We start from the raw sequence: 71185 nt of genomic DNA, 5'->3' as shown, positions 1-71185 counted from the left end.
CCCAGGTGCAGTCTTGAAAGAGGGTCATTCTGCTGCTGTTTCTCTGGGAATTGTATTAGCAGAGTGGGGACATGTGTTGAGCATGCTGTGACCTGGCTGGGTAAAGCTGAGCTGAGTAGCAGAGGTCTCTGAAGGGGACAGAACACCTTGACGTGAATGTGTGAAAACCTGAGGGACAGGAAGTACTGCCCCACACTGACATCACCACCATGCATGGCAGGCCACTGGGGGACCAGGCATCACAGGGCAGTTTGGGGGGCTGGCCAATAGATATAGGGAGGAGGGCATTCCAGGGAGGGGATATAGAGAGAAGGATGCTGCAAGAGACATGCAGCAAGGGATGGAGACCTGGGCTAGCAGAGATGCCTGAGGAGACCAGAGCCAGAAGAGAGGCCCAAGGAGCCCAGGGCCAGAAGAGAAACCTGGATGGAGAGGCCTGCATAGAGACAAGAGACCAGAGGAAAGGACTGTGCAGGGCCAAGAGACCTGAACAGAGCAGGAAGGCCCATGGAAAGGCCTATGAAGAATGGAGAGGCCTGTGGAGAGCAGAGAGGCCTGTGAAGAGTGGAGAGGCCTGCAGAGAGGTGGAAAGGCCCGTGGAGAACAGAGAGACCCGAGGAGAGGTGGAGAGGCCTGCAGAGAGGTAGAGAAGCCCATGGAGAGCAGAGAGGCCTGAAGAGAGGCAGAGAGAACTGCAGAGAAGTGGAGAGGCAGAGCAAGAGGCCTGCAGAGAGGCCTGTGGAGATTGGAGAGGCCTGAAGAGAGGCACAGAGGTCTGTACAGAGGTAGAGAGGCCTGTAGGAAGCAGAGAGGCCTTTAGAGAGGTAGAGAGGCCTGTGGAGAGCAGAGAGGCCTGCAAAGAGGTTTGCAGAGATCAGAAAGGCCTGCAGAGAGGTGGAGAGGCCTGTGGAGAGCAGAGAGGCCTGTGGAGAGCAGAGAGGCCTGCAGAGACTGGAGAGGCCCACAGAGAGGTGGAGAGGCCTGAGGAGAGGTGAAGAGTCCTGTGGATAGTGGAGAGGCCTGTGAAGAGGGCAGAAAGGCCTGTAGAGAGCGGAGAAACCTGTGGGAATGAGGAAAAAGGAAAAAAAAACTTGCCCCATTGGAAGTTGCATCCGCTTCTAGTACTGAGGTAACCCAGGATAGGGTTGCAGCCCAACTAATAAAACTCCTTTGTCACCTTTAACCATGCCTCTATGGATTTTCTCACTCATGGGTTATTACAAATGTTAGGTGGATGAGAAAGACAAGAAAAGACACAGAGCAGGGTGGTCAGGCCCAGACTGGCCTGGAGACTGTGTGACCCTCCTGAAAAGAAGCCTTCTCCCTGATCCTGTGATGCTATGCTGACTGCCTGGCACTGCACAGTCCCACTACTTCGGACACTAGAGGACTGAGCCTGAAGGGGCAGTGGTGAGGAGCCTCCCTGCCAGAAGCCAATTGACCCTGTACTTACCCTGCTGCCCTGGAGATCCCATAAACAATTCAGGGTGGGGGAAGATGTTGGATGGGTACACTGAGATCCTGGAGCAGCTGAAGGTAGAGGATGGGGTGACAGAAAAATAGACATGTGGTTTTTATTTATTTATTATTGATTGATTGATTCTTTGCCAGTGGTGGGGCTTGAACTCAGGGCCTGGGTACTGTCCTGAACTCTGAGCCACAGCACCACTTTTGGTTTTCTGGTGGTTAACTGAAGATAAGCATCTCTTGAACTTGCATGCCTGGGCTACCTTCACAAAATGAGATCCTCAGATCTTAGCCCCCTTAGTAGTTAGCATTACAGGCTTGAGCCACCAGTGCCCAGCGTGACTTAATTTCCTGAGGCTTTCTTGATAGCCATAGGCTAGAGTTGAGCTAGGGGATATTTTGGTAAGAAATATTGATTAAATTCACTAACATGGAAAAAATCATAAACATCTCAGAAGTACTTCTTTCTTAGTGTAGATTAGTTAGGGTAGACAGCTATGACCCTGGGCTTCCTGCAGTATCTTGGCCTGACAGGATTAAATCAGATGCAAAAGAGTCAACATTGTTTCTAAATGGGTTCCAACAGGAAACAAAACATCCTTCCTCTGCCCCCTCCCTAGCCTCTTTTAGTTCTTCAGGTTCCTCCAGAGGCCTTCCCTGGGGGAAGGGCAGTTGCAAAAGGATCCTGATTGGCAATTAAGGATGAGTCAGGATGTTGTAGGACCCAACCATTAAATACATCACCTTCTAAATGCTTAATTGTAATTGGGGCTACCAATTAGAGCGTAGACCGTAGTCTCAGCCACCTAAAAGGGAGCAGGAGAGGCCTTCAACTGAGATAGATGATTCTAAAATGTAGTTTTTTGTTTTCTGTTAGCTTTGTTCTTCAAATTCCTGAGACAAGAACCCCAGAAAGCAACAGCAGTGTGAAACAGCAACTCTAGCAGGAATTTCCTGTAGCTGAGCTATAATGGTATCCAATGTTGCCTATGGCTGAGCTAGCAGGCACTGCCTGCTACAGGCCTGTAACCCTGGCGGTAGAGACAGAGGGCTATGACAAGAACAGGCTCTTCCCACTTTGAACTGCAGAAAAAATCCAGATGGTTGATCCTAACACATTAAAGTTGATCTTCAGGGTCAGAAAGAGCCAGTACCAGCTGGTTCTCATTCTTCTCCCTGTGGCCTTGTTGGCCTCAAGCAGGCGGTAAAAGACACTGGAGGAGGGAAGATTCTTTCTTGGGAACAAACTGTCAGTTCTTGAGAGAGAACAAAGGAGGAATGTGGTACCATATGCTCTGGGGAAGAGTGCTGCTGAGAAGTCTTCATTTGAGGAGTAACTTGAAAACAAATATGAACAGATGTCTTTAAAGGGTTCTTGTGTTTCGAAATGTTCACTTGTTGAGTTATAGCTGGTGATCTTCCGAAGGGAAGGAAAAAAGGGAAGGGAAAAAACATGCTTTTCCCAAGAGAGATCCTGGTGGTGTAAACCCACTCCAGTGGAGAGGTGAACCTGGATCCTAGAATGGAGGAGTCCTTCCTGGAGCACCCACTGGGCTCCTGTGTCTGGTTTTAGGGAAATCCTCGGATGCAATCCGACATGGTTCTTGCTCTGATTCTTGGTGTGGCAAGAGCTGGTGCGCTGCTGGAGGTGCAGGCCCAGCATTTCGAATTACGCTTGAAATGCTTTGGCTCTTGATTACCTTGACTGTCTATGGGAGCAGCACTGGGATGTATGACCCACAGCACCTGGGGAAACCTGGCTTAGAAGATTTGCCAAGGGAGGCGGTCTGTGTTTCCTCTCCTAGGAAGACTGGGTGGAATGACATCTCTGTTCTGTTGAAGATATAAGTAATGCCTTCATGTGTCAATGTGTAGCTACCCTGCTGTGTCCTGGTAGTTAGTGAGGAGGAAGATAAGCTTCGAGTGTTAATGAACTGAGTGGTTCACCGTCCTCCCCACCCCCCCCCCCCCCTATATAGAAGTGGAGGGTCAAAGGGTCTTGAATGAAAAGTGTGGCCTGTCCTGGCAAGTGAGGGCTTTCTAATGGAACTCAGAGGAAATGTTGATTTTTATTTGTTGAGTGCTGTTTCAGTTTTATTTTGATGCCAATGTTTGTCAGCTTTCCATCACTATGACAGAAATACCTAAGATAAGCTATTGTTTTAAAAGGAAAGTTTTGTTTGGGTTCATGGTTTCAGTGGTTCAGTGGTTCATGGCCCATGATCAGTTGGCCGTGTTACTCTGTGTCTGTAGTGAGGCAGTGAAGCAGGGTGGTGGCTGCATGTGTCAGAATGCAAAACTGCCCATCCCATGCGCCAACAAGCGGAAGGCAGATCAGGGTTCCACATCCCTTTGGGGAGCACACCCCCAATAATCTAAGGACATCCCACAACCACTAAGCCTTGAATATATGGACCTCTGGAGAACATTCAGCACCCAGTCTACATCAAGGCCCTTGCCTGGTTGAAGATATTTTATCCATAGCCATTTTCTTTACAAGGCAGCAGTTTGCTGAGGAAGGCAGGTAACTCTCCCAGGTGAAACAGGCAGCCAGGAACAGGGAAGGAGTGCCACCTCAAGAGAGAACAGCCCAGGTTCTAATCCCATCTCTAATCATTTCAGCCCAGTCATTTAACATGTACATTTTCTCACTTCCCACCATCATTTTTACATCCAACAAGCCCCACTGCCTTCCAGCTGAAACTCTGTTATGAGAATACTGTAAATACTATAGAATTGTCTCAGGGAAGTACCACATAGACAATGAGGCTTGACCAAGAACACAGGGAGAGAGAATTATAAAGTCAGTACTCACTGGCTCTAATTGCTCTTGAGAATACAGGGGCTTCCTTCACACAGTGGCTCTGTCTGCAGATAATCCTAACCTATTAGAAATGGGCGTCGGTGCCTCTGTGTGCCTGCACCTTCCAATTTACACACATCAGTGCTGTGCTCTGCAGAACTCACAGTCTTTGCCTCCTCCCTGAATGTAGTAAAATAATCTAGGCTCTTCCAGGCTGCCACAAGGCAATCCCTTGGATCCCAAAGCACCTGACCTTCCACAGGACTCAACACCCTCTCTGTAGGGATGGCTAGATTGGAGAAAGGCTGTGATGGGTCCCTCAGCTCTGGACTGACTCCCTTCAGCAACCTAGGGACTCCCTGGGAGCTTGGTGGTCTCAGCCTCTCCATCTGGCTCAGAGAAGCACCTTCTTGGTTTGGGTGAAGATGGGCTAGGGGTTGGCACTTTTTAACTAGGGTCAGTGGGCTAGCTCCTGCCTACAGTCCTTTTGGAGAAGTGGGAGCTTGTGTACTTGGGTGAAACCTTGTTTAATGTTGGGAAAGGGTGACCTCTAGTGTCAACTCATGGAACAAGTGCAGCTGTTTTTTTTGTTGTTGTTTTCCTGCTTCTGTACTCCCCTGGGTAGGTAAGATATGGGAGAGGTGGGGAGGTAAGTTCTATCTTTTACACTGGGGGAAAATCTAGCAGAGTGGTTCTGACATTTGGAAGCCTCACCATCTACACAGACACCATTGTGCTGTTTGAGATGGACAATCATATTTTTAAAATCGTATTTTAAGAAACAATCTTCAAGGTCTCTTCCTCCTCCACCCTCACTTTCCCCCTACCCATCCCATGCTCCTTCACTTTTGAAACAAGGTCTCATTATGTAGACCAGGCTTCTCTAGAACTCTCCATTCTCCTTCCTCAGCCACCTGAATGATGGGAATCACAGGAGTGCTTCATGCAGGCCCAACCCTTCCCTTGTTGACAGGTTACCTTGCCTAGGCCTCTTCTGTGGGGAACTGTCCTAGAGCTGTGATTGGTCAAAGGTTGTGACATTCTCAGTGCTTAGGAGGTAGAGGCTTTGAAAAACAAAGCGGTAAGGAGGTGTCTGTCAACATGGCCTGTCTTTGGCTTTCCCAGCCCTGCAAACATGCTAAGAACCTTTGTGGTGATGGTGGTTTCCTGTGAATTGCAACTTATCTCCAGATCTTACTAAGTTTAATGAGGCCCCAAGCTGCTGTACCAACAAGGCCAAACTGGGGGCTCTTTAACCCTTACCAAGTCTACTTTCAATGATAGGTAAGGTCCCCATCCATCTCAGTTTGGCTGGAACAGTTCTGGTTACCATATACTACTCTAGAATCATTATTAATCATGTCCTTTACACAGAAAAGGGTCCCACATGGATGACAAACTATAGTTACCATAAGGTAACTCAAGTTGTCTAAATAAGAAAACACTTAGGCATTCGAATTCCAGGACCATTTCCAGGAGGTTGGGGGAAAGAAAGAGAGAGAGAGACAGAGACAGAGAGAGAAAGAGACAGAGACAGAGACACAGAGACAGAGAGAAAGAGACAGAGATAGAGAACAAGAGACAGAAAGAGACAGAGACAGACAGACAGACACAGACATGGAGAGATAGACAGAGACAGAGAGACAGAAAGAGAGAATATTACCAGGAACTTAAGGTGTAAATGGGGTTTTGTAATCTTGGGATAATTGGTCTTAAGTTCCCAGACAGTGAGAACAGAAGAAAACATACAGGGTTAGGTAGGTTAGCTGTGTCTTGTAAAACAACATGCCTGTCTTCTGGAGGTGCTTTTCAAGCAACTCCTTCTAGGAGAAATTGTTTACACAAACTTTTATATAAGGGCAACACAGAGTAACTTAAGACACTATGTCGTTAGGGGTAATTTTGGCAAAACTGATCTGACCACTTGAACATTATCTGAGAAAAGCACAAATGAGATGCATGTTGTAAACCAAGGAAGCACCTGGTTTGATCTCTTGTCCTGCCTGAGGAGCCTCAACTTACTGCATCCCTGAACTGTTCCCAGTAAGAACATATTTTGTCATTTTAGGGAGATACTTGCACACGCACGTGTGTGCGCCTATGCATGTGGACACGGATCCTAGGGCTTGAACTCAGGGCCACAGCACTTTCCCTAAGCTTTTTGCTCAAAGCTAGTGTTTACCACTTGAGTCACAGCTCCACTTTCAAGGTTTTGTTTTGTTTTTGGTACTTAATTGGAGATAAGAGTCTCAGGGGCTTTCCTGCCCAGTGTGGCACAATCCTTAGATCCCAGCCTCTCAAGTAACTAGAATTACAGGTGTGAGCCACCTGCACTTGGCTGGGAGATATGTTTGAATCTATTAAATACCTATTTGGCCTGTATGTTAACCTTCCTAATAGTTTGTGGTGTTCCAGGACCTAAAAGTTGGGTTTTCAGTTTTCATTACCAAGTTAAATGGACTCCCCATGGGCATGCTCAGTGCAAGGGACAGAAAGCTCTTCTCTTCTTGGGATGTGCTGCTGTTAAGCTCAGTTTCCTTAGAAGACGCCACCCTGATGTAAAGCTCATGAATAAAATCTTCACTCAGGGGAGAAGTTGAGTTTAGGAAAGTAAGGAGAAGGGGGAAAGGAGCATGAGGGAGCAAAGCAAATATAAGTATTTGTGTTACCAACAGGCCAAAGCTTCTTGAACAGTGTCAGCTGGCTGTTGGGAGTGTGTTGAGGGAGTGGGGGTTTGGCCAGGGATGCTGGGATGGTAGACTACCTAGGCACCTTACAATGTGGGACATGGCTTCTCTATTGGAGTATTTGAGATTTCAAATCTGAAATTCTTACTTCCCACCTCTCAGGTTACATCCTCTATGAATTAGAGCATATCCCACCTAAGTGTGAGAAAGTAGTGCATTTGTTTGCTTTTTCTTAGCTGTGGCTAAATATCTGAGCAAACCAGTGTAAGGGAGGAAGGGGAAGGAAGCTCATGGTTTCAGTCCATAATCCTTTTGGCTCCCCTTTGATTCTGGGCCTGAGTGAGGATTCAGCAAGAGAGTGAACTATCTTCAGAGAGATGAGTATTCAAAACACAAAGGGATGGGAGAATGCCTGTACTTCTGGCTGAGGGAGGAGGATTACAGGTAATTCATGGAGACAGTTTGAGTGGCAGGAGGAGGGACAGCACTGATGTGAACCCAGCAAACATTTGTAGGGCATCATCTAAGCAGCACACATTGTGCCAAGCACGAGGGATTCAGAGAGTCACCCATTCTGGTCGCTGGGCATCTGGGAGCTCTCCTACCAATAAGCAAGAACTAGCCATGGAAGACTTCACAGCAGAGAGAGGCCATTTCTTTGGTCTTTGGGCCTCTCTTAGAATTAGGTATGTTGATGTTTACACATTGCTGGGGAGGGCTGACCTTTGAGTTGTTTCCCTAGTGGGAGAAAATTCTCTGATCTACTGCTCACATCCATGAGACTAAAGTAGGTCAGAGCTCTGCCCAAGACTGAAGGACTGTGAGCCAGCAGTTAGAGAGGCTAGTTTCCCGGACATGCTGCCAGCCCTCTAGATCAATTGGGAAGAAAATATACTTCAGTGTATGACATATATACATATATGTATATTATATATAACATATATACAATCTCCTCTTGGGTTTCTTTTTTTTTTTTTTTTTTTTTTGGGTCTGGTTGTGGGGTCTGAGCTCTGGGCCTGGGCGCTGTCCCTCAGCTCTTCAGCTCAAGGCTAGCACTCTATCACTTGAGCCACAGCGCCACTTCCGGCTTTTTTTTTTCTTTTTGCTTATGTGGTGCTGAGGAATCGAACCCAGGGCCTCAGGCATGCAAGGCAAGCGCTTTACCACTGAGCCACCTTCCCAGCCCCTCCTCTTGGGTTTCTATAGGGCCCCTGCCACATTAAAAATGAAGAGGGAAAACTAACAGATAGTGATTGAGCAAAATCCCACTGGCCTCCCACAGCCATGGCTGTGTTACACCAGTTTCTAGCAGCATCTGCTCTTGGTGGGAAGTGGTTGTTGTCACTTCTGGAGGCTAGGTTATCAGTCAGGTAATGAATCCATTTCTTTTTGGACAATGTCACCCCTTCCTTTGTGCTCTCTCTCTTTCTCTCTCTCTCTCTCTCTCAGCATTTTTTTGTTTTAATTATAAAAGTACTAAATGCTTTCATCTAAACCAAAGTACAAAACAAAAGCTGCCCACATTAATTCCCCTCTTTTTCTGTGCCAGTGCTAGGGCTTGAACTTAGGGCCTCGTGTTCTTGGTTGGCTTTTCCATTCAAGGCTGGTGCTCTACCATTTCAGCCATATTTCCACTTCCAGCTTTTTTGATGGTGGTGGTGGTTAATTGGAGATAAGAGTCTCAGGGACTTTTCTGCACAGGCTGAATCTCAGTCCGTTAATCTCAGCCTCCTGATAAGCTACAATTGCAGCCATAAGCCACTAGTGCCTAACTTTCTCATTTATATTTTTGCCTTCTCTCTCTCTTTTTTCTCCCCCTCTTTTCTTTCTTCCCCCATCTCTCTGATGCTGTTCATGTGTTTATATCCTATCTGTATGTTTTTCTAAAATCTAGTCTTCTCTAAAATAATTTTAAGATATATTTTCCCCCAGGCTACTTTGGGCTTCTGGGCCATTCAAAAGTCAAGAATGAGACAGGACAGAAAAAGATACCTGAAGAAACAATGGTCAAACGGTTCTAATTTGATGAACACTATAATTCCACTGATGCAAGAAGCTCAATGAACCCCCAACTATAAAAAACCTAAAGAAGCCAAGTTAGAAGCTGTGGTTCACACCAGTGGTCCCAACTCCTCTGGAGGATGAATGTGAGGATGCTTGCGCTCAGGGACTAAAGGCCAGCCTGGGGAAATGCAGCAAGACCTGCTCTCTGTCTCTGTCTCTCTCTCTTTGTCTGTCTTTCTCTGTCTCTCTCGTCTCTCTGTCTCTCTGTCTTTGTCTCTCTCTCTGTCTCTGTCTCTCTCTGTCTCTGTCTCTGTCTCTCTCTCTCTTTTTGGTCATGGGACTTGAACTCTGGGCCTGGGCGCTGTCCCTGCACTCTTTAGCTCAAGGCAAGCACTCCACCACTTGAGCCACAGCACCACTTCCGGTTTCCTAGTAGTTTATTGGAGATAAGAGTCTCATGGAGTTTCCTGCCCAGGCTGGCTTTGAACTGTGATCCTCAGATTTCAGTCTCCTGAGTAGCTAGGATTACAGGCGTGAGCCACCGGTGCCCAGCAAGACCTGCTCTCTTAAAGGCAAAGCAAACTAAACAAAACCAGAATCAAGGAACAAAATAATCAACTTGCTCAAAACCAATGATGAAGAAAAAATCTTAACAAAAGCCAAAGGAAAACTGTATAGAGGAGGGGTGTGGTGTTACACACCTATAATCCCAGCACTGGGGAGGCTGAGGCTGAAGGAATCACAGCTAGAGATCAGCCTGGTATGGGGTGCTGGTGGTTCATGCCTTTAAGCTTAGCTACTCAGGAGTGAGATTGGAGGATTGTGGTTTGAAACTCACCCAGGCAGGAAAGTATGTGAAACTGTTATCAATTAACCAGCAAAAAGCTGGGAACAGAGCTGTGGCTGGCGTGGTAGAGCACTAACTTTGAGAAAAACAGCTCAGCAACAGTATCCAGGCCCTGAGTTCAAGCTCCAGGACTGACAAAAAAGAAAAGAAAAGAAAAAAGAGAGCTGGGAATGTGGCTTAGTGGTAGAGTGCTTGACTGGCAAGAAGCCCTGGGTTTGATTCCTCAGTACCACATACACAGAAAAAGCCAGAAGTGGTGCTGTGGCTCAAGTGGTAGAGTGTTATCCTTAAGCAAAAAGCTCAAGGGCAGTGCCCAGGCCCTGAGTTCAAGCCCCAGGACTGGCCAAAAAAAAGAAGAAGAAAAGAAAGCAAGAGAAAAGGACAAGCTTGGGTTACATAGTGAGAAAAGTAAGTAGAGGAACAAAGATGAAGCTGGCAGTAAGGTCCCACTAGAATGGAAAATAATACAAGCAAGAAAATAATGGAATAAAAAAATTAAATATCATGGGGGAAGGGGAGTCCTGCTAACTAGAATTCCATCCCCAGAACAAATTTCCTTCATAAATGAAAGTAAAATAGACTTTTCCCCCAGACATACAAAAAGAAGATTTAATACTTGTATAATTAAAATACCAAAAAATTTGAGCTAAGTGAAATATCTCAAACCCATCTGATAACCACCTAGCCTTGATCGGTGACAGCACCCATTCATGTGCCATGAACAAGCACTGGTTAGGCACTGGGAAAACTTAACCACAGCTCAGGAGCCTTGCAGGACCAGTGGAATTCATGATCTACAGACCTCCACTCTCAGAAAGCAAATTCTCAAGAAAATATGATTGTTGATGAAAATATCGATACATGTTTTTATCCACTTACATGGGTAAATACTACTTTCCCCCTATTATCTTAGTCTCTTTAAAAGGTAGTTGGCTATCCAAATGAAAATAAAGGGCTTTTTAGATTTTATAGCATAAGTAAGGTATAAACCACAGCATCAGAAAGATGAAGTGGGCAAAGGTAAAAGTAGCATGATTCTTGTGCTTGCTGTGAATACCCCTTGCAGGTAAACTGTATGAAGTTAAAGATACATGTGCTAACCCCCCGAGCAAATGCTTCTCAGCCTTTCTACTTCCTTTCTGGGAAACTGAACACTTCTCATTTAATGACTACAATTTTGTATTGCTGTGTAGGGAACCCCCAGACATTGCATGTACCGGGCAAGTGCTTTATGTTTGAGCTGCCTCTCCAGCTTGGCTTACCTACTCTTACTCAGTGGAAAAAAGGAAAGGGCTTTTTACTATGTGAGCTATCTTCCCACTATGATCATCTCCGTAGTCACAAAATCTGGTAATAGCTAGTTTGCAGTACCAAGGCTATATTTACTTATGGCAGATGCTAAATATAGGAAACTTGTTTTGCTTACAAGGTTTTTTCTTCTTTTGCTTTCCTTTCTTTCTCTTATTTTTTAACTTTTTTTTTTTTTTTTGTCGGTCGTGGGACTTGAACTCTGGGCCTGGGCCCTGTCCCTCAGCTCTTCAGCTCAAGGCGAGCGCTCTACCACTTGAGCTACAGCGCCACTTCCGGTTTTCTGGTGGTTTATTGGAGATAGGAGTCTCACGGTCTCTCCTGCCCGGGCTGGCTTTGAACCGTGATCCTCAGATCTCAGCCTCCTGAGTAGCTAGGATTACAGGCGTGAGCCACCAGCGCCCGGCTTTATTTTTTAACTTTTTATATTATTTTAACTAAGTTGTACCTATTATGAGGTTCATAGTGATCTCTCTGTCTCTTTTTCTTTGTGTCTCTATCTCTGTCTCTCTCACACGTGGCCAATCTGGCCTTGAAGTCATAATCCTTCTGCTTAAGCATCTTGATCTGTTTGTTTTGTTACTCTTTTCCCCACACAGGGAGTTAAAGATACCCAGCTCTCCAGGAGATGATTGCTTCAAATAAGTAAAGTGTGTGGCTGATGTCTGAGCTCTGCTTCCTGGGCAAAGGCGGAATGTCCCAGAACCATGTTTGCTAATGCTGAAGGAAGGCAGCACAGGATAAAGTTTTGTCACTGTTTGTTTGCACGCTGCTCAGGCCTGAATGTTCACTGATGGGCCTTCCTGCTCCCATCAAGACTGCTCTTGAGGGCTGAGAAGGTGGCTCAGTGGTAGAGTGTTTGTCTTGCATTCATGAGGCCCTGGGTTCAATTTCTCAGCACCATATAAGCAGAAAAAGCCAGAAGTGGCATTGTGGCTCAAGTGGTAGAGTGCTAGCCTTGGGCTGAAGACCTGAGTGACATCACCTAGGCCCAGAGTTCTGGCCCAATAACTGGCAAAAAAAAAAAAAAAGACTGCTATTGATTTCTGAGTGCTGTTAACTTCCATGGTCAATTCATGCTTCACATCCATCAGAAGCATTTGGAAACATGTGATCAGCTCTGACTTTATTCATCAGGTTTGCATCATGAAGTCAATTCTCAAGTTGCTGTACAAGAAACAACCTGAAGGAGGGAAGCTGGAGCTGAGCCCTGGTAGCTTATGTCTGTAATCCTAGCTTGTCAGGAGGCTGAGATCTGAGGATTGAGGTTTCATAACAGCGTCAGCCTGAGCAAAAAAAGCTTGCAAGGCTCTTATCTCCAATTAACCGCAAAAAAGCTGGAAGTGAAGATGGAGGTGTTAAAGCACCAACCCTGAATGAAAAAGCTAAGGAACAATGCCTAGGCCTGAGTTCAAGGCCTAGTACTGGTGCGCACACTCACACACACACACACACACACACACACACACATACACAAAGAAGGAGGAGGAGAAACAGGAGGAGGAGGAGGAGGACAGTAAGGAATAGACCATGAAGACTGGGCCTCACCAGTTTTCAGGGCTCCCTTCTGACTCCTGCCCTCAGAACTAGGGACTAAAGATAAACTTTTGCTTTCTGTCCTACTCAGTCTTAGAAAGTAGAAACCCTAGGGAAGACTGGAAGATTGAGCACATGAGCTGTGGATGTAACTGTCCCCAGGGACTTCACCACACCAAATGTACCTTAGCACCCCTTGGGTGATGCCATCATTTTTACCACAGGAGCTATTCCTTTAGGTGGCTCTAACTTTGAACAGAACTGGAGAAATACTTCAGCCTGATTTGTAAAACAGCTATTCCCTCCTGTACCCCATTTAAATTGGAGGAAAGTAGAGCTGTGACTCAAGTAGTAAAGCACCAGGCTTGAGTAAAAAAGCTAGGGACTAGGACCCAGGCCTTGAGTTCAAGCCCCTACACATCTACTACTATGCAGTTAGTGTTGGCTAAAATATGTGTATTATATAAGGTTAGAATTTTCTACCAATATCTATATTCCCTATAGTAGGTGCTTGATTTTACAATGTGTTTTCCATCACATCTGCCTTCATAAGTCTTTGCAATCTATTTTTAACGATCACTGGGAAGTGGGAATGTAATCCCTCCCTGTAGTGTGTCTTGGGCTTGATGACTTGCCTCCATTGAGTAGAACAGGAATGGGTTAAGATAGGAACTTTCAGGTCTAGGGATGGTAGAATTCTTACCTGACATGTGTAAGTCCCTAGATTCCATCTGCAGCACTCCACGGAAAAAAAATGAATTTTATAATGACCAAATCTGGCATATAGTTCCCTGAGTCAAAGGTCAAAGATAATATAATCAGTGCTAAGTTATCATTATCAGTGATCATACTGACACTGAAAACCTGTCCCTGTGGTCTGGAAGTATGAGGATATGTACATAGAAGGGGAAGTAAAATGACAAAAGTTTATTGGAGAAAAAGGTAAGAACCCACTCTCACTAGACAAGAAGGGGCCCAAGGCAGGGCCCTGCCTGAGGTAGGCTGTACAAGGGTTAAGGTGCCTTTAGGAGAAAGCTACATGACTTTAAGATCATTGGATAGCCTGTGGTCATATCAGTCACCATGTTCAATCAGAGGCTCCACACAACCTGCAGGAACAGGTGTCCTTTAGCCCTCTAACTGAGTGACTGGTTTGCACATGCCTCTAAGATCCAATCAGTCCACTGTTCACATGCAAGTCTTCCAGAAGCTATGGGCCATGATGTGATGCCCAAGGACTCACATTCTCAACTGCTCAAGGCCACGGTGATATAATAGACCTGCAGGAGGGACTGCTCAAGGCCGTGGTGAATGATGCAGAAACTCTGCAGGAGGAGGACTTTGCCCCGATGGTCTAGTCCAGCTTATTCTCTTTTATTAATTCGTACCCTTGATAGGATATTCTCCCACACCCATCAAAAACTTTGCAGTCGAATCATGAGGAAAACATCACCTAAACCCTTCGAAGGACATGCTGAAAAATGCTTTATGGTTATTCTCCAAAACTATCAAGATTTTAAAATCAAAACAATGAGAAGCTATGGTGGACAGAGGAAACATTGCCTAGCATGTGCTTGCATGTGAGTCCCTCTGTTTGATCCAATAAATAAGCAAAATAAATAAAGTATGCATGCCTCTCTGTGTGTGTGTGTGTGTGTGTGTGTGTGTGTGTGTGTGTGTGTGTGTGTGTGTGTGTGTGTATACTAGGGCTTGCATCAAGGCCTCAAACTCCACTGCTGGTGCTTTTCCGCTGAGCTATACCTCCACTTTCAGTTTTTTTTTTCATGGTTAATTGGAGATAAAAGTCTTATATTTGTCTGTTCCTGTTGGATCTGGTCTGTGATCCTCAGATCTCAGCCTCTTGAATAGCTAGGATCATCCCACCAGCAACCCTCCTCCCCCATATGCACACACATCTAATTTTGGCCAGGCCAAAATTGGTCATCTCTGTGATCCCAGCACTTCAGAGGCTGAGGCAGGAAGATCATGTGTTCAATACCACTCAGGGCATTGAGTTCCAGACTAGCCTTAGCTACATAGAAAATCATATCTAAAACTAGCATTTAGGGTTGAAGGAGTGACTTCAATGGTAGAGCACCTACGTAGCAAGCACAAGGACCCAAGTCCAAACTCCAGAACCCTCAAAAACAAAACATGAAAAAACCACCAAACACACAACAAGTTACTCTGCCTGCATGGATTCTGAACAACTTTCAATGAATATGGTCCAAATGTTCCTGTCCTTCTGTTCACCTGCAGCTTTCCCTCCTCTCCTCCAGCCTCCTGTCCCCAGGACTTGAGATGTTCCACAGCTCCTGAAGCCACAGCTATTCTTGGCTCTGCCTGGCCTTTGTACACCTAAGGAACATTACTGTTTCTGGTGTCTGATGTAACCTATCCCACCTCAGCCTAAATTCTACCTCAGCATCAACTAAACGGCATTCCTTCCAGAAATATTCATCTGAATCCAACCAGAAAGAGATTATCAGACCAATCCATATTTGGAGACATTATACAAAACTCATAAAACTCTCAGTGTCATAAAAGACCTTATGAAAGATTCTGTCTTCTGTTTCTGTCTCTCTTTCTCACCCCGCCATATTAGGAATTGAGTTATGCTCCCAGTCCTGGTTGGAATATTTTTGTGTGTATGGGGGGGTGCGTGTACACGCATGCACATGTGCAAGAGTGTGCGCACTGCTATGGGTTTTGAACTCAGAACCTTGCTTTTTCGCTAACGGCTCTCACTATTATTCCCTGCTTCTGACTTTTTGCTGGTTAATTGGGGATAAGAATCTTGTGAATTTGCCTATCTGGATTGGCTTATAAGGGTGATCCTCATAACTCAGCCTCCTGAGTAACTAAGCTTATGGATGTAAGCCACCAGTGCCCAGTCCTGACTGGAATCTTGATTGGGAAAAAAAAAACAACCTGAAGGAATAATTGAGGGGTTTTGAGTAATAGATGAATTCAAAAATATATCATCAGGGCTGGGAAGGTGGCTCAGTGGTAGAGCACTTGCCTTGCATGCATGAGGCCCTGGGTTCAATTCCTCAGCACCACATAAGCAAAAAGAAAAAAGCCAGAAGTGGCGCTGTGGCTCAAGTGGTAGAGTGCTAGCCTTGAGCTGAAGAGCTGAGGGACAGCGCCCAGGCCCAGAGTTCAGGCCCCATGACCAGACCCCTCAAAAAAAAAATATATATATATATATCTCATCAATGTTAAAGTTCTTGAATATGACAATAGTATCATATTATGTAGAGGAATTGCCTAATTCTTTTAAGATATTTGGAAATGGTGTGTTATATTTGTAGCAACTGTTAGTTGAGTTACAATATGCATATGTGTATGTTCATACAGAAAAAGGAAAAGTAAGATGTGGTGTTGTGGCTCAAGTGGTAGAGCGCTTGCCTTGAGGTGAAGAGTTCAGGGACCGAGCCCAGGTCCAGAGTTCAAACCCTGCAACTGACCAAGAGAAAAAAAAGAATTCAAGGAAAAGTAAGTGTAATATAAGTAACATTGGAAAATCTTGATAACAGGGATTTGAGTGTTCCTTATATCCGTATAGTTCCTTATCTTTTCGTTAAATTGAAATCCAAAATTTTCAGTCCTAGGGTTTGAACTCAGGGTGTGTGCTTGTTAGGCAGGCCCCAGCCCTATTGCCTTCAGATTTTCTTTTTCAGATAAAATCTCACTTTTGCCTGGCCTGGCATCTTCCTCACAACTGGGATCATAGGCATAAGACACAGCACCAGGCCCCCATCTGAACTTTTTCAAAAGCAAAAAAGTCAGAGGAAAAATATTCTTCCTGTATAAGAGCTTCAAGGCTGTTATTTCCTCCTTGGAACCTGTTCCTTGATCCCAGCCTCCAGGGATAGCTTCCTCCTGCATCGTCCCAAAGCCCCCCTACTACTTCTAACTTGTACCTCATGGGCCAAAAGGCCCTGGAGTGGAGTGAACTAAGCTTTGTCTGTCTCCTCCGTGGGCTGCGAGCACCCTGGAGGGCAATGAACTCACAGACCTCTGAGGACAGAGACAGTGAAAAGCAAGCTTTGCCACGTCCCTGCTTGGCCTGAAACCAACCCTTCCACCTCTGCCCTGGGCTCCAGGCCCTGGGACAAGGGCCTTCCGTACTTCTGTTGAGTCCTGTCCTCCCAGACTGAAAGAGGGACAATGGCAGAGCACAGCAATCTCTTTCAAGGTTGTATCAGGGTCCAACTGGAAAAACAGATCACTTTGAGTGGGGTGTTAGGGTTCTCCTGAAATAATACATACATGAACATAGCATATCTATGTACATAACATACCCATGTACATTTGTATATATAGACACATACATATAATGCATATATACATGTATCTGTATCTATCTATCTATCTATCTATCGATTTATATATGGGGAGGGGTACATCTATATCTGTATCTGTGACTATAGCTACATAAACTCAGGGCCTTGTTCTCTTGCTTAGCTTTCTTTGCTCAAGGTTAGTACACTACCACTTGAGCCACATCTCTACTTCCAGTTTTTTGCTAGTTAACTGGAGACAGGAGTCTCTCAGATTTGCCTGCCCAGGATGGCATTGAACTGGATCTTCAAATCTAAGCCTCCTGAGTATCTAGGGTGAGTAGCAAGGGTGAGCCATCAGCATATGGATTACTCCACTCTGAGATTCTGAAGCTTCCATATTGTACAATGATATAAAGTCAACAATATTTCAACATCATGAGACAAAGCCAATCCATGTTTTATTACTTGGTAATAGAATAAGACATGCAAAAAAACCCCAAAAAACCAACCCAGAGATATTTACTGCACACACACACACACACACACACACACACACACACACACACACACACACATTCATAAAGAAACATGGAAGCAATACCATGACAACGACATGTTTCTGTGGCTGGTCACATGATCATGGCTGGTATTTATATCCACCTTCTACTACCTGTTCTGTACTCTTTGTCCTCACCGAGCATTTCAGCTGTAACCATTCTTTATCTGGTGAGGTGATCCAAACCTTCGTTAATAATCTTGCCTGTGCCAGGTGCTGGTGGCTCACACCTGTAATCCTAGCTACTCAGGAGGCTGAGATCTGAGGATCTCAGTTCAAAACTATCCCAGGCAGGAAAGTCCATGAGACTCTTATCTCCAACAAACCACCAGAAAACCACAAGTGGTGCTGTGACTCAAGTGGTAGAGCACTCACCTTGTGCCGAAGAGCTGAGGGACAGCGCCTAGGCCCCAGAGTTCAAGCCCCATGACCAAAAAAAAAAATCCTGCCTGAATCAGGTTGTTGTAATTTTCCTCTGACTTACTCAAGAGTGTGGTAACACTGAGAGATGGCCTAAGGGATGGTCTGAATTTCAGACATATTTGTTCTCTCCTCTTCTATAACACTCAAAAACACTTCTATAACACTCAAGGGGTGGGCCCCAAACCCCACCCCTTGTAAGAGACCCAGTACAAAGAAATTTTGAAGTCTTTCTGGGGTCCTGGTTTTGAGTCAAGCTCAGAGCACTCTAGATATTTCTCAGTCTTTTCAGGCCATTTCCTTTGCTGATTGATGCCTGTCTTACGCCTGGCAGGGCAAGCAAGGATGGAATGAGCTGGAGCTGTCCTTTGGCATCATTTTATTTGCTTTGATTTGTGTCTCTAAGCAGCAGCCATCTACCCTTGACCCTTTGACAAACTAAGGGTAAAAACTCACAGATAGTTTAAGCTTAAAATAAACAAGAACAAAGCTGAACTTTGCCTGTTCGATGACAGACACATAAACAAATGTCCAGAACTCCCAGTATTGTGTTTTATTATTAGGTGGCTTTACTTACCACATGTGTGTGTGAACTTCCCTTCCAGTGCTGGAAGAATCTGCAGGAGGCTGGCTTGGTGTCTGTTAACTGATTAAGGATTAAAAGGATTCCAGCGCATCTGGCCAGTCACATTCTTGAAGAGGATCCTGGGTGCCAACAGTGTTATAAGAGTGTGCTGCACCTTCAAGGTAAGAGGCTGATCTGAGAGCTGGCAGAGAAGGAAATGCCTTGGGCCTTGGATGAGGCCTAGAGGAGAGGATGGAACTCAGTGTAGGGGAGTGAAACAGGCCTTTGGAACAAATTCCAGGTAACCCCAAACAGAGAGGCAGTGGTTTTGTGACTTGATTTATTTTATTTTTGAAAAAAATGTTAGATTATGTCCCTGTTAATAATAAGCAGAAATGCTGGGCGCCAGTGGCTCATTCCTGTAATCCTAGCTACTAAGGAGGCTGAGATCTGAGGATCACGGTTCAAAGCCAGCCCAGGCAGGAAAGTCCGTGAGACTCTGATCTCCAATAAACCACCAGAAAACCAGAAGTGGCATTGTGGCTCAAGTGGTAGAGCACTTGCTTTGAGCTGAAGAGCCGAGGGATAGCACCCAGGCCCAGAGTTCAAGCCCCATGACCAACAAGAATAAAAGTGAAAATAAATAAGCAGAAATAAAAATAATATGTATTTGTAGAGGAGGGAATGGAATAAGCATATGCTTTCATATCTTATTTTTAAATAGAAACATTATTGTAATATATTAATATTTTCTTGAGAAATAGGAAACAGATTTAAGCATGGAGAAGCATGTTTTATAATATTTGTCATTTCAAGTTTATATTCTATGGTGGTACTTAGAATCTCAGTACTTGGGAAGTTGAGGCAGAAAGGTAGTGAGTTGGAGGCCATCCTAGGCTGCATAGCAAGACTCAAGTAGTAGAGTGCTAGCCTTGAGCAGAAAAACTCAGGGACAGTGCCCAGGCCCTGAGTTCTCCAGAACTAGGGGAGAATCTAGAATCTAGGGGAGAAAAGCGATCGGGGGTGGGGCTGAGAACCCCTTTGTAGGATTCCACCTGACCCCATTCTTCAGCCAGCCATTTCTCCTGGTTATGGGATCCAGGACTTGTATACAGGCCGCTTATTCTGGGAATTAATCTGTTTCATATGGTTAAAATAAGATCAAGACAACAGTGTTTCCATGAATCACTGGATTTATTGTTGAAGGAGATGTTTTCTTTTCTATAATATCTAAAAGCAAAGCAAAAATTAGAACAAATCTCACTGGGAATACATTTGATAGACAAGGTACATTAGCCACTTAGTGAGTTCCAGTTTTATTTAGAACCTAATTATCAAAGTCTGTTTGCTTTGCATTGAAGTAGGGTGTGTGGATATAAAGTTTAGTCGGTTTGAGTTGTACTTTCCTGTAAGAGGTTCTCGGGAGAGATGGCTTGACCACACTTCAGAGATCCCTGAAGACCTGCATAAGCCCTGCCACTAAAGGGCAGTAAGGGTCTGGTGGGTGACATTTGGGTCAGTCCCACCAAGGCAGAGAGAACAGCACTGTGTGGCTTGATCTCTCCAAGAATGTGTGAAAATCTTGGGGGTTTATATGATTTGGAATTCCATAGTTTATATGGTCTGAGAAGGTTGGACAGAATATTCTTTTGGTAAGGGGGATTACACTCATGTTCTGAGCATGGTGAAAATGTCATTCACAGCCAGTCATTTAAAAGCTGCATAATAAATCCAAGCAATAGGATTGGAGAACTGGAAGGAGTCCAATGGAGGAGGGAACAAGAGAGGCAATCCAAGGGTTCTGGATACTCCCACAGGCCCCCTGGCACCTTCGCTTTAGGATGTACACAGAGAACCATCTTAGAATGCTGGTCAGAAGAATGGAAGACTAGTCTGTTTGTCTACCACCACTTGGGACTGCTATTGATCAGAAGTCATTCCTAGAGGTGTTGGCTCCCTTGTGCTTCTAGGTTTTAGTCCCGAGTCCCAGAGTTTACTCAGTGTGTTCCTGCATGGAACCCAGGGGCAGTGGCAGAGAAATTCTCAGCAGGGGGTTCAGCTGAAACAAGGTGCTTTGGGTTACACTTTAATGTGGTTGGTTACATAGCAAAACTAGGATGTGAACCTGGCCACTGAGAGTGTCTGCTAGAACCTCAATGAAGTCATTTGCCCTTTGTCTTCAATAAATAGAACTATATCTCCACTAAATTCTCAGTCCAAAGAGGATCTACTTGTTTTTTTGTTTTCCTGTGTGGAAAGATCAATTCTCCCTCTAAGTGCTTTTCTAGCCATATATATCTCAAAATGACTCAGTAGTTATTTATCGCTATTAATGTAGTGTAATGTAGAGGCAGGGTGAGTGCTCTGAACTACCTCTTCTAGGTTGAGACTGTGAAAAGAGTACAGAGAATAGAGTGCAAACTCCTTTCATAATCCCTGGTCTTCAAAGCTCTAGCTGCTAGAGGAGTTGGGCATAAAGAAGAAAAGCCTCAACCCTTAAGAAGCAACAGGTTTAATACCCCCTGCCCACTTCTTTGCATTTGAATCTAGTTAATCTCTTTTCTCCATTCCTTCCTTTCACAATTTACCTGAACGCACCTCTGCCAGGAATTGGCCCTGATAACTGCTCTACTCTGCTCAGCAGGTTTCTCATCCTGGAAACCGGTGGCTTGGAGTAGTGAGGTGGGAGGGGAACTTGAAAGGCCGCTTGTGCACAGACTTATATTGGAAATGCCCTGGGAAGTTCCACTATTCTGGCTTTTCTTTTCTTTTCTTTTTTTTGAGGAGAGGTGCTTAAACTGAGGCTTGAGCTCAGGATCTGGGCGCTCCACCCCCCCCCCCCGTTTGCCCCTCAAAGCTAATGCTTTACCACTTGAACCATAGCTCCCTTTCTGGTTTGTTTTTGGTGATTAATTGGAGGTAAGAGTCTTATGGACTTTACTGTCTGGGTAGCCTTTAAACCACGATCCTAAAACCCCAGCCTCTTGAGTAGTTAGGATTACAGGCGTGAGCCACCACCAGGCTTCGTGCTGATTACGACTTTAAAAAAGAAAAAAAAAGACTCTTAGGAGCAAATCTTTAATAAATAAAATTCATCTGATCAGAAGAAATTTAAACATCCGCCAACCTACCAGCCAACCTTAAGGAGCTCTAAAGACAGCAAATGAAAAAGACCTGGGAGCCCCACTTCCTGGAGCCGCACCTGCTCCCTTCCGCAGCCCCAGGGCGTCCCGGGGCGCGGGAACCTGCCGGGCCCTTGGCCCTACCCTGGTCTAGGAGAGAGGTGGCAGAAATCCGCTCCCGGCTTGGACGCAGACACGTGGTCCTGCGTAGGTTAACCTCCGGGGAGCGTTTTGGGGGAGCCCTCGGTGGGACCAGCGCCAGGCTGGGGGCCGAAGGCAGAAGGGGGCGGCCCGGGAGCTCACTCCGCCTCCACGCCGCCGGCCGTCGGGCCCCGCCCGGCGCAGCTCGAGCGCGCACACCGAAGTGTGTGGGTGCATCCGGGTGCCAGACGCTGGAGGACGCGGGTTTAGGGGTCGTAGAGGGGATTCGAGAAGGAAGCTGCCAGCATCACCCCCACGCCAGGCCTGAGCAGTGCCAGGGTAGGAGCTTCGCGCCAGCCGAGTCCCCTCCCCTACCCCCCGCCGCGGAGCCCCCTGCCCATCCGGTGTGGGGTAAGCGGAGGGTCAGCTTCTCTGAGCTCGGGTGGGATGCGCCAACGCCCTGGCCTCAGTTTGGTTGGGCTCTGGGCGGCCTCGGAGCCCGGTTTCCGGGATTTGGGTGGGGAAGGGGCATCGGGTCCCGCAGGCCAGCCCTGGGGCCGCGGCGGAGCCGGAGCCGAAAGATGGATCATTTTAGGCTGAGCTGGCTCGGCCCCGGGTGGTTGGTTTTCTCTCGTCCCCGCTCCTCCGTTCGCACCTGTGGGAGCAAGGTCAGGGTGGGGGGTGGTATCAGTCTTCTGAAAATAGTGCTCCCCGTGAGGCCACAGGTTGAGCTCCCGACCGGGGACTCCCGGGTGTAATCCCCGGGACTCGCCGTTCCTGGATGACTCGATTTGACCAAAGGGAACCGTGGCCCCCACAAGGGAGGGGACCGGCCCAAGGTCACCTCGTCGTCCCTGGCCAAGCAGGGCTGGAAACCAATAGTCCTGTTGTCCCGTCTCCCGCCCCGGCACTGCTACCTTCCCAACCAGTCTCCCGGCTCCCGTCCCGCAGCCTCCTCCTCCTCCCCGCGCGTTCTCGGCGATGCTGTGTCCCCGGGGCGGGGAACGCGGGGAAATGCCTCCTCTCCGCAGGCTGCGCTCGGGAAGGGATGCTGGACAGCGGTCAGGCCGCGAGTCCAGCCGCTGGAACACGAGCCAGGCTGGCCTGCCGGAGGAGGAGGAGGAAGAGAAGGAGGAGGAGGAAGAGGATCTGGCCGGGTGTTGACTCGGGAGTCAGCGAGGGGATTCGGGGCTGGTGGTGGGCCCGGGCTCGGCCCGGCTGGCCGCCACCGCGGCGCGGCGGTGAGGACAGTGGGGCTTTGTCAGGGTGGTGCCGCCTCCGCCAATGGGAGCGGAGCCGTGGCCGAGCCCCCTTCGGCGCCCGCCCTCCCGCCCGCTGGAGGGGACCGCGGCGCAGCCATTGGCTGCGCGGCCCACGGGCGCGGCGTGGAGCGGAGTGGCGCCTGCGCAGCTTGGACGTCTACCCCCCCCCCCCCCCGACCCCTCAGTATGCTTTGCGTGCCGGGGCGCGCCGAGAGCGCATGAGTCCTAGCACCCGGATGGAGCCCCTCGCGGCTTGCAGCGCGCTGCCGCTGACGCGGGGGGAGGAGGGTGCCGGCGTTAGACGCAGCGCGAGTTTTTCCAGCCAGTCAGCCAAAGCCTGCCCCTAGTCAGCCGGTGTGGAGTCACCGTCTGGCCGCCCCCCGCGGTTCCTGCTTTGAGGTGCGGATTTCCCGGCAGGCCCGCTAGTGCCAGGGCCTGCGGCGCGCGCCGCCCTGCGTTCTACCCAGCGAGGCCCGGCGTGCACAGACACGCACGCGAGCAGGCAGGGCTTGGAAGTGAGCGCGGCTCTAGCGCTCTCTCAGCACGTGTTCCCTAGACGCAGAAGGCGGTGCGTCGCCACGCGGGTCTGCCCGTTGGTGTGGGGGAATGGAGGGGGGGGCGTTGGTGGAGCTTGGGTGCATAATCACCAGAAATATCCCCACAGGCATACCCCGACTGGGCGAGTGCGCAGAAGGAAGCTCTTTGGGGTGAAAGTCGATTTCTTTTTAAATTATGAAAAAGCTTGAACGAGGGGTATTTGTGTCCCCTTAGATCTTAGAAGCAGAAATGAGATTTGGAAGAGGATGCTAAGGCATGGGAGTCAGGAGGCACAGGACTTGTGGAATTGGGTACATACCTGGAATGCAGGCACTTGGGAGCTGGAGGCAGGAGGATGGGGACTTGGAGGCCATCCTGGGTCATATAGGGAGAAGAAGGAGAGAGAATGTGTGAAAGGAGAGAGAGAAAGAGAGGGAGAGGAGACGAAGTGAGGCTAGGAAGGCCAGCTTTTGAAATATATTAAGCATATATGAATGAAAGGCTCTGAAATGCTTCCGTTATACTCATGTCGTGTTTTATATGTAGTTCCAAACTGTTAAGAGACACCTTTGACTCCTCTTTCACATGCCTCATTCGATCTGTCTGTAAGCAATATAAGCTTTACCTTTAAAATAAAATCAGACTCTGACCAGTTCCATTTATCTCCATAGATGGCAAGCAGCCTCTCTGTCCATCATCGCACAGTAACTTTTCATATTTCACTGAAGTTGTGCGGTGTCCACTCTGTGTGGCTGTACACTGTGTCCCTGCCACAGCTTCTGATCTGTCGCCCACTTTTGTCCATCCTCCATGTATTATTTCCCATGAGATTTATTAAAGGGTAAGTCTGATTATGGTACTACTCTGCTTAAAACTCTCTTAATTTAAATATTACATGCCTATGGTATACAAGGCTTTGTTCTTGATGTTGGGATGAACAAAATTGACAAAAAATCCCCTTTCTTACAGAGCTTTTTTTTTTTGGCCAGTCCTGGGGCTTGAACTCAGGACCTGGGTACTGTCCCTGAGCTGTTTTTTTCTGTTCAAGGGTAGCACTCTACCACTTCAGACACAGTGCTACTTCTGGCTTTTTCTGTTTATGTGGTACTGAGGAATTGAACCCATGGCTTAATGCATGCCAGGCAAGCACTCTGCCACTAAGCTACATTCCCAGCCTAAGAGCTTGACTTCTAGTGGGACTAAAAGCAAATAAGATAAATAAGTCTAATGTGTTAATGTATAGAATGTTATAATGGTAAGTGCCAAGGAGGAAGAAGGAAGTAGGATGGAAAGAAAAATCTCCAGGAGAGTGTGGACTGATGGGATGACCTGGAGGTGAGAACAAACCTCTAAATAAAAGACTGAGGTGAGAAAATGAACCCTGAAGATAATGGGTGAAGAGTGTGCCAGGGAGAGGGGACAGGACAGACACTCTGAAGCAGGAGCTGGCCTGGAATGTTCCAAGGACAGCAAGAAGGCCACTGTGACAGAGGTGCAGTGAGGAAGAAGGGTATGAGGTCAGAGATGGTGGCACTAGATTGCATAGGACCTTGTGGGAAATCTTTGTTTATTCTGCATGTATTTGGTGCGGGAGTCACACAGACTGTGGTGAGCAGCCTGCACAGAGATACTGATAGAAGCAAGGAGCCTAGTTGGAGGCTATTGCAATAATCTGGACAAAAAGGGGTGAGGCTTAGAATACAGTGGTAGCAGAGGATCCTAGATATATTGTGGAGTCAGTAGAGTTTGCTAGCACTTGGACTGTGGAAAGTGGAAGAAGGAAGATGTAGATGTGGATCTATCAAAGTCTCCATTTGAACAAGTTAAATTCAAGATACCTATTAATTTTTCAAAGGGACACTTGTATATCTAGTGTTTGGGGATATGGCTGGTCTGGAGATGATCATTTAAAACTATGAGAATTCACTGTGGTGGCCAGAACAGACTAGGAACGTAGGCTGGAGGTTTAGTGGTTGGTCTTGATTTTGGTAGGCAAGCACCATTCTTCTAGGAGTGCAATGCCTGCTTGATCTGGGGGTTGTAATTCTGGCAATTTTGACAGCTCTAGTAGTCTCTCTCTCTCTCTCTCTCTCTCTCTCTCTCTCTCTCTCTCTCTCTCTCTCTCTCTCTCTCTTTTGTGGGGCTTGAACTCTGGGCCTGAGTGCTGTCCCTGCACTCTTCAGCTCAAGGCGAGTGCTCTACCACTTGAGCCACAGAACCACTTCCGGTTTTTCTGATGGTTTATTGGAGATAAGAATCTCTCAGACTTTCCTACCCAAAGTGGCTTTGAACTTGATCCTCAGATCTCAGCCTCCTGAGTAGCTAGGATTACAGGCATGAACCACTGGCCCCCGGCATAATGTCTCTTACGTTGAAGCATTTTCTGCCATAGGCATTGAGCTAAGGGATGAAAAGGACTTTTTTTTTTGTTCGGACAGCTGCATTTGAAAGTCTGGACTTCAGTCCTGGAGAGAGAAAGTAGAGATGTGTGTTCTGAGCTAGCTATTCAGTATATAACAATGGGTAAAAAGAATCAGGACTAGTGTAGGTCCTAGCCTTCCATAGAGGGCCCATCTGGGATTGTTCTGCTGCTGTTAGTAGGTGCTTCTGTTTGAGCCACAGGTTGATTTCCCATCCCCATGGTCCCCTAGAGAAGCTCACCCAGCTCATCATCTATATTCCAGAGGCTCTCTGGATACCCGCTTTGTAGCAAGATTATTCTGGGTACTGAGAATTCAGTGGTAAGTAAGATGAGCAAGACCTCTAGCCTCATAAACTTATGTCTAGTAAGGAAAATAAAATAATTTTGGAGGGTAAGATAGGTACTATATATAGAAAGAAGACAATTCTGAACCTGAATGGTGAGCCAAAATAAGCCTCTTTTCTTTTTGGAAGTTGCCCAGTCATAAATCTTTCAGTGAAACAAAAAACAGAGACCTGTGGCTCCTGTCTAATATTAGCTACTCAGGAAGCTGAGACTTTCAGGATAGTCTGAGATTTCATCTGTAAATAACGAGCTATGTCAGACTGGAGGCATCACTTAACAGAGCACTATCCATGAACAGGTGGGTAGAGCAATCATAAGGCCCTGAGTTCAAGCCCTAGCATGAGCACACATGCACAACACAACACAACAAAACAAAACACATAGAAAATAGACTAGCACACAGACCTATTGACCAGATGTCTGGTTATCAGTTAGTTTTGGACTGGGGAAGAGTACCTTCCAGGCAAGGTCTTAATACTGTCAAAATCCGTCTAACTACAGTATTTACAGTGTGCAAAGAGGCTATAAGCACCTTGTTCAGGAAAAGAACAACAGCTTCCTTAGTCTTTGGCCAGCAGGTGTCACTGTTAAGCACAGCAGGGCAGAGTTGGGGCGCACAGAGCTAATGGTGTGTAGGGCTGCCAATACTGTGTATAGAGAGAGGCCTGTGGACACAACAGGAGTGAGAGCCCATGCCCAGGTCACTATGATAATGTTTTGCTAGGTATGAGAATCCTGACAAGAGAACGGATGTATTGAGTCATAATCCCTTTAGGGTGGTGGTTTCTGCCAGGCTGGTTTGAAGATTACTGTTCTGATCCAGGATTGCACAGTGAGTCAGTGAGTTCGTGGCACAACCACAGCCAGAACCCAGGTTTCCAAATCCCCTGGCTTCTGACTTCCTATTAAAGAAGGTTGTAGTTGGTGGAGAGGTGCAGGAGGGGTCTAACTGGTACCAGGAGCAGCACTGGGTCTGGTAGATTCAGCCATTTGACTTTAACAACCTGGAAGAAAAATGACTACTCTTGACTAAACCCCTCAATGCCACAGGTAATAATACCAGTGAACATTTGTGTTTTAGAATCACCAGCAGGAAGTAGACCATGATGTTGGCTGCCTGCCTCTCCAGACCCCTGTCACAACTCCCAGGAAAAGCCACAAGTATCTGTGGTAGAGAAAATGGAATGAGGTAAGCAGCTGGAGTGGGCGTGGCTTGAGTCATGCTTTCCCCACCTGGTCCTGACCATCAAAGATGCTTCAACTCCTGCCAGCTCCCAGAGTTGTCATCAGAAGACACACTTTCCCAGGGCTCATGGGGCGAAGAATAGCTTTCATGGCTTTAAAATCCCTCTTTAAAGTTTTGAAATAGCTTTAGAGTTATACTGAAATTGTCACAATAGAATGATGGGATCCCTCCACCTAGTTTTCAGTGTACAAAATCATAGCTTAGTGATCCCATTAGGACATTACCATCAGTACAATACTGTTAACCAATGCAAATAAAGACCTAGTAATTTCACTAACTGCTCTACCATTCACAATCCTACAGTGCATTGGATTGGAATATCTCTTCCGAACAGCAACATTTCTTTAGTCTTTTTTTGTTCAGTCTTCCAGCCTGCCAGTCATTTATTCTAAGGAATATATCTCAGAGTTTATGGAGTTTATGTGTTATTTCCTTGTGTTTAGATACAAGTTTAGAACCAGAGTCATGGCTCCAGTGGTAGAACTCCTGCTTAGCAAGTGCACAGCCCTGAGTTAAATCCTTTTACTGCACCCCAGCCCCCCAAAATATCCAGGTGTGCATGTTTGGTAAGAAATACTCAGAAGTAAGGTGTGACTTCCCCATCCCATCCCATCACATCCAGGGGCACATGATTGATGTGGTCCATTTCTTTGATCTTTTTACATTTTATACATGAAACCAGGTAATCAAAATGCCATGAGACTTCAACTGAGATTGTTGGTGTTATCTAGTAGAAGCATTAAATAGGTAGAATTATTTTCCTTTCTCTTCCTCCCTCCTTCCCTTTCTTTTTTATTTATTTATTTTGTCGGTCATGGGGCCTGAACTCTGGGCCTGGGCACTGTCCCTCAGCTCTTCAGCTCAAGGCTAGCACTCTACCACTTGAGCCACAGCGCCACTTCTGGATTTTTTGGCTTATGTGGTACTGAGGAATCGAACCCAGGGCCTCATGCATGCAAGGCAAGCACTCTACCACTGAGCCACCTTCCCAGCCCTCCCTCTTCCCCTTTCTATCCTTCTTCCCTCCCTGTATTCCTCCTCCCTCCTTTTATTTCTTTTATTTCTTCCCAACTCCCTTTCTTCCTTTCTGGACTTTTGCTGGTTTGGGACTACTGGCTCAAATGATCTTTCTGCCTTAGCTTCTCAAGAATTTTCTCTTTTGGAGCTTAAGCAAGGAAAATCTGATATAGACCTTTTCTTTCCTGTTCCATTTGAGGAGAGTGAAACTGAATGTTGACAAATTCAGAGTCCCAACAACTAGGAAGCTGATATTTTCTTTTTCCTTTTTCTTTTTCTTTTTTTGTCATCATTCATGAACTCTGGGCCTGAGTGCTGTCCCTCATCTCTTCAGCTCAAGGCTAGTGCTCTATGACTTGAGCCACAGCACCACTTCTGGTTTTCTGGTGGTTTATTGGAGGTAAGAGTTTCACGGACTTTCCTGCTCAGACTGGCTTTGAACCGTGATCCTCAGCTCTCAGCCTCCTGAGTAGCTAGGATTACAGGTGTGAGCCACCAGTGCCTGGCGGAAGCTGATATTTTCTGTATCAGCCAGTACCTTTAGAAAACTGCATTGAGTCAGCCAATACCTTTAGAAGACTGTGCATTTAGACTTTTCACAGTACTTGCTCAAACAGCTTTGCACAGAGCAGGCTCAACTTGGAGACAGAATTTCAGTGCCCCATGGTCTCCATGTGACAGGAATTGGAAAGGACCCTTCATGAAGGAAGGGGCCACTGCAGGGTCAGACCTAGCTGTTGAAAGGCTTGTTGTTTGTTTGCTTTGAGTCCACTTTTAGTTACCTCTTTTTGTTGTTGTTGTTGTTTAAGCCCTCAAGACTCATCACAGGATTCTGTGTCTATAAGCCTAGGCAGGAAGGTTGCTTTGGAGTTTGTCAAGAACCAGGCCATGCTTTACATAGGTCTGCTGGCTCTGGTTTTGCTCTGTTTGCTGCACATGGAGTTACCATGTGACTTCTTGCTTTGTATATATATGTACATCTTTTGCTTTTTTTGGTTGTTAGCAACTGGTTCATAAACATGGAAAAACATGGTTCAAAAGTGGCTTTTGGGAATTTCTGGTAATTATTTTTAAAGAGGAAAAAATAATCCCAAAGGCAGTTAAAATACTTTTCCAAAAGTTTTGGCCTAGCACCAGTGGCTCATGCCAAAGTCCTAGCTACTCAGGAGGTGAGATCTGAGAATCTTGGTTTGAAGCCAGCTCAGGCAGGAAAGTCCATGAGACTTTTTTCTTTTTTTTTTGCCAGTCCTAGGGCTTGAACTCTGTGCAGGGCATGGTCCCTGAGCTTCTTTTGCTCAAGTGTAGCACTCTACTACTTAAGCCACACTGCCACATCCAGCTTTTTCTGAGTAGTTTATTGCACGGCCTTTCCTGCCTGGGCTGGCTTTGAACCATGATCCTTAGATCTCAGCCTCCTGAATAGCTAGGATTATAGGCATGAGCCACTGACACCCAGTGAAACTTATATTTAATTAACCACAGAGGTGGAGCTGTGGTTCAAGTGATAGATTGCTAGCCTTAAGCACAGAAGCTCAGAGAATATGATCAGGTCTAGAGTTCAAGCCCCAGGACTAATACAAAGAAAAAAAGAAAAAAGTTTTGTCCTCAAAGTGAAATAAAGCACTAATTAGACTCTTGGCTTATTTCAGGTGAGAGAAAAATCTGTCTCCAGGATGTTGAAGATCATTCAGATGGACTGCAGAGTAGCCTGAATGAGGCTGGGGGATGGGGGAGGGGGTTTGGGCAGAACTGAGTTAGAATGCATTCAGTGTCCTCAGAATGAAGTCATCAGCAGAATCTGGGAGAGAAAGCCTGGTGTGGAAGGAGGCTGGCACAGAGGATCACTGTGCTGATACTCAAACAGAAGGGCTTAGTGCTGGGGAAAAACTTTGGCCTAATTATTTTGTTTGAGTCTCAGTTGCAAAGGACCTCATATTCTAGTCCCTGTGATAGGAAACTCCCAGCAGCCACTTCTGCTTGTACCTCATTGGTCAGGAGAGGTTACGTGACCATTAGGTAGACAATAGTCTGGGAAAACAGGACACATGGTGACAAAATTACATGTTAGTGAGGCAAGACGGTAGCATGGCTACTGGCAAGCAAACAGTGTCACCACAGCTGACTTGGTCTGTGGTTTATAGCTGATTTGTGTGCAGAGAGATTAGAGACACCCAAAGAAGAAATTTCTAGGGGAAAAGTTTGTATTCTCCCCTTAAGACACTAGTTTTCACCTCTCATTGCAGGTTAGAATTACTTAGAGCAGTGTGGTAAAAAGAAAACTTCTGTGCCTCACCCTGGGGATTCTGATTTAATTGTTCAGGGATGAAACCAAGCATGGGAATCATTTTTAAAACTTATCTATAATTTTTTAAGAGGTATCTTATAGAAATTCTCAAACAGACATGTGATCCCTGGCACATCAACCACCTGGGCTTGCATAACAATCAGCTTGTGGCCAGTCTTGTTATATCTATGTCACTATGATTTTTCTTCCCTCACCTTTCTTGGACTGTTTTTCACTCGTGCAAGTTTTTTTTTTTTTTTTTGGTCCGGTCATGGGGCCTGAACTCTGGGCCTGGGTGCTGTCCCTCAGCTCTTCAGCTCAAGGCTAGCACTCTACCACTTGAGCCACAGCGCCACTTCCGGCTTTTTTTTTTCTGCTTATGTGGTGCTGAGGAATCGAACCCAGGGCCTCATGCATGCAAGGCAAGCACTCTACCACTGAGCCACCTTCCCAGCCGCTCGTGTAAGTTTTGAACATGGTATTTCATTTGCAAATACTTCAGTGTCTATTTCTGAATGGTAAGAACTATTTTTTAACAGTATAACCACACAGTCATAATCACATTCCCATGATTCTCCTAAATAACCTGGGGCCCCCAAAATCTCCCTGGATTCCCAAGACCTTTGGTACTGAGTCATCTGAGGTGAATTAACCATGTTGATTCCCCAGGCCATCCCTTCCCTGAATCAGAATATCAGTGGGAGGGACCTGGGAGTTGGGTCCTTCCCCTCCCCCCCTCTTAAAACAGAGCTAGCTCTTCTTGTGTTAGGTGAAGGTTGACCTCGAACTCACAATCCTCCTGCCTCTGTCTCTGAAATGCTGGGATTATAGATATGTGCCACTTGACCTTATTTTTACTTTACTATTTTAGTATTTAAAGTTAAATAAGAGTTTGCATTTTAACTAACGTCCTAGGTGCTTGTTAACTAAAGATGAGAGAGCTAAGGCAATGAGGCCTTCCCAGGCCAAAAGTCTCTAATTGAGGAATCGTCCCAAGCCACAGACAGGACTTCAGGGTTCCAACAGGAGTGTGAGACTAGAGTGGATGAGGCACTGCCAGCAGTGACTGAGAGGGGAAGGCTGAGAAGCCAGGCGGTGCCCAGGAGGACACCCTCATGCCAGCTGGAGCTGTCCAGTACTGTCAGAGTCCCAACTCATCCATCTTGTGAGTTCTGCCTTTCAGGGTTGGGTGGAGAGAACGTGAGCTTTGTGGTCTCTGGAGACATAGAAATATGCCATTGACGCTGTGGCTCAAGTGGTGGAGCACTTGCCTTGAGCTGAAGAGCTGAGGGACAGCTCCCAGGCCCAGAATTCAGGCCCCACGACCGGCAAAAAAAAAAAAGAGAAATATGCCACTGAGTACAAGTAGTAAAGGCTAGTATAAGGCACCCAGAAGCCATCACGTTCCAGACTGGATATATTCCATGTGGGGAGGTGGGTTAGAGACAATCTGACAGCAAGTCAGTCTGAAATAAGCTTATTGTTGTGATTTTTTTCATAGTACTAAGGGACTAACCCATAAGAAGACAAGCACAAATGATCTAGTTCCATGAGGGACATAGTTCTATGGGGCTTGATTTTTTTTTGTGGTACTGGGGATTAAATCCAAGATTCAGTCTAAGGATTGAAGGTGTGCTAAGCAAGGACTCTACCACTTACTATAGACGTTTAACCCTTCTGCTTTTTTGTTTGTTTTTGTTTTTGGCTGGTTGTGGGGATTGAACTCTGTCCCTCAGCTCTTCAGCTCAAGGCTAGTACTCTACTACTTGAGCTACAGTGCCACTTCTGGTTTTCTGGTGGTTTGTTGAAAGTAAGAGTCTCACGGAGTTTCCTGCTTGGGCTGGCTTTGAACTGTGATCCTCAGATCTCAGCCTCTTGAGTAGCTAGGATTACAGGTGTGAACCACAGCACCCTGCTTTTTTTATTTTATTTTTGAGACAGTCGTACTTCCACCTGGCTGGCTTTAAACTGATGACCTTTGTACCTTTGCCTAAAGTAGCTAGGATCACTGGTGTGTATCACCACACCTAGTTGCCTTTTGGGTAATGCTGGAGGTCACCAGAAAACAAAATGGTTCTCTTCGGGTAAATTTATTTCAACTAACTTTTCTTGGACTAGGCCACACTCTTCCATGTGCTATCCATGCACAATAACAGACTTTGGCAACTCAAAAAGACAGAGTGTTACTTTGTCTTTTTCTTCCTAGTGGTTCTTTGTTTCTGTCCAATGAAATAAAATTTTCTTAGGAATGTTGGATAACAGAGTTTTTTGAGGTGGATATCAAACCTAGGGCCTCACATATGCTAGGTAAGTATTCTACTACTGAGTTACACCTGAGCCCTAAAATAACACATTTTAATATATTTTTTACTTGCTAGTTTGAATAGGTGAAGTATTCATGTGGTACCAAATTCAAATGGCAGAAAACAGTATCCACAAAAATTTAAGCCTATCTTCCATCTCCTTTCCTCTGTGACTAGCTCCTCACTTACCCATACTTCCTCATGCATGATTATTGGTTTAATACTTAACTACTACCAGCACTTCCACGTCTAGAAGTTTCTCCATTCCTCTGGCTGAGTAAGCTAGTGCTCCTGGATATTATATTAAACCAGCATGAAAATACTCTTTAAGGGTAGAGAGGAGGGAATTGGACTTGAAGCCCTCAGGACCCATTATGACTTTTCTAGGTTTCCTTTTTGCTTCATGAATCCTGACTTAGAACTGAAGAAGTTGACAGGCTGGAAACCCCAGAGCTTTGACCCAAAGAGCTTCAACAGAAGTCTGCTCCTCTAGTCAAGGGATCAGCTAGCTTAGCAAGGTAGGAAATGGATAGACAGTGATTGCTCTATTCTGGCCACGCATCACAGAAAAACCTGTGGCCTCACTCTACCAACACCAGTAAAGGCAAGGGGTGCCCAGATGTCATCTCACCAGGCTGTGCTGAGGGCTTCAGTCCCTACCAGGAGAGTGTCAGAGAGAGCCAGGACTGTCATCCGCCTTGTGGGGAGGATAGCTGCATGGAGGTTCCATCCCATCACAAATGAGACACACTGCTCCCAGCTAGGAAGGTGTTGGTAGAGGCCTGGTAGGGAGCTGGGCCTCCCAGGTCCACTCAACACTAACAATTTATTTATAAAGCTAGTAGTATCTCACTTACGAAACTCAATAATGACAGTGTTAAGAAAGTGGACGAGAAAGGACAGAACAGGCCAGACTTGATCTCAACACGCTAGGACTATTTATTGCCAGCAAGGGATACAGACCTTCCCAAGGGTTTGGAGGTTTGTGTAAGGAGATGGGCTCAGGAATGGGGTTTTATGGGGTCCAGCAAGGAGGCAGAGGTTAGTGAAGAGCCACTAGGTCAAGGGCTTTTCAGTTGGGCCCGTGATGGAGTGTTTACAGCCAGGCTTAGATAGATTGCCCTGGTGGCGTCAGGCAGTCTGTACTTACAGCCTGCTTGGTATCTGTATGAACCTGGGAAAACAGGGTGGGGGTCAGTACTTCATATTCCATATTTGGGTACTTAAAAAGATTGAGCCAAGAAAGGAAAAGGCAAGTCTTTCAGATAGTAGGAAAAAAAAAGACTACAGGTTCATGTTCTTCATGAATAAAGATACTTTAAAATCCTTAAGTTATTAGCAAATTCAGTAGCATTTAAATCATGAGCCTGTGTTTTCTCCAGGGCTATAGTAGTTGCCAATTTTACTTATTTGCTTTTATTAGTTTTTCAATATTTTTAGCTGGTACTGGAGCTTCAACTCGGTTTCATACTCTCTCAACTTGCTTGCTCTTGGGTGGTGTTTTAACACTTGAGCCATGACTCCAGCTCAATGTTTTACTGGTTAAGTGGAAATGGAGACTCAGGACTTTTCTGTCCTAGTTGGTTTTGAATTTTGATCCTACAGGTTTTGGCCTTCTCTGAGTAGCTGGGAATATAGGTATGAATCCTGGATTCCCACTAAACATGGAGCAGGTGCTTGCTCTCCTCATTTACGTCATAGAGTAAGGTAGTTACTGCCAGAGCCCCAAGGCAAGAAAAGGAATAAAACTGTTCTTACTTGCAAATTATATGATTACTTACACAGAAGGTTCCCAAGAATCCATGAAACAGTTCTAGAACTAGCGAGTTAAGTTTTTAGTAAGTTTGGAGAATACAAGTGAACCCAAAAATCAATAGTATTCCTATAGACTTTGAAAAACCATGTGAATATGAAAATTAAAAACAGTACCATTTAGAGAAAGGGAGGAGAGGAAAGAGAAAAGAGAAATGTTTAGGTATTAAGAAAACCAAACATGTCCAGGAATCTTTGCTGCAAACCATGAAACACTGGAAAAAGTGAAAATGGAGGTATGTGCTGGATCAGAAAGAAGACTGGAGAATGTGGTTTCCCTCACACTCATTTTAGGTTCATTTGGCAGTTTTGTCTTTCTGAAAATTTTTTTGTAAAGGTAAGATTCTTCTAAAATTTATAGGGAAAGACCAAGGAACTAGAATAAAGTTTTTTTTTTTTTTTCAAAAAGAAAAATCAGATAGATATCCATATTCAGTTAAACAGAAGAGCAAATCTAGCCCCACACAAACATGCCCAACTGGTTTTTGAGAAAAGCATAAAGCAATTCAATGGAGAGAAGATAACACCCCAGATGCTGCTGGGCAATGAGAAATACTCAGGCAAACATCACCTTTGACCTAAGTCTTACATCTCATACAGAACACACCATGAGCTTAAATATTAAAACACAGAATCTATAAAAGTTTTAGAAAAAATATATATAGAAGAAAATCTTGAGGTTCTAGGTTTAGGCAAAGAGGTTTTTGTTTTTGTTTTTTTGCTTGGCCCATGAAAAATGGATCAGACAAAAAAATAAAACTTTTCCCAAAGTAGACCCTGTTTTGAGAATGGAAAAGCAAGTTACAGATTAGGAGAAAAGATTTTATGTCACATATGTAACAAACAATTAGTATCTAGGACTACTATAGATTCCTGCCCCCTGCCAGTTTTAACAGTGAAAGAATCCACGTTGCATTCAAATGTCGATAGAACATGTGAAGAGACATTTAAATGGGTCCCACCCAGACACCTATGTTCACATGTTGCCACTCTAACTCACCAGGCTGCTATTAGGAGATGAGGCCTTTGGGAGATGAGTGGGTCATGGAGGAGCCCCGACCAATGTGATTAGTGCCGTTATCATAGTGGTCTGAGCCACCCATTTCTCCACCACCATGTGATGTTCAATAAAAAGACTTCGCTCTCTGGAGATTGGTCCTTATCAGACACAGTCTGCTGGCCTCCTTGATGTTGGTCTTCCCAATCTCCAGACTGCAAGAAATAAATTCCTGCTGTTTATAAGCCAGTCTGTTATTTATAAGCCACTCATACTGTGATATCATTTTAGTAGTCCAAACTAAGACAGATGGCAAATACACATGAAAAGATGTTCAACATCATTAGCTATTAGAGAAAGGCAAAGTAAAGCCACAGTGAGATATTATTACATGGTTTCAAAACAAAGATGCTGGCCAAGAGATGGAGAAACAGTCACTTCCTCATTGCTGCTGGGGACACAGTGTACACAGTCACCTGAGCTACAACAGTTTGACAGTTGCTTAAGAAATAGCATCTGACTACCATGTGACCATTGAATGCCCATGGGTATTCAGGAGAAGTCAGGAGTTTACACAAAACCCTGGCTTGCACTATTTATAGCAGCTGTACTCATACTAGCTGTAAACATCTGAGATGTTCTCTAGTAGGCAAATAATTTGATTCCCATGTTAGGGCACACACTTAGCAACAGAGAGGAAAAACTTAGCACAGTCTTGGTGAACCCCCAGAAAAGTATGCTGAGTGAAAAAAGCCAAACCATAAAGGTTGCGTTTTGTAAGATTCCATTATAATATTCTTGAAATGTCAACATTATGGGAGAACAGGTTACTGCTTAAGGAGGGAAAGGGAGGGGTATAGCTATAAAAGGGAAGGATGCTAGTAGCATGGTTGTAAAGTTTGGAATGATATTGCTATTACAGGAAGTTGAGTAAAAGGTACCCGATATGTGTATTGTAATTTGTTTTTAAATCATACTAGGGATTGAACTTGGGTCCCTGTAAACTAAAGTCCCTGCTAAGCAGGCACTTTACCACTTGTGTATTTTCATGACAGTGTCTTTATATCCAGTCCAGCCTGGGCTGAAATCCTCCCATGTGCTTCTTGAGTTACTGGGGATGACAGGTGCACACCACTGTGCCCAGCCATTGTGCTTCCCTTGTAGCTAGGATAATAGGCTCCTGCTACTTATACAGCAATTGGATGAAGATGGTTTTGTGGATTTTTTTTAATGGCCTTGAACCATAATCCTCTGCTCTCTCTCCCAAGTAAGTAAATTACTGAGTTGGGCCACCATGTCTGGATTTTTCCCTGTACTATTTCTTAGCTGCACATGAATCTGTGCAGTTTAAAAGTTCAAAAGTTTAATTAGGCCAGACATGGTAGTACAAACCTGTAATTCTAGCTACTTGTGAGGTAGAGATAGGAGGAACAAAGTTTGAAGCCAGCCTAAGCAAAAAGTTAGCAATACACCATCTCAACAATTAAGCTGGCATGGTGGTTCATGTATTAAGACAGTCAAAAGTTAGGATGCTGAGTTTGCAGAAGGCCTTAACAAAAGCTGTGTCATTGAAAGGATAATCCACACTTGGATCAGTCTGAAGCATTACCCTCTATGTCACCTTGGAACGAAAACATGGAACTTTATACTAGAGTGATGACAGGTCAGTCAAGTTTTGGCAGAGCCTCCCAGCAGAAGTAGTTTCCAGAAATGACTTTATTCTAAGGAAGTCTTTTCCTGTACAGTGGCTAAGAAAAACAACCTAAACGCTGGCATCTTGTCTACCACCCAACACCTGGTGGAAAAGGGCCTGCCTCTGAGCTATACCAGCCTGGCTCTGGTGATTGCTGCTACACTGGACCAGGTGGTGGTGGCCCAGGATGCTCTGAGCTGCTTTTGTCCTGGGAAAAAGGTTTAAGGAGGGATCAGATCCCCATGCTCATGGCTTCATGTTCTCTTGCAGACGTGCACTGTTGCTTTGCTCAGCATCCTTTACCCCGATCAGCCGTCGGACCTATGCTAGTGAGGTGAACCCGGTGAGTGAAAGCCCAGCCACATGGGAACCAGCAGCATGGTCAGGGCCTTTCCCTCTGGGAATCATTCCTGAGCTACCCTCAGGACACTCTGACTTCCCTCCCTCCCCCCTTCCTTCCCTCCCTCTTTCTTTCCCTCCTTCCCTTCCTTCCTTTCTTTCTTTCTTTTGCAAGTCCTGGGGCTTGAACTCAGGACCTGAACACTGTCCCTGAGCTGCTTTTTGCTCAAAGCTAGCACTCTACTACTTGAGCCACAGTGCCACTTTCAGCTTTTTCTGTTTATGTGGTGCTCAGGAATTGAACCCAGGATTTTGTGCATGCTAGGCAAGCACTCTACTGCTAAGCCACATTCCCAGCCCCACAGAGCCACTTTCTCCCAAAGTCTTCCATCAGTAAAGAAGCTGCACTCCAGCCAGGGAGATATCAGTGGAGGCCTGCTGGGTGTAACCAGCTGTTAGACTCTGGGATCTCTTGGCCCCAGTTTCAGCTGCAGCTCTGTCACTAACGCCATTGGGCATTAAAGAAACTTTCATGCCTCATTGGTAACATGGAGTAATAATCCTACTCACTCTAAGGCTTGGAGATCCTAGGTTTCATACATCTCTTGTAAATTAGTAGGAACTGGGTACAAATCACATATGTGCAGTAAATCCTAAACTTAGTAAATATATCTCCGATGATGAAAGATCATGGTCCCCAAAGCACGAGTCATTTCCCCAGGCAGCACAGTGAGTTGTGAGTTGGTGGCAGAGTCTGTCTTGGAACCTGGTCTTATCTTGAGTCTGGGCTCCTTTCAGTGCACATTGGTGTTTGGTACTTCTCCACACAAGAGCCAGGTGGGAGGGTGAGGCCTAGACTAGTCATCAAACACTAATGCCATTGCGTAGCGTGTGTGGGAGGCAGAGTCACTACCACAGGACACTGCATTCCTAACATGGACTCTCATTTTCTGATAGGCTGGCAGCAAAGCTGTCCTGATCACAGGCTGTGACAGTGGATTTGGGTTCTCCTTGGCCAAGCATCTGCATTCAAAAGGCTTCCTTGTGTTTGCTGGCTGCTTGATGAAGGTAAGAGAAGGGTTGTCTTCTTCACTATTGGCCTCCACAAGACTCACTATTCTGTAGTTGGTAGAAAAAAATTACATTCTAGCTCATCTGTTGCTTAAAATAGCTTATACCTTTTTTTACTTGCTCAGTCTGACTTGTTCTTCATAGCCTTTCCATCCATCAGTCATTCATTCATCATTTGCCCATCCATTTATCATCCATCCATCATCTACTCATCTATCCATCATTTATTCATCACTATCATACATCCATCATCTACCTATTCATCCTATTTTCTTTTCAACTGCCTGGATCAAGACTAGGCCTCTGCCACTCTTATCTGCTTGTTCATTCAGCAAATATTTACACAACACACACAGTGAGCTGACAATGTTTGTAGCCTGTAACGAAGCTGGGAAAAGTCTTTGCTTTGGGGGAACTTAGATCCAAGGCAGGAACAGAGACAATAAGACAAGTAAACTGCTGCTGGGAAGGATAATCAGAACCACTGAGAAAAGCAGAGCAGGAAAGGAAGGTAGAGTGTGTGTGGACATGTTCAAGGGCTTTCAGCTTTCTGGAAGGAAGGACTTTACCAAAGAGATGAATTAGTGCTGCCTCACCCAAAAGAAGCGAAAGAGCAGGTAATGAGGATGTGTTGATGTCTCACGTGTTGGAGAAACAGCAGGATGCCATTGTGGCTGGAGCAGAGTGCTAGAGGGAAGTAGCTGTGGGGTCCAGATCTGTACCCTATCCTTGTGGAAAGCCCTGTGGGAGGTGATGTCTCATCACCATCTGGAAGAACAAACAAGAGTGCCTGTAATGGGTGGAGGTCACATATCCAGGCACCACTAATGGTTCAAGATGGTGAAAGCCTGGCATCCAGGTAGAGGAGGCACACATGACAGGACCAGGCCAGGAAAGCCCTGCAGGCCCTGACACCAGGCATGGCCAACAGCCCCATTTCACCAAATGCACTGACTCGGGCCACATCATTCACATTTCTCCCCCCCTCCCCTCCCCCTCCACAGCTTTGGAGCAGATCAGTCACTGTTGTTTGTGACGTGTTGCTTCTGGTTTTCATACCCTCTGGTTCTCCTCAGCTCCTTTGTTGGATCTTTCTTCCATTTATCGTGAAAATGTTATAGTGCCTGGTGTCTCCTCTCTCCGCTGTTTCTAATATGTGTGGCAAGATGCTCACAGACAGCTGGGCTCAGTGGCTCATACTTGTAATCCCAACTACTTGGGAGATAGTGATAGCAAAATCAATTTGAAGCCCCCTTGAGTAAAAGAAGACAATAAGTGAGTAAGAAAAAAAAAAAAAAAAACACTGGACGTGATAGAATGCCCCTTTAATCCCAGCTATGTAGGAGGTATATGTAGGAATGAGGCTAGCTCTGGGAAGACACACAGACCCTATATGAAAAAAACCTAAAGCAAAAGGGCTAGTTTGGCATGCCTGCCTAGTAAGTGTGGTCCTAAGTTCAAACCCTAGTGAGCGAGAAAAGAAAGAAAAAAGAAAAAACTCTCACACATGACATATGTCCTCACCCTGCCTGAAGTTCAAGACCACCTGATACAACACCATGGGCGAGTAGACAAGCCTCTTCTGTGAGGATGAGCCCCTGCCTCAGCAATGTGAAAGGTCCAGAGGCTAGAAAGAGCTGCCAGTGTGCTTTACTGTTCCCCTCCTGTCCCAGGTGGGAAGCATGGGCCTGGGGGACTGCTTGGAGAGCTGGTGCCCACAGAATGTAGCACTGGTGTTTACCAAAAGAAATCTAAAGGTCCGGGAATGAGGCTGGAGTGGGTGGTCAGTGAGCAGAGCTGCGCAGGGACAGCAGGGCACAGCTGCCTGGCCCTGTGTGGACATCAGGGAGGACTGGCTAGACTCAATGTAAGGTGAGATGGCTAGGAGGTTGTCTCCAACTACAGGAGGCACATGTGGATTGGAGCTTCCAAGGTACCGGGCCTCTGCATACACTCAGGTACACTCAAGTGGGCAGAGCCAGCTCTTCTGCTTTGGACAGCCCAAGGTCACAGCACACAGGCTGCCTCAGCATATTAGATTCTGTCCTCGGGGCTGGCCCACCTTCACAAGGTCAGAGATGAAGAAGTAGGAGAGGAGAAAGGAGAAAGGAAATGGGGAGAAAGAACCTCCACTACCATTTCCTGGCTTTCCATACTCCCCTAGGCTTCCATTTGGAGACAGATTTTGGAGTTTGATTGTCCAACTGAGCTCGTTTGCAGTTTTTTGTTAGTAGGTTGAGTTGGGCTAGATCCTTAAACAAATAGTCATATGATTGGAAAAACTCCAGAACTTTCCTGAAATACTGTTCAGGGGCAGAAAACCTTACAGGTGAGGCCTAACAAGGTAATGAGAGCAAGCAATACTAGACCAAGTCTACCAGACACCAACCCTGCAGGGCCAAAGCCTGGCCCTGAACAGCAGGATAAATGGATATACTTCAGAGACTGGGAAGGGGAACCAGGCTGGGGTATGGCCCAGGCAGTCAGGCCTTGGCCTGTGGGCTGATGGATCCAGAGGGGTCAGAACACCAGCGTCCACAGCCAGCAGGTGGAAGGTGTTGTGGCAAGCTGACAGCCCCTGGCTACAAAGAGCAGGGTGTGGAGGCTGCTTGGGGGTGGCTGGTTCCTGGGATTGTCTGACAGGAGAAGGACGGAGGGGCTTCTTCTTGGGATTGCATCAGCAATATCACCATGTTAGTGTGAGGTTACCGTAAGGAGAGGTCTAAGGAGAGTCCACAGTGTTCTGAGTGATGGTGATGGGTTAGTTAAGCCGGGAGAAGAGGAAGGACACTCGCAAGTCTCTGAGATAGTCTGTAAACAATGTCAGCAACCTCTTTGAGGTGCAGACTATTAGGTTCCTTCCAAGGGGGCATTGGAAAGACCACCCCATTAAAGGCATATTAAAGCCACATATGTGTTTTCCTGGTGTCACATGCCATCTGTGGAAAAGAGATGTCCAGGCACTGCTGCTCCCTCCCCCCACCCCAACTCCCAGCCAGGACTGGAAGACAGTACCCAGGGTGTTATGTTTTGGGGAGCCCTTAGAATGAGAGCAGTCCAGAAGCTCTATCCTTTAGAGCTGGTACCTGGCTGTCAAACTAGGGAAGGCTGGCACATCCAGGTCACGTTAGAGCCAAGCCTTAGACTCAGTGAGCGTCCACCATGGCTGCTATGTGCAGAGAAGATTGGGCATAACTTGCCTTCCTGGATCCAGGCCTGGACAGAGACTCGGGACTTCTATGGGCTTCTAGGGGAGGTTCCCTGAGACAGGTACCAAACTGCCATGACCCTTGAGGGGTAGGAGGTGTGTGGAGGGAGAGCCACCTCTGATACCTGTGTTGTCTGTACCCTGTCCCTCCTCCCCGTCCCCAAACAGGAGGGCCCCTCCTCCAGCACATTGCCTGATCGCTCCTGGGCAGTCCCTGCATGCCATGAGAAACACACTCTTCACTCTGAGTCAAACTTCATTTCTTGACCTTGACTCTGTTCTCGGGGAACACATAGAACATCCATGTCCCCTCAAGTCTCATCCTCAGGGTGATAGTCTCCAATATTCAGCACTATTTGACACAGCTGCTTCTGAAATTGTGTGACGTGGCTTCCCTGTGCTTGGGATGAAGCCCATCTGGTGCAGACCACTGACCAGCCCTAATGCACACTGACATCCCGCTCCTGCCCCTGCCTTGCTTGTTCTGTGTTTGCTTATTCTTCACTGCAAGCTATGTGAACCCTGGGCTAGCCCTGGCTTCTGCAGCTTCTCCAGTTCACTGTTCCATTCACCACTCAGAAACCTTGCTGCCAGTTAAGTTATGACTGTTAGTGTTTTCACATTGAGTGAGAAAAACATGTATAATAGCACAGGATGGCATGTGAGCGTACAGCCTCCCTCTTGATGGTAGGGCTAGTGACAAAAAGCATGCCAAGTACTTAGCACCATGCTCAGCAAGCAAACACTCAGGAAATAATGTCTGCTTTTACTAAGACCCGCTAGTAGCTGAGGCAGTACCCCCAAGCAGACTTTTGCCCACTGCTCCAGCCTCACATCCACCACTTTTTTTGGCCTATAATGTATGGCCTGTGGTGACAGCACCTTGCCTCGTCCAGAAGTACTCCATCTAGTGCTGTCCTCAGCTGTCTTCTCCACTGAAGTGCTGCGCCTCCTATGACTCTATTACCAACCATAGGTTTCCAGAGCCAGCCACCCTCCTATGGTCATCTCCCTGAACTTGACTTCTGAGCACAAAGACTGAATTCTTCCTCTTTGTGTCTCCAGTTCCTAGCACAGCATCAGGATGTCACAGAAGCCCAAGAAAGGTTTCCAAAATGAAGCCCATTTTTGTCATGTTTGATTTGTGTGTGTGTGTATATGTATGCATGTGCGTACGCGCGCACATGCATGTTGACACCAGGGCTTGCATTCAGGGTCTCACCCTCTTGTTTTGTTCACTCAGGCTGGAGCGCTTACCACTTGAGCCATACATCTTAATTTCTGGCTTTTAGCTGGTTAATTGCATAAGTCTCACAGACTTTTCTGCCATAGCTGGCTTCGAAGTATGATCCTTCGATCTCAGCCTCCTGAGTAGCTAGAATTATAGGAGTGAGCCACCAGCACTGGGTTGAATTTGTATAGTGCTTTCTAGTTTAGCAAGTTTTTGAAAAATTGATTTTCGCATTATACTGATCTATGCAGGACAGGTAGTAGTATTCTTGTTTTGTATCCAAAAAAAACTGAGTATCTATTGAGGTCACACCTGAGTGGCCAGGAACTGAACTAGAATTGGAGCCTGGCTCTGGTCCCTTACTAACTGGAGCTTGGTAGGTCCTTGTCTCAGCATAGTGGTGCCAGACTGGCAGCCCTCTCTGGTCAGATGACTTGTGGACATGCTTTGGCCCACATTGTTTTTGTTTTAATGTGAATTAGTTGCCAATGCTTTAAAAATTAGGAGAAATACCGGTTACTAGCTTAAAAAAGATAAGCTTTTATATTTTATAGCCACAGGGGCAACAGCTGGCATGAACTCTCCTCCCAGGCTCCCCTCCACTATCTGTACTCACCTAAGCTTGCAGTCCCACAAGGAGAAAGGAGGCTTTAGTGAGGCTGGGGGTAGGGTCTCCATCCTGCCCACAGGTGCACTTACCTTGGCATTGGGATAATTATCAGTGCTCCTGGGCTTGCTAGAACCATGTACTGGTGGGCGCTTCTAGAGAACACTAGTCCTATTGTCAGCCAGCCTGGGTCTCTAGTCTGCCCCAGAGTAAGAAGGAATGATGTGAATGCATGTATCCCTTCATCTTCCAGGACAAAGGAGATGCTGGAGTCCAGGAGCTGGACAACTTGAAAAGTGACCGATTGAGAACCATCCAACTTAATGTATGTAACAGTGAGGAGGTGGAGAAAGCGGTGGCCACAGTCCAATCAATCCTGGATGACCCAGAGAAAGGTAGAGCACCTTGGAGTCTCAAGGGCAGTGTGTCTGTGTGTGTGTGTGTGTCTGTGTGTGTGTGTGTGTGTCTGTGTGTGTCTGTGTCTGTGTTTGTGTGTCTGTGTGTAGCATTTGGAAGGGGCCCTGCCTGTCCTGCCAAAGGACTCATTTCTTTGTAGCTTTAATTCCTCCTGCATAGTAGAAGGAAGTGGATTGGATTCAACCTGCTAGTACAATACAGCAAGGTAAAATATAGTCCAAAGCCACTTCAGAATCTTTATGTGTTGATTCAGGCCAGCTCAGCCAGTGCTCATTGAACGCCCACTCTGAGCCAGGAGATGGGTAAGTACTAGGGTCTCAAAGATGGCCAAGACATAGTCTCCCCTAAGGACTTTATTGTTCAGTGGGGAACTGATTGAAACCCCAGGGAGCAGAGCAGCCCAGGAAAGAGGGATGAGTCCAGTCTCAAGTGTGGTGGGTAGTGGAAATGGCTCAGTGCACCAGACAATGGGGAAGGCCAGGCTAAGAAGAAAACAGAAGATGAACTATGGTGGGAAGCAGTCTGTGATATACTGGAGCCTGGTGAGTGCCTTGGCTCTAAATTGAGTCTGGTGGAGATGTTGGTAGTAAATGAAGTTGGGAAGAGGTCATCTATGGGCACCCTGTAAAAGGAGTGTGGCTGATCTCCTGAGAACCTGGATGCTATCCTGAGGGGACAGCCAGGAAGCTTCCTCCGAGGACTGTGAGAGGTGGGGCTAAAAGAGAGAATGGATTTGTTGTCTAGCCCAGTGATGGGCAGATCTGATTCAAGGTCAAGCTGGCCAGACTTGGCTTGGATATGAGGATGTAGAAGAGGCAAGAGAGATCTCCATCTCACACACCTAGACCCCGCCACTGCAGGGGCAGAATGAGGGCTGGGAAGAAGCTCAGGTGCTCATGGGACACCCTGAGGCATGCTCAAAGGGAATGTAAGTGGTTTGGGGTAAAGGTAGCGGGGGAGGGGAGGCAGCTGTCATAGAGATTAGACAAGAGTTCCACAAACCTAAAGGAATACCAAGTTAGGAGTGTTAGGAAAGATCTAGCAGACGAAAAGAAGGAGACAGAGACCTCAACAGATCAATCAGAATTTAATTATCACTGAACAGGGCATGGAACAATAGGAGATACATCAGGCAAGGATGGTTTTAGGGTTTAAATATAGTTGAATTTGAGAATTTCGGATTTGTAGTGTCCTTGTAGATGTAGCAAAAGGTTGTGTTTTGGTCTTGTGATGTGGCAGAAGGTCTGGTACCTTCAGATAAGACTAGATGAGGTATTGTTGAGAATAGCTCAAGGATAAGGATTCTTATTAAGATTTCCGGGAGGAGATTTCCAGGAAGGGTCCCCCAGGGAGGGTGGTCAGTGGGCCAAAGGAGCAACATTGAATTATGAGAGCAAAGCAGATTCCCATCAGTGGGCTAGTAGCCAACAGGATCAAGTACGACAGAAGGTTCCTGTAGTGTGATCATTCAAGTGTCCTTCCAGCCCAGCCATGTGGAAGACTGTGACAGGAGGGGCTCTGCTGTCCAGCTTGGGGGACAGGGACCATGGTCATCTAGAATCTAGTGGGGAATGGATGGGCTTTGTGGAGCTGGTCCTTGCTGCAGTACCTAGGGAAGAGCGAGTCTATGCCACTGACCCCTGAGTCCCTTGGAAAGGACCTTGTTTAGGCACAGTGGGTAGGGACACTCTGTCGAGCAGCAACTGTAGTAGCTGGGTGGAGAGCAGGGGCAGGCAGACTGTCACTTGTGTCATTTCTGTAGCTCAGGGCCACCACTCTACCCTAGCTAGATAGGCCATTCCAGGCTGCTGCATTGTAGAATTCACTGAACATCTGTTTAATAATTAACAGGCAGAGTCTGCACTCCTGCCCCATTAAGAAAAGGCAGGATGGGTCCCACTGGGATGATTACCAGCCTGCCTGGTCCTGGCTATGGTAAATCCTCCTCCCTCACCCTTCCTAGGCAGCTGGGATATTGCCTTCATAAACTACTAGGTGAGAAAGCAGCTGCAGTCAGCTCCTGGGAACCATTGATTTACAGCCTGAGGCTTTGGTGACTTGAAGGAGTCACCACCTGAGCACAGAATGGGGCTACTCAGAGCCACGAGGATAGAAAACACCTCTGTCCTCTGTACTGGATTGATCGCAGGGCCCTCACCCAACTACACAAAGTGAGGTGCACCCAAGACACACAGACCTTTCCCTGCTGCCTTTTCCATACAGTGCACTCTGAGAGGTTGAGTAAACCATGCACCATGACCTTAACCAGTACTGCATCTGTTAGAACAAGATTTGAAAGTTGTTATTGGTGGTGGTGGTGGTGGTGGTGTATGTGTGTGCACTTGGGGGTGCGTGCACATGCCTGCCAATCCTGAGGCTTGAACTCAGGGTGCTGTTCCTGAGCCTTTGTGTTCAAGGCTCTACCATTTGAGCCACAGCTCCACTGCCAGCTTTTTCATTGTTAATTGGAGATAAGAGTTTCACAGAATTTTCTGCCAGGCTGGCTTTGAACCATTATCCTCACACCTCAGCTTCCTGAGTAACTGGGAGTGAGGCATTAGTACCCAGCAAGATTTGAAAAAAGAAAGTTAATCTGTCAGATAATGAATTTGTGTGCTTCCTCCCCTTCCTTCTCTTCACCTCTAGTTCCCTCCCTTTCTCTCCTTTTCCTCCCTTTCCTCTCTACGAGAAAAGTAGCACTAATCTCCCTTTCTCAGGCAGTACTGACTTTGAACTCCAGATGGCACTTTCCTAGAACGTTTCTACTAGCCATAATGCCTTTTGATTCATATCATAAGCACCAAGACAGGAGAATATCAGGAGCCATGTGTGCCACCATAACACTGGGGTGCATTTTGGGGGTTTGATGCCCTTCATCCTAGCTCCATGAGACAGTAGCCTGGGGAGCCAGCTTCAGGAGGTGAGATGAAGAGGATTGTGCCATCTGCCACTAGCCCCTTTCCCTCAATTGGACTGTGAGATGCTGGATGGGCATCTGGAGCCATCCCTCCCTGCCTTCCCCTCCCTCAAGGAAAAGCTGGGTGAGTGGGCAGCTGGCAGGCTGTGGGTGTGGTTACGACTTGGCACTGTTACTTACCAGTCAGTCAGTAAACATCTATTGAGTACTTGCTAAGCCCTAGTATGGGGTAGTATGCTATGTCCCAGAAAAGGTATAGCCCTGACCTGGCGGGAAAAGCTGTGGTTGGGAAACAGTCTACTTGCTGGCTTCATGCCCTGAGGCATGATGCTATGAATCTGGAAAGAGAAACTTGTGCCTGATGGCTCCCATGTGGGGCTCATCTTGCCCATCTGTGATGTGGGCATGTGTACTTTGAGCTGCCTTGTGCTCACCCTAGACCTGACCACCATGAGAGCCCAGGAAGAACTGCCACAAAAGCAGCCTAGCAGCTGAGGCTTTCAGGTGGAGTAATGAGATGGGGAGAAGCCTGGAAGTGGCCTTGTTAGTTCTGCAGGATGAAACCCGCGGAAGCAGAGAGTGTCTGGCAAAAGGAAGATGAGCCTGGCCCAGGGCTGGTGGTAGGTAAACAAGGTCCCTGGGGCTGTTCTAAAGGCGCAGCCTCAGTTGCCTCCTCCAGATAGGGGACAATTTAGCATCTATACCTTTGGTTAGGGAGGAACCCTGTGAGTTATAGAGCTTATCTGGAGACCAACTGGAAGCTTATTTCAGGGCCTGGCCACTGTCATTCAGATCTTTTTCAGTCATGTTAAATGTCCTTGATCTCTGACACCTTAACCAGGGTGATTCATTAGGGAAAAGCCAAGCAGTAGAGGAGTTAAAGATGAAAGGGAAGCCATTAGCAGAGGTACAGTAAGTGTGGGAAACCTGAGGGGTTGGTTGTAGTTGGGGAGCTGGGGACCTTTAGGACACTCAAGTGGAATTAGTGGGCAAGAGCAAGAGGGGAGCCGGGCGCTGGTAGCTCACGCCTGTAATCCTAGCTACTCAGGAGGCTGAGATCTGAGGATCACGGTTCAAAGCCAGCCTGGGCAGGAGAGACCGTGAGACTCCTTTCTCCAATAAACCACCAGAAAACCGGAAGTGGCGCTGTAGCTCAAGTGGTAGAGCACTTGCCTTGAGCTGAAGAGCTGAGGGACAGCGCCCAGGCCCAGAGTTCAAGCCCCACGACGGACCAAAAAAAAAAAAAGAGCAAGAGGGGAAGGCTGGCGTAGGGGAAGAGGGCCATGGGAAACACTGAGGTGGGGTGATGTTGGGACTGAAGGCTGCTGGGGATGGGGGTATTCAGAACATTGGCTTAGGACTGGAGAGCTACTGGTCAACTCTTCCCCTCAGGTCAGCAGAGCCATCATGTAGGAGTCGTGAACTTGCACAACGTCAGATGTCACTGTTTTACATGGAGGTGGGAGAAGACTATATAGAGCTGCATATCCGTAAGCATGAGCGTGTGAGATGGTCCTGAGTCAAACAAAAAACCAGTGCCATCTTGCATAGGCAAAAAAGTATAGGAAGCCACCTCATCCCTCAGGAGAAGCAGTGTGAGACTAGGAGGCTGGGCTCCTGTCTCTGGCGTACAAGTTTCTACCTGTTTGGGAGGGCGCAGACAATGTTAAAGTGAAGGAAGAACTTCCAGGAGCATCAGCAGACTTGAGTCCTAGAGAGTTGTAAGAGTGGGGAGACTCGGGACAGAGCCCTTAGCGTGCAGTCGCTTAGAGACCCCAGAGAGCATAGAGTAGGGCTGGGACCCCAAGGTAGTGTGTCAGGGGATGCAGAGGGTCGATGCAGTGTGTCCCCAGAAGCCTAGCTATGGGGAGGGAGAAAGCGGGTGGGATAGTTAGAACAGGCTCTTAAGCTAGGCCACTGGTGGTTCATACCTGTAATCCTAGCTATTTAGGAAGTTATGGTAGGAAGAATGGAGTTAAGCCTTTTTCTTCTTAGCCAGGCCAATGGGGAAAAAAAAGTCTACAGGAACCCCTTCTCAACCAATAGGTGGATGCAGAGGCATTTATCTGTCATCCTAGCTTTGTGGGAAGTGTAAGTAGGCAGATTGAAGTCCAGGTACATAAGCAAGCAGTAACTGGGACCCTATCAGAAAAAAAAAAAAAAAGCTGGAGGTGTGGCTTAGCAGTAGAGCATTCACTTAATTCAAGGTTGAGGTCTTGAGTTCAAAACCCAGTATCACCAATAAAAATGTCCTTTAGGATGTGGAGACTTAGTATTTGTAGACATTTGTTCACCTAGTCAATGTATGTTAAACGACTAATGTATACAGAATTGAAGAGAAGGAACTGGGGATGAGGGAAAAGTTGAAGTTGCATAAGGATTGATGGCTTATGATTGGAGAAAAGGTAATAGGCTAAGGTGTGGGCCTTGGCAAGTAGAGGGGGCTTCTGCTGCTTCTGGGAGGGGGTGAGAGGGCAGCTCAGGGAAGCACGGTTGACCTTAAGATGAGAACTGAGAGTGCGAAGCAACCATGGGAGACACTGTTAACCAGCAATTTCCTCTCCTTAATAAATGTCCTTAATTCACCATAATTGAAGGAGAAAGCACTAGAGGTCAGTTCATGAAGCTTTAATTTGAGCAAGACGGAAGGAAAGCAACTAGAGGACAATTACATGTCATTTACACAAACTCATTTCCATGACCAACTGAGAAATCATGGCAGGGCTGGGCTCCCACAGACAAAGAGGCATCTGGGAAGCAGGCTCAACTCTGAGGCTGCACCTTGGGAAGGCGCTTAGGATGTCTAGCTGCAAGAGACCAAAGCCTGGCCTGTTCACTCTTTGTACTTGAACCCAAGGAAGGTCCTGCCAGACAAGCCTGCTGTATTTTGCCCCTCAGTTCAGGATTATCTCCTCAGCCTACTAATGAAACCTGTCTGTCCTTTGGTCTCAGAGACTCAGTTTCCTTTACTGTAAGGTTAGTTAATAAACAAAATGAACTCCAGGAACCTTCTAGCACCAATATTCTCTGAGACGAAAATAGCCAGCTGGCCTTTAGCTCATCTTGGAAGAAGTAGTCAGCCCAGGTCCACCTGAGTGTCCTTCAGGCCTGCAGCCTCACACTGGTTTCTGCCTCTAACAGCAGACAGATAGATACAACTGGGATTCTGGTGACTAGGGATTTCTGAGTTACCAGACCCACCTGTAGCAACCAGCAGACCACCGTAGTTCAGAGGAAGAAGATGAGAGACTGGGGTAATTAGCAAGCTCCCAGAGTGGAGCAGGCTGGGGCCTGAGCAAGGTTTAGCTAAGCCCCTAACTTAATGGATGACCCTAATCCTTTAAGGTAGACTAACTCTATAATCCTCTAGAAGGAGCTTGGCCTGGAAGGTTCCTGAGATGTTCCTGGCTTCTGGCAAGGGGATGGACGTAAGGGAAGCTCAGAAGCCTGCATGAATAACTGGATTGAGGGTGTGGTTGAAATGAGTGGTATGGAAGGGAATGGAAGAGGGTAGGGAAGGTCCCGGCTGTGCCCTGGCAGGGCTGTGTCCTGATGGGCTCAGGTAATTTAGGCAGAGATGACATGATTTAACCCTCTATTTTTCTCCTGGCATTTTGAGGTAACTTACCTAGAAAGTTTCCTGCGAGCCCTCGGACAGGGGCTGGAAGTCATGGGGGCAGAGTGGGGCAAGGGTGACATCTGAGACTGAGGCCACATTTCCTCTTCTATCCAGGAATGTGGGGCCTGGTTAACAATGCAGGCATCTCCACATTTGGGGAGGTGGAGTTTACCAGCATGGAGACCTACAAGGAGGTGGCAGAAGTGAACCTCTGGGGTACGGTGCGGACAACAAAATCCTTCCTCCCTCTTCTCCGAAGAGCTAAAGGTGAGTTGGGAAAATACCATCTTCTTGCCCCCCTGGACCTCTTTAGTGTTCTTTGCACTGAATAGAGACATGTGCCCTGTCCAAGCCAACATCTACAGCAGCAAGACTAAGATCTTGATTTCTGGGACTCTGTTGGGCCTAGGGGTACAGGTTGACAGAGGTGCATGGCTAGCTAGGGAGAGAGAGTAAGCAGGCATTGTGGTGGTCCATGGTTATAATCCCAACACTTAAGGCATGAAGACCTAAGTTGGAGGCCAGTTTAGGCTACATAGCAGTATTAGTCTCAAAAAAAAGGGTGGGACAATAACCAGCACTATTAGCTTACACCTGTAATCCTAGTTACTCAGGAAAACTCAGGTTCAAAACTAGCCTGTGCAGGAAAGTCTGTGAGATTATCTCCAATTAACATCAAAAAGAAAAGAAAGCCAGAAGTGGAGGTGTGTCTCCAGTGGTAGTAGCTCACTAGTCTTGAGGGAAAAGCTAAGGGACAGCACCTAGACCCCAGTACTGACACCAAAAACAAAAAGAAGCAGCAAAGAGAGGAGAAAGTGAGAAAAAATAGAACAACTGAGAGCTTGTCTGTCTGTGTACTGAAGACTTTGCAACACTCATGCTAGGCACCTAACTTAGAGAAATAATAACCTGTGCAAGTGCTCTGTGGACGTGTTATCATAGCATGTGATTAAAGACACGTTAGTATCTCTACTATATTATAACACCACAACTGGAAAGATGAGACAGGGTAATATTAGATTAAGATAATAATAATCAAGATTAAAAATTTGGAGCCAGCACCAGTGGTGCATGCCTGTAATCCTAGCTACTTAGGAGGCTGAGATATGAGGACTGACATTCAAAGCCAGCCCCAGCAGGAAAGTCTGAGAGACTTGTTCTCCCAATTAACCACCAGAAAACCAGAAGTAGCACCATGGCTCAAAGTGGTAGAGAGCTAGCCTTGAGCAAAAGAGCTCAGGGACAGTGCCCAGGCACTGAGTTCAAGCCCCATGACTGGCGAAAAAAAAATTAAATAAAAATATTGTAAAAATTTAAAAAAAAGGAAGACAGATGAAACATCCTATTTCATAACCTCTGAGCATGTAAGCCATCTCCTTAACAAACCACTTCAGAAGTTACTGACTGATTTTTCTCCCTGGAATAGCACACAGATTCATAGAGGTAGCCAACAACAGGAACAAACAGTGCCGCTGTAGGTTTTGAAAGGAAACCCAGTCCCCCAATAACTTCAGACCTAGTAGTGCCAAGATGGACGCTGTGTCCCTCCCTGTGTGGATAGCTTGGGCTGCATGGGCTCTGTCTCCAGCCCGGTCACTCCTAGGGATGCTGTGCACAGAAGCCGTGCTGGGTCCCTGAACCTCCAGGCTAGACCTGGGCCAGAGTACTTTTCAAAGTCCACCACTCCTCCAAGTGCCCAAAACTCTGTCCTCAATCCCAGCCCTGAGGTCAGCTGCAGAATCCTTGTCGCTCCCTAGCCTGCTTCTCTGCACACCTGGGCTCGTCTAGGAAGGCACAGTGTTGAGGTAGAGCTCATCAGCAAAGGTCCTTTCCCCTTCCAGCATGGCCCAGGCTCCCCTTGGCAGCCTAACTCCTGTACTCCTGCTTCTGTACTGCCACCTCCATCCCTAGCGCCATCATGGGTCAGTACTCCCCGTGTGTTTCCCTCTGACCATCTCACTGTGTGAGCTTGAACGTTAAGTTCCATGAGAGGAAGGAGACATCCTATGGTACTGCCATCCCAGCACCAGACTCTGCATGAAGTAGATGTGCAAATCTACACTGACATAGCTGTCCTTCCTTCATTTTCTTCCATGGCATTACTACCCAAAGGACTTACTAGCAGTCCAACAACATAGAGCTCCATGCTCTGTCTGGTTTTGAGTAGTCACATGTATACTTATACTGTGTCCTCCTGGTATAAAAGCCTGCTTCTCACTTGGTCCTCTTTGCCCTCCTGCTTGGTACTGGTACCACCGGGACCCTAGGGAAGATCAGGGATGCTGCTGATGCTTCTGGCTAGTGCCTTGGCTACTGAAGGAGAAGGCCTTATGATTCGGTGGTTCCAAATTGGTCCTATCACAGAGCAATGCAACCTGAGCAGGTGTTTGCTGTTTCCCGTTATAGGCCGAGTGGTCAACATTAGCAGCATGCTGGGTCGCATGGCCAATCCAGCCCGCTCCCCATACTGCATCACCAAGTTCGGAGTGGAAGCGTTCTCTGACTGCCTGCGCTATGAGATGTACCCGCTGGGTGTGAAGGTCAGTGTGGTGGAGCCTGGCAACTTCATCGCTGCCACCAGCCTCTACAGCCCCGAGCGCATCCAAGCCATCGCCAAGAAGATGTGGGATGACCTGCCTGAGGTCGTGCGCAAGGACTATGGCAAGAAATACTTCGATGAGAAAATTGCCAAGATGGAGACCTACTGCAACAGTGGCTCCACAGACACATCCTCCGTCATTGATGCTGTCACACATGCCCTGACCGCCTCCACCCCATACACTCGCTACCACCCCATGGACTACTACTGGTGGCTCCGAATGCAGATCATGACCCACATGCCTGGCGCAGTCTCCGACATGATCTATATACACTGAAACATTTCCTGGCAGCCTCTGTCCAATGAGCCCTGGTGGGGGGAAGTAGGTTGGGGGAAGACAGTTCATATAGTCACCTCTTGATTAACCACTCATGGATTAGCCATTGCCCTAGGAAAACCCATGATAGCAGTAGCCCCACCCGACTTCATGTGGTAAATGGCTCAGGCCTTCACAGTGGGGGTGCAGACAGGGGCCCCTAAGCCTCAGGGCAAATATGGTGCATATCTGTCACATGGCAATTTCATACAGGTTTTTTTTTGGTAAATATCTGTACATTAAAAATTGATTTATTAATAGAGTACCAACTTCCTTTATGTCGTTAAGCCAAAACATTAGTTCAAAAAATTGTCTTGTTTCATCTGTAAACCAGCCTTATAATTGAAAGGACAGATTTTTCTTTTCTGTTCATGAAGAATATGTAGCTAAAGAGAAGACATGAAACTATCCCTTCCCTTTTCTTGTGCTAGTACTAGGGCTTGAACTCAGGACCTGGACACTGTTCCTTTGGCTTTTTGCTCAAGTTCTCCTAATTGAGCCACAGGACTGCTTCCTAGCTTTTTGGTGGTATTGAAGAAAAGAATCTCATGGACTTTCCTGTCTGGTCTTGCTGTGAACCATGACCCCAGTCTCCTGAATGGGCTGATCCAGGATTAGGATTAGGTGTCAGCCACTGGCACCCAGTGGAACTATCCTTTTTATTGCTTAAGAATGGCCCATCCATACTTCAGGCCACTTTGGATCCATTGGATTGAGAAGTGAATTCACCTGAGCCAGTGCCCCTCTGGTACCTACCCTGTACCTCTTTGCAGGGCTATGGTGCTCTGGTGACTCATGGCTGGCAGTCAGTGATTTCCGGCTGTGTGTAAGGGATAGGAGTCATTCTGGGGATTTCCACTTGAGATTTCTCTACTGATTTGAGGATGTGTGCTAGACTTGAGTGGCTCTTGGGCTACATGGACATTTCCTGGTCTGTGTCTGCTTAGTTTTTGCCAAAGGTAGACTGGTGTTAGTTGGAGCTGAAGATGAAGCAGTGGTATCAAGGCCAGGTGCTATGGAATCTTTTCACCTTTACTGTGGCAGAGCTTCAGGGTTGCTTTTGTTGATGGATCACCTTCTTGCTGCAGCTTATTTTTAATTAAGCCAGGATACTATATCATCACTTTTTGGTTTGAAAGCCTGTAATTGACCAAAGACCAGATAATTGGACACAAATGATCATTGCCAAGAGTGCAAACCTAAGGCAGTCCTTAGGGTCAGCTTGGCATATGTGCATCTCACTGGAAGAGTTAGGCCTGCCACTAGAGGGCACCCTTCCACAGCGGTAGCCTGTTTCTCCTTCACTCAAGTCTGAGGTCTCTCCAAGGTGTGTGTCCCACGTTGCCTTGGGGACCAAAGAAGCAGAACCCTTTAGAAATAGCATTCCTGCTTTCCTAGCTGCTGTGTGACCTGAAGCCTGGTGGCAGGAGAAGTCAGAGGGACCTGAGAAGCTGGAACAGGCCATGAAGTGCAAGCAATGCCAAGTCAAAGAACATCTCACAAAACAAATTCAGCTTGCCTTTGGGGCCTTTGCCCCCTTTGCCTATTTAGATGATCAGAAGAAGAGAGCCAAGGAAGAGGGATGGAGGGAGACAAAAGGGCTTCCAGAGCTCAGAGATGGACCCTTAATGCCTGTGGTGTCTACATATCAGGAAGATGTTTTGTACCACAGAGCTTACCTCCAGCTGGAGCCTTTTAACATGGCATTCTTACATCTTGGGAGAATTTGTTTTGTGCTTAATAAAGGAGAATGGATTAATACTTTGAAGTTACACGTGTAGATCCAGCTGTGAACTAGAGGAAGGGGCGAGGCATACAGTCTGAGTCCTGACCAGCATTCAACTGGTCACACTTCCTGCAGAAAGTGAACTTGGACTTGGGATCTACTTTTGATCTTTATAAGGGACTCTCAGGCAGGGTGGGTAGAACAAAGACTTCCACTCCATAGATGACAAAATCAAGATCCAGAGAGAGAAAGTGACTCACACAAGATCACAATGGGACAGAACCAGCTCAAAACAAAAGTACTAGTAACACAAAAGTAGTACTCCAATCTCACAGCATATTTGGCAGCTCCAGAGTGAAGTCAGATGGGATATCTAGGCAACTGAGCCCTCACAGCCTGTCTGCTTCTCTGCAGTAGAGAGATACCCTCCCCAACATGTGTATGTGTATGTGTGCTAGTCCTGAGGCTTGAACTCACAGCCTGGGCACTGTCCCTGAGCTTTTCTCCTCAAGGCAAGCCCTCTAACCACTTTGAGCCACAGGTCCACTTATAGTTTTCTGGTAGTTAATTGGAAATAAGAAGCTCACAGACTATCCTACCTAGGCTGGCTTTGAGCCATGATACTCAGATCTCAGCTTCCTGAGTAGCTAGGAAGGCACAGCAAAGAGCAGTCTTTTCTTATTGGGAGAAGGTGTGGAGGAAGCCTTTCAGTCATCCTGAGAGCAAACCATTCACAGGCTCTGCTTCTAATGCCCTTTCAGGCTTGTAGCTCCAGGCTGGGTCTCTTGAAGGATGTACCATCTCTGAAGGAGGGGCACTTCAATGTACACCTACCCCACAGCAGGCCCTATGCCACTGAAACAGAACTGTGGCCTTTTCAGGTTTATATATGTATAACTCTATGACTATTTGAAAGAACAGCTTTAGGAAGTAATTAATGATAAATGCAATCATTATGGTGGGTTTCTATCTGATAGGATCACCAATAAGGAAGACTGGTGATCCAATAAGAAGGGGAAGGGATCTTTCCCTGGGAGAGAGAGATCTCTAGAACCTTCAGCCTCCAGAACTGTGTGAACATAAATTTCTGTAAAGTTCCCCATCCATGGCATTTTGTTGTAACTGCACACACTGATACTGCCAGGAACCAAGTATGTGCTATCTCATTGGCTCCTCCCTGAGCCTGGGACGCAGGGAGAAGGTGTGGCAGTCCTTGCTGCTTCCTGTCTGCCACTCCCTCCTGTCATGATCTTGTACCAAGCAATAAAAAGAGAAGTCAATGCCTGGAGCTGTGGGAGTAGGGTTGGAACCCTTCGGAGACCTCCTGGGCTGGGCTGCAGCCAGCAGGAAGCCATCCCTTGATGGAGGCTGAACAAGGGTTTTATGCAGGATGCTTGACAGTGCCTTCTTACTCATTGGTGCTAATGTTTTACATTCCACCAAGAGGCTCTGGTACCAGAGCAGGTCAGCTAGTGGCTGTGCCAGAGAATCCTTGCTTGTAAGGTCTGTTCACACTCCACTCTGCAAATCTGTGTGCTCACCTCTTATCAGAGACTTTCCCAGGCTGGGGAGAGGGACACCAATAACACCAGACTCCAGTGTGCGTTGCCAGGTATGCACATGTTACCCAGCCAGTTCTGCCCAGTTAGTTTGAAGCCTGGTTGTCACCTGATTCTCAGGGCATGTACATAAGGTGGGGTCATGTGCTCATTAGATAGATAGGGAAACAAGCTTTCCCAAGCCTCTCACCACATGAGGGAGAGAACTGGGTGGCCAATCCAGATCTAACCTCCAGCCCAAGTTAGTGATGCATGAAAAGCAGGGCAGATGGCACCATGATCTAAAATAAGGAGGGAAAAAAATACCTCGATTATGTAACAGGGAGAGGAATCTTGAAGTCTATGCACAGTAACCACCACAGAGCATGGTCATGAGAACTCGCTCCTCCCTCCCCCCCTTGGCATTCTGAGCATAACTCCCTGGGAGACGTGAGCCGGAGGAAGCCACCTGTATCCTTGCTGCAGGTGAGCTGCCTTGCATGTACTGACAATGCTCTGATGAGCATTTCCAAAGGTGTTATCTAGAGCACCAGAGCCCACACCTGGGGACTGCCCTCCAAGGGCCTGAGAGGCCTATGCACAGAGCCTGAGGTGGGCAGTGATCATTTCTGCTCCAAAAACTAGAACAGAGAGGGCTGGGCCCTCTAAACCAACCCAGCTCATAGAAGCTCTGCCTTGTGTGTTGAGGCACTAAAAACAGGTGATTTGTGAGTGACAGCTCCAGAAGCTAACCCTTGGGCTCCTGTTGGCCCTGTCTCATGGGGCAGGTACTTGCAATGCCAGGGTATTGTTGACTGGGGGAGGACCTGAGGGTGGAGCAGAGACAGGAAGTGCACCCAGGGCTGGGTTGAGGCCCATCCTTCATCCATGGAATGTGTCACGGGAGATGGGGGGGGAAGCAGGTGGGGAGGGAGGATGTGTGAACCACATCAATCCCAAGAGATGTAGAGGTCCAGAAACACCTTGTGCTTCTCTCTCAGTTGAGACTTAATTACTGTCTCACATGTCAGGCTACTCTCGCTGATCAAATTAGAGGTGAGCTTAATTACAGCTCCCTGAGTAACCATGCTGGGCTCCTTCAGAAATAGCAGCGGGCAGCAGCGGGTGGCTGGTCTTCTCAGCTTCAGCTGCAGCCGCCCCCACTTCAGGAAGAATTTCCTGTTGTTGCTGGATCTTCACAGGCTGCTTGACAAGGCTGAGCCCTGTCCTATACTGACCAGCACCCTACTGGATGCTTCTCAGCCAGGGATCATTCTGCAGAGCCAACAGCGGTGTGTTCTGTTCACTGGGTGTTGACTTTGACTTTGTGTCTCCTACTTACACTGTGTCCTGAGCAAAGATTTTGGTTCCTGATGTCTAACCAAAGGTATACAAAGTGGTAGAGAATCCACCCTAAGAAGCCAAAGCAAGTATGGCTTGGCAGAAGATAGTCTTTAGGGAGACTCTAGGGCAACTTCAGGGACACGGGGTGAAGTGTCCCTTGGGATTGGTGGGCATTCTGGGACACAGTGAAGGGCATGGAAAGCTCTCCTGTAGGCTGGCAGGATTGATAGATTCCTGCTGTGGAAGAACCTGGTGGGAGGCCCAGCCTGACTTCAGGGACTTTGATGGGAACAGAGGAGTAACTGCTGGTGAGAATGCAAATGCCATTAGGCACAGCCCATGCTTTACATGTTGGCCCCTTCCTCTTGTAGGGTCTCTGCTTTGTGTCAGGCCCTGTGCTGGGGATGGGAATTCCAACTACAGACTCGGAGTTCACAGGCTAGCCCAGGTTAACCCAAGTCACTGGTACCCTGATTTAGAGGAGACAAATGGAAAGTTCTTATTCTATCAGATAGGAATAAAAATATGGCTAGTTTTGATCTCCACACAACCTTATCTATCTTCTCTCCTTCATAGTCCCAGAGCTCAGGGTAACAGATGATGGAAGTGTGTGATGGCAGAGGATCTTTCTGGGATTCCCAAAGGAATAATGAAAAGGCAGTGCCCCTTGGAAGCCCAGGTGCCAACAAACATGGGGTGACAAAACAAATGGGGTCCTTTGGAGGTGACCAGCCAAGGACTGTGTGACATAGTAGATGGTGGTCAATTGAAGTTTTCAGCCTTGTGGGTTTTTTGTCTTTTTGGTGAGGTCAAATGCACAACACAAGACCACAGAGGACATGTGAAGTGGCCAAGGATGCTCTTGGTTTGCTACACAGGAAGAAGGGCACACCTAGAAGGTCACCAAGTGGACAAGAATTAGGAAAGGGAGCCCATTCTCGGTGCGTGTTAGAAGGAACCTCGGAGAGCCTGCAGTCAAGGATGGGGAAGACAGGCTTTGCTGGCAATTATGTTCTGGGTTAGATTGGTTAGCAAGAACACAGGTTTTGCAGCCATACAGACCTGACTTCGATCTTGTTCAGCAGCCTCCCAGTTGTTTAGTTCTGTCAAGTGATTGGGTCTTTCTGAGATAAGGTTTCTTTCTGTCTGTGATAGGGAAAACTGTCTATATATTGCAAGGCTCTAGTGTCAATGGGGTGAGTGCCTAGCTCACTGCCTGGCACGGGAGAGTAGCTCTGGAGAAGCCCTGGCCAGAGGAGGAGTCAGGGTCTAAACAGCTCTCTCTCTCATTCCCATCCCATCCCAGACTTCCTGACACATGCATAAGCCTTAGTCCAAGGGTGTTCCAGAGGGAGAGGCAAGACTTCAGTTTTATTCAAGGATAAAATAAGCAGCCAGAGCCCCCTTTGTGCTCATCCTGTACCTCCTTGCCTCTGTCTGACTGCTGAATGCAGAACAAATGCTACAATCCTGTCTCCTTGCTGGAAACCCCTGAAGGGGATGCTGAGAAGATTAAGGAATTACCTTCCAGAAGGGCTTAAGCCCAGATAAATCAGTCTAGGTAAGAAAATAAAAGTGTGTGTGGTAGAGGGAGGGCTGTAAATTCTAAAGCACAAACCCAGAACTGTCTAGGAGATCATCCCATTCTCTCAGCTCAGGGGAAGGGAATGGCCAATTTCTTCCCACCCTCCCCCTGCATCCTGCCTGTGATTGGGCTCTGCCTGCACACTAAGGTCTACCTTACCTTCAGCATTCAGGGTGAAGGGAGTAGGGTTAACAGCTATTTACAATTAGGCTGTTGGAGATTTGTGGTGAGATTTTGTTTCCAGCCTCAAGGAGTTCCCATTCATGTGGGCTGAGATGTGGGGGATGGAGTAGAAGAACTATGTGTCTCAGGACAGCCTGTGTTACAACAGATGCACAACCAAAGCTGTAGTAAGCCCAGGGAAGGAGAAGGAAATCCAGGGTGGACAGACTACAGGTGTTTCCTAAAGGAGGTACCAAGTCTTGACAAGGATGTAGGGCCCCTGGGAGGAAGGTACCCCTGGGAGGAAGGTACCATTGGGACTAGAGGCCCACCCCCCTCCAACACACACACACACACACACACACACACACACACACACACACCCCACAAGGGGACAAAATCTTTTTTTAAAATAAGTTTTTTATTATGAAAATACTGTACAGAGGGGTTACAGTTACATGAGCAAGGTAATGAGTACATTTCTTATCAAGCATTGTTGCCTCCTCCTTTGCTTTTCCCTCCCATCCCTTCCCTCCCATCTCCGCAACTACAGTTCCTCCCCTTCCCCCCCACACCTAAATTGTAAAGTTCGTTTTTTAACATAGCATCTTGTACAACTCAGTGTTGCAATGTATCCCTATTTAAACAATTTGTTTTTTTCCCTATTTAAACAATTTGTTTTTTTCCTTTCCCTCCCCAAATTATACCAGCATCAAATACAGTGAAAACAGGGGTTATACCATGGGGGAGGGACATACAAAGCAACAAAAAAATCACGTGATACCTTATGAATACATTAGAAACAATAGCAAGAAAGAAAAAACCATTTGTGCACTTACCTTGGGGGTCATTTCACTTAACATCATCTTATCTGACCTTTTCTGCTTGTCTCAGACATATACTAGTTATTACAAATAAGGGAAAATATGGGACCTATGTTTATTTGCACCTGGCTTACTTTACTTACTATTATTTTTTCCAAGTCTTTCCATTTCCTAACAAATGGGGCATTGTCATTCTTTCTGGTGGAGGCATAGAATTCCATTGTGTATATATACCACATTTTCTTGATCCATTCATCTACTGAGGGACATCTGGGTTGGTTCTATATCTTAGCTGTAGTAAATAATGCTGCAATAAACATAGTTGTGCTGGTAGCTTCCTGTGGTCTTGTTTGTGATCGTTTGGGTAAATGCCCAAAAGTGGGATTGCTGGGTCACAGGGGAGCTCTACATGGAGTCTTTTGAGGAACTTCCATACTACTTTCCAAAGTGGTTGAACAAGTTTACACTCCCACCAACAATGCAGTAGGATTCCTTTCTGTCCACATAACCTCCAGCATCTATTGTTATTAGAGTTCTTGATTCTAGCCATTCTAACTGGGGTGAGGTGGAATCTCAATGTTGTTTTGATTTGAGTTTCTTTTATGGCTAGAGAGGTTGAGCATTTCTTCATGTGTCTATTGGCCATTCTTATTTAAGAGGACAGAATCTTTAAAGTGCAATCATTCAGGGCAGCTTGTAGAACCCTGGCTCATGGAAGGTGTGAGTGAGATCACCAAGTGCGCCTCCCATCCAGCCCTTTGATTCCCAAACTAATAGCACACAAATCTCTTGGGAAACTGGTTAAAAACAAGCAGCAGCATGTTTGGAATGGAATCCAGGACCCTGCTTCTGGGAGATAATTCCGTAGCACAACTAGGAAATGGAAGGTCAGAGAAGTTGGGGGGTAGGGGCACATCCTGGGTTAGTGAGAGATCAGAGAGCAGGCAGTGTTTCTCCAGCATCCTTCCTGCCTTCAGAGCTGAGGCTGGGAAACAAGGAGGTGAGTAAACAGGGTAAGGCTTTCTCAGATCATGGCAAGATGCCCGAATTCCACTCCAGTTCTCATATGTACACTGAGCCACTGGGGGTGGGTGTTGATCAAGTATCTGGCTCTGAGATGCCAAGCTGGCTTGAACAAGCCAGAGGCTTGGGGACAGAGGCTGTTGCACATTCCTCATATGCAGTCTCCTCTTCTAAAGGACTATGATCATTATGTTTAGCTGCACACAAGGATGCCATAGTAAAGACTACATTTCCCAGACTCCCTTGGACTACCCTTAGCTATAGCCATGTTCTTTGTTTTGGCAAACTGTGGTATAAGGAAAAATGAAGGGTAAACTTTCAACGAACTTTCCTTAAGAGATAGTTTGTGTTGGATGTGATGGTCTACATCTGTGGTCCCAGGAGGTAGAGGTAAGAGGATCTCCATTTGAGGCCTACCCTGTACAAAAGCATAAGACCCTGTCTAAACAAAACAAAAAGCCCCCCCTGAGGGGGTGACATAGCTCAAGTGATAGACTTGTAGCAAGCATGAAGTCTTGAGTCCAAAGTATCCTTTGGTTCCTTCTGTCCATCAACAATTTATTATCATCAACCATTTATTATTATTTATTATTGGCAAAGAAACTGGTGGTGTTCAATTAGATAGTATGTAGAGCCTAGATACTAGGAAATCACTGCCCCTGAGCATCTAACTCTATTTCAGAAGAAATAAAGCTCTATCTTTTCTAAATTACTCCTCTGTTTTTTCTTCCCAACTATTTTTTTTTTTCTACTTAATGTATGCATCTAGCCCAGCTAGACAGAAGATAGGGAAGCCATTGCCTTCACATGGTTGCAGGAAGGCAGATACAGTAGTAAGTAATAAGCATTTGTTGAATACCTCCAGGCTCTGGGTTAAGTATTAGCCCATTTTTATCTCCCAAGTAGTACTATGAGTCAAAATTTCTAATACCAATATCACCAATATTATACGTCATCAAGCCAAAACGTAGGTTTAAGTTCTTTCATGGTTTAGATGTGAAATGTCCCCCAGAACGTCTGTATTTAAGATTTGGTTCACAATGCAACCTTCAGATGTGGGGCTTTGGAGGTTATTGGATCCTGAGTATTCTGACCTAACTAGTGGATTAATCTATTGATGGAATCATAATTTGGTGCATTGTTAGGAGGAAGTAGGTCACTGGGGACATGCCCTTGAAGGGTATGCCTTCTCCTTGGTTACTCCCTCTCTCCCTGTGCTTCCTGGCTGCCATGAGGTGAACAACCTTCCTTCACTCTATAATACTGCTATAGCATACTGACTTATCTCAGGCCCCAAAATAGAGCCGCAGACTGTGTGAAACTTAGAAACCATGAGCCAAAATAAATCCTGTTTCCTTGAAGTTAATTGCATACACAAATACCTTGCCTAGTTAGTGATATGATTGAAAACCAGACTCAGGAAATGAGACGTGACCCTGCCAAGCTGTCCACAGCCACCACCTCACCCTCATCTGGACCACTGGAAGCCATGGATAACCTTAGATTGAAAGGAGAGAGTCATGAGGCTGTGACTACACAGAAACGGATCCCAAAGCAGCTCAAAACATAGTCTTTGCTCTACACAAATCTGTCTTGAAACATTTCAAAGCATCATCAGGGATGCTATAAGGGCTCAAGATTCCTCCATCTCTGTCTCCCTCCACTCCTGGGTTGTACCTGGAGCCTCCTATACAGCATGGCCACCGCCAAGTGGACTTCGGTTTATCTCTAAATCTTCAATGCTTTTCATGCAGCATCAACCCTAAAATGTCGAAGACAGCAATAGATCCCCTCTGGAAAGTTGGGGAATTTTGACACTACACTTAGGTCTACTACCAACTTGCTGCTTTGCCTAGGCAGACACTCTCCCCTTACTGGCCTCACTGATCATGGAAGAAAAAAAATAATGGAAACAGTCAAAACAACACCTAACACAGATTCTTCCTGTGACCCAGACACAATGTGTTTATTGTAAGCACTTTACAAGCATTAGTGCCCTTAATCCTCCTGGGAGGATGGAGGGGGGGTGGGGGTTGTTACAGATGAAGAACCTGAGACTCAGCACAATTCACCTTCACCTTTACAATTCACCGTGAGAAAATGATGTCGAACCTCAAACCTGCTTAGTAGCACAACTGTTGGTCCAAGGAATTCCTGAAAAGTCTCTGTGAAGTGACATCACAGTGGGGTATTTGGGTGGAATGAGGAATGGAGAAACTTTTTGCTGCCAAGGGCTATTTGGATATTTATGATGTCATTTCAGGGACATACAAAATTATCGATACAGGCAGATGGCTGTAGGCAGCTGACAAGAAGCATTGGAGAACACATGTCTGTCCAGTTTAGTACCAAGTGATTTTAAAGACCTTATGTAGCCTACAGACCGGAGGTTCCTTACTCCTGGAAGCCCTCATCCCTTGGCCTCCTGCTATTCCCTGACTATTCCCACTCCTCCATGCTTGTAGTTCAAGGCTTTGTGATGGCTGCAAAAGTCTCAGTTTTTTTATGGCCTATTGGAACATTCTAAAAATTCCCATGGACAATGGATGCTGGGAGTTAGAAATATGCACCTGAACTGAGAGAAAGTGGCACCCTGCTCCAACTGATACCCAGGTCTGTGATGGAGGGCTTGATAGAGACCTGTCTGCTGGTTCTCAGAACCATGATTAACCTTCAGAAAATACCCTGCATGCTTTTCTAAGTGAGCAAAATCCCCATCAAGGAGATTAGTGATGCAAGAGAATTTTGCCTATCAAGGTCAAGGTGTGGCTTCCTGTCACCTGCCCCCAGCCTATAGCATGCCCATATCCCAGCTGCAGGCCATCTAGGCTCAGAGTCATAAGCAGAACCCGTGAAACCTGGAGAGCCCCAGTAGCTGCCTCTGGGCAGATGGGGAGTAGGAATGCTGCCCTCTTACTCTAACTCCTGCTCCTCCCTGCATTGGACTATGCTAGGCTCCCCCCCACCCCCCATGTTAGGCCGCTGGGAATCAGACAAGCCTGAGGGTGGCCTCTTTCCCAGCTCTTCTCTTCCCAACATGGGGTGGAGGGCCTTGGTTGCTGAGGGTGAATGATGTGGCAGTAACACTGTGTGAAAGGGCCCTTTAGTGTCTCTTGTTCGCCTCTTCGTATGTGGACTGTACCAACATTCAAACACCTGATGGGAAGTGAACCTGAAAACTTCACCAAAAAGTCACTCTCTATGGATGGGAGTGAACAATGGAAGGGTTGACATTAATCAAGATGCATTGTACTCATTATCTAACTTGTTAAATTAAAACCCCTTTGTACAACTAGTAAAAATCACTCTTTAGATGAAAACTACTGTTCTTAAACAATTCATATTAAAACCTCCTGAGAAGTTTGTATTCAGTTCAGTTCATCATGCTCAGTTCCCCAGAGGTTTAGGAAATCCATGGGAATGTACACGATCACAGATCACATAGCTCCCTGGGTGATTCTAGGGCCTGTTGAGGTCTGAGATCAGAAGATCTGAGTGTGTTTCCTGACTGACATCCTATTATCTGAGGCATCAGGAAGTGTGGCAGGTGAACTCTGACTGTGAGTATTTCTTCCCACACTTTATGCTTTTGAGTAGAAACCCAGAAGTGAGAAAAGATGTTGAACAGGTTACCAAAGGGCCGATTCTTCAGGAAAGATACACTGAAGTACCAGGTAGGATGACACCATGAACTACTGCACATTCTTAGGCTTCCAGTTGACAGGTGTTGACCAGTGTGGCCCTGTCTACTTCTGGGGCTTACATTCTTGAATACATGTTTGAAATCCACATGCAGGACACTCACATGCTTGACCACATGAAGAAGTTAAATGTCATTTGCTGTGCTGGCTCCACATTAAACCAGTTATGGTTCCTGACTGCCAACCACAAAAACCAGTTTTGACGGACGAAAGTAGAAAAGGATTTTCTCCAAGGACACTGAGTAGTCTTACCAGGAAAACTAGAGAACCAGGCTTGGAAAACAGGTAGAAATACATCTGGACACCTCCCCCAAAGACTTGGGCCATGAGATACCCTACGAGTAAAGAAGGATTTAGAGGCTGCACACCTTACAAAGTAACAAATGTTCACTCTTGGTCTGTGCAAAAACTTCCAAGAGTCATCTACATCCCACAGAAATGCTGGTAATTTCCCTTTTTTATGCTGTCCTGGAGCTTGACCTCAGGGTCTGGGGTGCTGTCCCTGAGCTTTGTGGCTCAACTGCTAATGCTCTAGCACTTGAGCTGCAGCTTTACTTCTGGCTTTTTGGTGGTTAATTGGAGATAAGTGTCTCACAGGCTTTCCTGCTCCAGTTGGCTTTGAACTGCAATCTTCAGCTCTCAGCCACTTGAGTAGCTAAGATTAAAAATCTGAGCTACTAGTGCCATTTTTCTATTGTTTTAACTTAATTTTAAATCCTTTGTGTGCCCCACTTGTGAAGGATTCTGCTAGGAATCCTGTTTGTTTTTTTTGTTTGTTTGTTTCCACCCCTTTTATTCCTCATGATGCTATCTTCATGGTTTCTTCACACAGAAAGGGGAGAGCAGCTCTCCTTGTCTTTGTACCCTTCCCCACTGCCACACCCTATCCTATGTCTCTCCAGCCCATCCCTGTTTCCCAGAAAAAGGGGATTTGATGTTCAAACCATGCACCAGAGTCGCATCTTATTCTTGAATCACTTTTTCTTCTTCAGTGAACTGATCAACAAATAGATACCAGGCATCTACCCTGTACTGCTTCCAAGGGAACCATGCCAAGTGCCAAGGGATAGAAAAACTACCTCCATGGAGCATGGTGCAGGATGCAGCATTCATCACAGAAGATTACAATTATGTTATTACCAGTGGTGCTGAATGCTGAATGCTATGAAAGATAAGCTCAGAAAACCTTGAGCTGACATGAACTCCTGCCTCCGTTTGAGTTAAGATGGGAAAAGATAGTAAGAGTAGGCAGGAGGAAAGGGTGGGGGAGGGAGGAAGAATGGACAGAAGGAAAGAGGAGAAAAGAAGGGAAGGTGGAAAGTAGAGGAGAAGACATTTGAGACAGGGAGAACCCCATAGAGAAAAGATTCTGGAGCAGAATGAAGCTTTCTCCCAGAATCAAAGCAACAAGTCTGTAGCTTCTAACGTGAGTTGAAGGGGGGTCATGTCTTGTATGTGCCCAAGGCTAGGAAGGGAAGGCATGAGTTAGGCCCATGGATTTTCGTTTTTACCAAAGAACACAAAGGACCTGATTTTTTTTTTTTTAAGTATAAGGAGGAATCAGGGACTACATATAGATGAGGGGACCCTGAAGTGTCCAAGGAAGAGATCCTATGTATAGGGATCCTTCACATCCATCCAGGGGACCATGTGGAGGCAAGCAGGCACAGGAGAAAGATTATTATAAGGTTTATTAGAGGGACCATATTTCCCAGGAGCGGGAGCACATGGCACCGGTCCCTATCCAAGTAGCAGGAGGGGTTAGGGGCAGGAAGTGAGCTAGGTGCATGCTCAGGTGGGTCTGGGTAGAGAGAGGGAGTGGCCAGCTGTACAGCGGGAATTCTAGGGTGAGGAAGAGCTCAGGCCTGGGTGGAGCTAAGGACCAAAGATGGGGATAATACTAACAATATGTAAATAGTGTCGTGGACTAATAACTAGTATTGACTCAAGAATGCAGATTCAAGACATATTTAGGGAATAAAATTGTTACCACTCAGTGATATATAGAATTTGGGGGTAAGGGAGACAAGTGTTCACGATGATTGAGGTTATGACTTGAACAATGAGGTAGATGGAATTAGAGGAACAGTCATTCTCCACACCTTATGTTTCCCAGTGGAGGGGCTCCTATTAGAGTAACACCACTAAACACAGTTCCCTGATTCATCATATGATTGGTGTATTATGGGGGTGGAAGTGGACTGGTGTGACTCAGAGCCTTCTGGATTTTCTAGTTATGGTCTGCCTTCCCTGCCTCTTGCTGACAGATGTGATCTCAGGGCTTCATAGTGAGCTTAACGAGGTTGCACTGCCCCCTGGGTAGAAGCTTGCAGTCTGGCAGGCACTTTCAGTTCAGGGTGGTATAACCAGTTCCACCAGCCCCAAACCATGGAAATACAAAAGGATGTTATTTTCCAGAAACTCTCCAAAACTTTAGAGGGAATGCTGGAGAAAAGGAAGGGGGTGAGAGTGGGGAGAGAGATTCTAGCCTGAAAATAAAGAGGGGTATTATTTTCCTGAAGCTCTCCAAAACTTTAGAGGAAATGCTGGAGAAAGAGTGGGGGAGGTTGAGGGGGAGGGGGACAGGGAGGGAGATTTCAACTTTGGATTCCTTTTCTGGCCACTTTGATTCCTTAACTTTGGTTTAAATGTCCCACTAAATCAGTACAGTTGCCTCTATTTATCTTTAAAAAATTATTCCTAAGATGGGGGGGGGGACACTAAATATATCAGAAAAAAACATTTAAAAATTACTTCACTTTCATTAGTAAGCCTGGACTTTTTTGGGGGGGGGGGGGTTCGGTCGTGGGGCCTGAACTCTGGGCCTGGGTGCTGTCCCTCAGCTCTTCAGCTCAAGACTAGTACTCTACCACTTGAGCCACAGCGCCACTTCTGGCTTTTTTCTTATGTAGTGCGGAGGACTCAAACCCAGGGTCTCAAGCATGCAAGGCAAGTGCTCTACCACTGAGCCACCTTCCCAGCCCAAGCCTGGACTTATTAAGGGAGTTACAGTCTTCTCAGTAGTGAGCCTGTACCCTATTCTGGGTGATAATGACAGCAGTAACTGTCATACTGAACACGCAGTACATGTCCTATATGTAAGGTCCGTTCCTGGACGGCGAACAGACCTCGCCCAGTACCTGCGTTACCTAGGCAACTGGGACACCTGGAAGAGGTCACATCCGCATCTGCTGAGGTTAGAGTTTAGTTTTTCCTTTCTGACTACCTAGATTTAGAAAGATTAAGAACTGTTGAGTGTTTCACACAGGTCCAGATTGTGAAGAAAGAAGTATGAAAATCAAGGATTTCTCTTGGTTATAACTGAGAATCTATATTTTTTTTTCAGCCTCAGATCTTATAGGGCCCTGCTATCTACTTAACTAGAAGTTCAGAGGCAGCTGCCATCTTAATCCAGTAAGCCGGCTAATCAAAATACCCTTCATGTGGACAAGCTTGCCCCTTCTTCTCCTCTGCTTTATCCACATGAAATGTGGGCTCTGGCTGCTAGCCTAGTGCTGTGTGTCCAGCCAGATAGCCCAGTCAGAAGCCTAGCTCACCACCACCACTACCACACAGCAGACATATGAAACCCCTTTGCTTTACTTCTACGCAAAATCTTTTTGTTGTTTCCAGTGTCTTCTGTTTTCCACACAGTTTTTTTTTGCCATAGATTGAGTCTTTCCTAAGGGAGAATCAAAGGGAGCCAGTATCCACTGCAAGTGATTCTTCTTGTCTTCTTTGGTGAAGCTGGATACTTCACATACACCGTCCAGGAACGGACCTTACACTATACTGTGCTAAGACTGGCTCTGAATCCTCACAGTACCTTATGGGAGAAACATTCCTTGTTTTGAGACTAGATTTTGACATCTTTCATCTCCCTCAGCCTGAGGGTTTTTTGTTTTGTTTTTAAATATGATTTGAGCTGAGGGTCTTATCCTTGCTCAGTTTGCTTGACTGATGCGCTACTACTTGAACCAGACCTCTAGTTTGTCTTTTGCTGATTAGTTGGAAATAAAGTTCCCTGAACTTTTCTATTATCCAGAAAAGTTTTCTGCAATCTCCAGATCTCTCCAGATTTCAGCCTCTTCAGTAGCTAGTATTACAGGAGTGAGCCATTGGTACCTGGTATGAGAAGCACTTTACAGATGGGGAAACTGAGGCCTAGAGAGGTTAAGTGACATAGGCAAGGACACCTGACTAAGGAGGGGTGAATCTGGGATTCCAGAGCTCTTGATTTTAACCACTACAGTCTCCTGGAGGTGGTACTGGAAGGGTTTTAACCATTGCATGCAAAGACATACTACTGTTTTCTATGCTGTTAGTCTCTGCTTCCTCGCCACATCATTTTGGTCCTGAAAGCCTTCTCAGCAGCCATCTGTACCCAGGGCTTCTCTCTTTCCTTCTCTGAGACCCTCATTTCCCCCGGCTCAGAGACAATCTCTCTATGAAACCCTCTCAAATCCAGCCAGAAGCATCTGGAAGGCCTCCTGCAGGCCTCCTGTGCGGACTAAGATAACCATTGTGCCAGCCTCAAGGACTGTCTTGAGAACAGTGCTTTACTACATGCTTGCCATGTGCAAGTGTCAGGAAACAGGTCTCGGTGACCACCATTACCACTGCCATCCAGTGCCTGGTTTCCTACACACATGCACACATATAAAAAAGCAAAACCAGTGACCGTATGGAATATGGTGTCTAAGCATTATACAAACTTACTTTATACACACCCACCCTCCTCCTAAGCAACACTATCTTTAAAATCACAGAGTGGATTGTTTAAGTTGTATTTTCAAAGGCTCATTACAGTAAATGCACACCTTTGAAAAGTATCCCTCTCTCCTCCTTCCCCTCCCCCCGCCCCCAGCACTAAATCACACCTTGCTTTGAGCACCATGACAGTGGGCAAGTGATTGCATGTCTCTCAGTACCACCTCCAGGGGATAGATGCAGTGTGATTGAGAGGGAGCAAGTACTTCCCTGGCTGTGGTCATGATGGTTAGGATGCTGGCTGTAACTATGTGTCATAAAGTTCAGTTCACAGTGGAGTTGGTCTCTTATGATGTCTCCACTCCCACTGCATTGCAAATCTGGAGTTTTACTCTCCAGAGATTCTGGCTGCTCACTCATGTTTACAAAAGGAACTGTTTATCATCAGCTTCCTCTACCCCCATCCATATCTCCTTGGAATGTGCCGGGCTGCCACTCAGGCATGCTTCCTCTGCTCAGGCTAGAATGGCCTCCAAATCGCCTTTCATCCCTTGTCCCCCTCAGAGCCTTGTCTGCTTCTTTTTT

The 71185-nt window shown here is 46.5% G+C and overlaps 1 protein-coding gene across 4 annotated transcripts; it reads left to right on the top strand.

Moving 5' to 3' along the window:
- The first annotated feature begins 21934 nt into the window (after nucleotides 1–21934).
- Bdh1 (3-hydroxybutyrate dehydrogenase 1) lies at nucleotides 21935–54249 on the top strand. Of its 4 annotated transcripts, none has more exons than XM_042668270.1 (7): nucleotides 21935–22084; nucleotides 27393–27500; nucleotides 37934–38006; nucleotides 38960–39070; nucleotides 44373–44514; nucleotides 51187–51339; nucleotides 53479–54249. In XM_042668270.1, exons 2-7 carry the CDS (start codon nucleotides 27415–27417, stop codon nucleotides 53946–53948), a joined length of 1035 nt encoding a protein of 344 aa, XP_042524204.1. In that variant the 5' UTR covers nucleotides 21935–22084; nucleotides 27393–27414; the 3' UTR covers nucleotides 53949–54249. The 4 variants fall into 4 exon arrangements, with proteins under 4 accessions (XP_042524204.1, XP_042524195.1, XP_042524209.1 ...); XM_042668261.1 differs by having other exon boundaries at nucleotides 21935–22156; XM_042668275.1 differs by having other exon boundaries at nucleotides 21935–22156; nucleotides 37934–38009; nucleotides 38963–39070.
- The last annotated feature ends 16936 nt before the right edge of the window (nucleotides 54250–71185 follow it).

The sequence above is a fragment of the Dipodomys spectabilis genome, unplaced genomic scaffold, assembly GCF_019054845.1.
Source record: "Dipodomys spectabilis isolate Male_0828 unplaced genomic scaffold, ASM1905484v1 ptg000017l, whole genome shotgun sequence".
Classification (NCBI taxonomy): Eukaryota; Metazoa; Chordata; class Mammalia; order Rodentia; family Heteromyidae; genus Dipodomys; species Dipodomys spectabilis.
The sequence above is the reverse complement of the archived record's forward strand: the minus strand, read 5'-3'. Positions and strand labels throughout refer to the sequence as shown.

Excerpts from the sequence above, each read along its gene's own strand:
- Bdh1 (XM_042668270.1), top strand. The coding sequence starts at position 27,415 with ATGATGTTGGCTGCCTGCCTCTCCAGACCCCTGTCACAACTCCCAGGA. Across the intron at positions 38,007-38,959 it reads ATGCTAGTGAGGTGAACCCG|GCTGGCAGCAAAGCTGTCCT; the intron begins GTGAGTGAAAGC and ends ATTTTCTGATAG. Across the intron at positions 39,071-44,372 it reads TTGCTGGCTGCTTGATGAAG|GACAAAGGAGATGCTGGAGT; the intron begins GTAAGAGAAGGG and ends TTCATCTTCCAG.